The sequence below is a fragment of the Elaeis guineensis genome, chromosome 5 (genome assembly GCF_000442705.2).
Source record: "Elaeis guineensis isolate ETL-2024a chromosome 5, EG11, whole genome shotgun sequence".
Taxonomy (NCBI): Eukaryota; Viridiplantae; Streptophyta; class Magnoliopsida; order Arecales; family Arecaceae; genus Elaeis; species Elaeis guineensis.
Genome location: NC_025997.2, coordinates 114,670,940 through 114,732,810, shown reverse-complemented (window position 1 = coordinate 114,732,810; position 61,871 = coordinate 114,670,940). Strand labels below are relative to the sequence as shown.

General features: G+C 38.0%; 1 protein-coding gene across 6 annotated transcripts; it reads left to right on the top strand.

The window, feature by feature from the left end:
• The first annotated feature begins 9,004 nt into the window (after positions 1 to 9,004).
• Positions 9,005 to 42,478, top strand: LOC105045550 (pentatricopeptide repeat-containing protein At2g34400). Of its 6 annotated transcripts, none has more exons than XM_073258129.1 (6): positions 9,005 to 11,060; positions 11,262 to 11,583; positions 14,139 to 14,383; positions 15,031 to 15,115; positions 35,218 to 35,355; positions 35,484 to 42,478. In XM_073258129.1, exon 1 carries the CDS (start codon positions 9,082 to 9,084, stop codon positions 10,798 to 10,800), a length of 1,719 nt encoding a protein of 572 aa, XP_073114230.1. In that variant the 5' UTR covers positions 9,005 to 9,081; the 3' UTR covers positions 10,801 to 11,060; positions 11,262 to 11,583; positions 14,139 to 14,383; positions 15,031 to 15,115; positions 35,218 to 35,355; positions 35,484 to 42,478. The 6 variants fall into 6 exon arrangements, with proteins under 6 accessions (XP_073114230.1, XP_073114229.1, XP_073114233.1 ...); XM_073258128.1 differs by having other exon boundaries at positions 30,870 to 35,355; XM_073258132.1 differs by lacking the exon at positions 35,218 to 35,355 and having other exon boundaries at positions 11,262 to 11,429.
• The last annotated feature ends 19,393 nt before the right edge of the window (positions 42,479 to 61,871 follow it).

Below are 61,871 nucleotides of genomic sequence, written 5' to 3'. Positions count from 1 at the left end.
TCCAAATCTGTATAACCTTCAATTCATAATTCAGGTGCTCTTCCAAAGATCAAAAATAAATTCTCAATCCTTTATAAGTACTTAAAGATGTTCTTTACAGCTATCTAATGCTCCTCATCTGAATTTGATGGATACTTGCTCGTGACACTCATAGCAAGGACAATATCAGATTGAGTATATAGCATGGCATACATGAGGCTCCCTATCGTCGAAGCATAAGGGATCCTACTCATGCGCTCGATCTCCTCAGAAGTGGTTGAATACATCATCTTGGAAAATCAAATACCATACCTAAAGGATAGCAAATTTTTTTTGGAGTTTTTCATGCTGAACCACTTCAGCACTTTCTTTATGTACAACTTTTGTGATAAACCAAGCATCCTTCTAGATCTATCTTTATAGATCTTTATCTCAAGAATATAGGATGCTTCTCCTAAATCTTTCATGAAGAATTCTTTAGACAACCAAACTTTGACTGAGGTCAATATGAGAATATCATTCCCAATGAGGAGGATATCATTTACGTATAATACGAGAAAGACAAGCACGCTCTCACTGACCCTTTTATAAATACAAGATTCTTCTTCATTTTTGATAAAATCAAACGATTTGTTTGCATCATCGAAATGAAGATTTCAGCTTCGAAAGGCCTGCTTTAGTCCATAGATGGATCTTTACAGCTTGTAGACTCGGTGATCACTATCACTTGATGTGAAACTCAAAGGCTGCTCCATATAGATATCTTCCTCAAGATATCCATTTAGGAAAATAATTTTTACATCCATCTATCAGATTTTATAATCATAATAAGCTACAATAGCAAGCAATGTGCAGATAAATTTCAGCATGGCTACACATAAAAAGGTGTCAAGATAGTTAATACCTTCGCACTGACTATAACCCTTCACTATCGGTCTTGCCCTACAGATTTTTACCTTACCATTAGCATCTAATTTTCTTTTATAGATTTATTTACACCTAATGAGAATAATTTTCTTAGGTGGATCCACTAAGATCCATATCTGGTTCGAGTGCATTGAGTCAATTTCTGACTTTATTGCATCTAACCATTTCTCAAAATTGATATCAGACATCATCTCGATAAAAGTATTAGGATCATCATCATGACCTCCATCTGCTACAAGGAATGATTTCTCTACATCCTTTTTCAGCATACCCATGTATCTTTCAGAAAGATGGGAGATTCTTCCTGATCTACAAGATGGAGGTGGAACATTAATTATTGACTCATTATGAACGAGTTCTTGAGGATCTAAAGCTCGTTGCTCTTTAGAGATATTCTCATCGAGCTCAACTAATCTCCCACTACCACCGTCTTAGATAACTATTTTTTCAGAAACGTGACATTGCGACTCACAATCACATTGTGATCATGTGAAAAGTAAAAGTAGTACCTCATGATTTTTTTAGGATATTTTATAAATCGAGCTACAATAGATCTATCCTCTAGCTTGTCAGCTTTCTGTCTCTTGACATAGGCTGGACATCTCCAAATCTTAAGATAACTAAGACTCGACTTTTTACTGTACCATATTTTATATGGTATAGTAGGAATAGATTTAGAAGGAATCTTATTTAAAATATGCATCATAGTAAGTAAGACGTGTTTCTAAAAAAATATGGATAAATTAGTGAAGTTCATCATGGATCGGACCATATGTAATAAAATCTTATTTCTCCTTTTGGATACCCCATTAAGTTGAGATGTATCGAGAGGAGCCCATTGAGAGATTATACCATTCTTCTTAAGATATTTCAGAAATTCAGTACTTAGGTATTTTTCTTCTCGATTAGATTGAAGGACTTTGATAGGTTTATCTATTTACTTCTCTATCTCATGTCTGAATTTTCTGAACCTTTCAAAGGCTTCAGACTTATATTTCATGAAAAACATATATTCGTACCGTGACAGATCATCGATAAAAATAATGAAGTAGCTATAACCATCCCTGATCTGCACATGAAATAGGTCATATATGTCGGTGTGTACTAGGATTAATGACTCAGTAGCCCTATTCTCTTATCTCACAAAGGATAATCTAGCCATTTTTTTTCGAAGGCATGATTCACAGGCTGAAATTGACTCAGATTTAATTAAGTCTAGGATCTCATCCTTTTTCAATCTGTTTATCCTGTCCTCTCCAATATGGTTAAGCCTATAGTGCCATAAGTACTTATGGTTAAACTTATCTCTAGATCTCTTTTGACCTACGGCACTCACTACTTGCTCATTTAAGTTCACATTAGCATCATCATATAAGTGATAAAGACTGTCAATTAAAAGATCAGATGCAACTAATTTATTTCATAAATAAATAGATCAATAATCTTTATTAAATTAAAAAATAAATCTATCCTATGCTAGTATAGAAATTAAAATCAAATTTTGGCTAGCTACAAGAATAAAATAATAGTCTTTTAAATCTAATCTAAAGTCTGATAGTAATCGAAGAGGATAGATTCCAACAACTTTTACAGTAATTTTTATTCTATTGTCGATCCGAAAGATTATGTCACCTTGCCTCAATCTTCTATTTTCTATTAGATCCTATATTGAAGTACATATATGAGTACTAGAACCAGAATTCAATACCCAACTAGAAGTAGAAGAAACCGTTAGGTTAGATTCTATTATGAGTATACCTTCAGAAGGTTGTTCATCTTTTTTCATCTTCAGGCTCTCCAGATAAGACGGATAGTTTCTCCTCCAATGGCCGTCGAAATTACAATGGAAATATTTTTCCTTCTCCACAGCTTTCTTCGGAGTATCCTTCGTGGGTTTGCTTTCCTTCTTCTATTTTTTTGCAGGCTTATTCTTTTTCTTTCCTTGAGACTTTCTCTTGGAAAGTGCCCACTCAACAGCAAAAATAGAACCTCTTAAACTTTTCAAAGTACTCTCAGTAGTGACCAGCATATTAACCAACTCGGATAAGTTGCAGTTCAATTTGTTCATATAGTAGTTTATAATAAACTGTCTCAACAAACTAGTTAGGGATTAGAGAATCAAATCTACCTTTAACTCCCTCTGCATAGTAAGTTTGAGCTTCTTAAGCTCCTTAAGGTCCTTAATCATTGTCATACAATGATCGTGGACTGACTGTCTGTCACGTATCTTTATATTGAACAACCACTTGGATAACTTGAAGTACACAGTCTGACTCTGTTCACCATACAACTCTTGCAGGTGAGTGATCATGGCACGAACAGTGGGCATGTGCTTATACTAGCTCTGCAACTCATTTGATATGGAAGCCAGCATATAGCACTTCACTCTAAGATCATCATCCGTTCACTTATCCAGAGTAGCTCTTTGCTCTATCGTAGGATAGACCGATAAAGCTGAGGCATCTTGATTGAGTACATACCCAATCTTCTCAGATGTCAGGACCATCCTGAGATTTCTAAGCCAGTCCTTAAAATTTATGCCAATCAGATGGTTGATTTCAAGGATGCGAGCTAGTTGATTAAGACCGATATTATTTATTTGTGAGAGTAGAGATTCTAATTAGACATTCATACTTAAATTTATATTTGTTCTAAAAATTTTTAGATGCAAATAGACTTCCACTATTTTTTCAGATTCTGAAACTCTTCGGATGAAAAGCGAAAATCTAACATAACAAATGCAAGATTTTTGTAGGTGCTGCGGTCCCACCGATGTCATGCACCTCATCTAATAGTTATTAGTGACATGCACATCGATGCATAGGTAACTTTTTGCCCAGATACTTCTCTAAGCATATTACAGTGACTTGGTCTTTAAGTTATGAGAGCTCAGATAACACATATTATCCTACTTCTTAGTTAAGCCAAACCCATCATTCACGAGCAGATATGAAGCTGTCATTGAGTCTCTCAGATAACACATATTGAGCCTAACCCCATCTTCATCCTGGACCAACTATTTGCTATTAGAGTAATTGCGTATTTTCGATGTAACTGAATAACTGTAATTTATCGAAAATAGTCAACACCAGTACCACGCCCGTACTTCTACAACGGTGGAAGACTATAAGGCTTAATATTGATTAGGGAGGTTTAGATTAGGTCTCATCTAATCAGTCATCACATAATCGATCCAACTGGCATGGGCTAAACCAAAATGCCTTAGCAACTAATGAATCTAATCATCCAATTGGTCAGATAAGTAAGATCGATGGGAGGATACGTCATTAACTTACCGTAGGCTTAATTGTCTAAATAAGTAGGCTCCCAATTAAAAACTACCAATCGAAACTTACTTTAGACGCCAAATGATTTATTGATTTCAATTCGTCAGCTTAAGTGGATCGGATTTGAGCCATGAAGCTGAATTAGATCCTTAGGTTGACTCGATTCTATATATGAGGTTCAATCGACTCAATCTATAATACTTGTAGAATCATAAGCTCAATTAATCTAATCCAAATCAACACTTGACTTAGTTTAATCAATAGCTACATCGATTTCGACCCAATATGATTTAATCATAACCTAAAATGCAATCCAATTACATGACCTAATGCAAAACTATCCATACCCAACAATTCATACACACACTAATTTTATATCATAAAAATAATTCTTAGATCTAAATACATTACATAAAAAGTAAATTTTTAATTTTTGAAATATTTTTAGAACATGCATATAATCATATATCATATATATAAAAAATTTTAAATTTTTTAAAAATTAATTTCAGATTCAAACATACCATCATATATCGTATACATAAAAAAATTCAGATCACAAAAATTTAATTCTAACCTATTCATATTTTCATATATCGCATGTATGATTAAAAATTAGAACTAAGACACTTTTCAGATCTAAACATAAATACATACATCTCATGTATGATCTAAAATTAAAATTTTAAAAATAATTTTTAAGATTTTTATGCTACTTATATATATATGAACATGTGGCTCTGATATCACTATTGGATTTTATACAGGTACTAGTGCACGTAGATTTTAAAATTTTTTTAAATCTCAAATGCAGTAAAAAAATTAGATTAAAATATTTTTAATCTAAGCATATATTCATCATATGAAAGCATCTATGGATCTAATTCATATGCTGAAATTAACATAAACTGATTTTAGGATAAATGAAGAAAGCTTGTAATCAATTTACATACGTGAATCGCTTTCTCTTTTGCCTTAAACCTACAACTGAGACTGAATCCAATTTAATCTCTAGATTTAGAGTTGATCAGGCTCTGAATCAATAGTACAAATATCCTACCTCTACGAATATCTATAGGACCAACCTCAATTATTTTCTCTTGGATCCTGCTTGCTTGAAACGAAAGGCTGAAAAGGCTTGAACCAAGTTTGGATAAGAATCAATTTGTGAACCCTTTTGATCTTTCTTGATTCTTGAAGAAATCAAAATTTTTTTTTGATCTCTCAACTAATCAAGAAGAACAACAAATAAAAAGTAGTTGTAACTAACTCTCAACAACTTGAGAAGAAGAGGAAGAAAACTACCAACAATCTGGTGCCAACACTTGACACCAAGCTAAAAGGATGCCGCCCACCTCTCTTCTAGCTCCAAGAGGGACACCTAAAGAGAGAGAACGTGGGCTAGAGAGAGAGGAGAGGTGGTGTGGGCATAGTAATAGGTGGCGGCAAGGATGGAAGATCATGAGATAATGTAAAAAGTAGGGCTAGGATCTTTTAAATAGACATCTAATAGATATCCTAATCAAATTAGAATCCCTCCTTCTAATCATATTAGAAGTCCTAGCTATAATATACTTGGATCAAATAAATGGGGTGCCACCCATTATTCACCCATGCCCACAATTAGTGCTAGGCATCCCATCATATAGGACCCAATTCAACGCTCACAAATCAGCCCATATAGTTTCATAAATTTACTTCAAAGATTTTTAATCAAATCAAGATGAATAAAATTAAAATTTTTTTTTGATTTAATCCAAGCCATAAATTAAGCATCCAATCATTGGAGGCCATTGAATCATATTTAATTAGGTTCAAATCAAGTGTAGAAATTAAGCAATGCTTATCATATAAGCAAACAAACTACAAGAGAAATTAGGTTCACCCAGGTGCTAGTAAGATTAACATGAATCCAATAAGATTTTTCTAAATCCATATTAATTGGTGCTTCATAAATCCAATTATAACTGATCAAGGCCTTCTCCCTTTATGTATGACCCCATAGATTCAATTCTGTCTGATAGTGAGACATACTATAATTTCTATCATAGGTATCATTGAAACTTCTTTCAATGGATCAGAATAATTTTACTCTAACTTGACAAGGATCATTGATTTAAAATAATCCTATTGAGCTCTCACAATCTACTAGTGATATCTAGCATTATGTAGTAGCAACCTAGTAGAATCGAAATAAAATCTCTAAGTGTAGTTAATATATGATACAGTTCTTCTATCTTGAGTTTCGACTAGATGGCAGATCATGGATAAATTATCAAATCTCATTATTAGTCATATGATAGATCCGATCAGCTCAAGTCCAATAGTGATTATAAATAATTTTTTTTCATTAATCATACTGCTATGGTCATAGACTTGTAGATTCTACTTCTCAAATCTTATAGGACTACTCCTCTCTATCAAGGTCAATAAATCCCATCTAGATGCATACGTTGCTCGCACAGCTTAACCAACTGAAGTCAACATCCACTACAAAAATTTATAATTGAGTCAATACTTATATATAGTCAAACTACAGCAGTTTTACTGTGAGCAATTATGATACTATAGATCAAAAGATCAGTCACACAACTACAGCATTGAGCTAATCATTAACGATTGGATAGAAATCCATATGATCTCTCATATAGTCATACTCAGTACTAGTTGTTCTCTAATAACTATCCGTACTTGCTGCTCAGTGTCTCTACACTGTAAACTAGAGACTCATCTATTTTGAAAGAAGCGAACCATATGTCGGTCTATCTGGATCGATCATCGTCTCTATGACTATCTTATGATCGAGAGCAATTTACGAATCGATCATATATAGCTCTAATTCTCAACACTTGAGAATATGTATCGTAACATAAATTTTAAGGATGATTCAAAGATACATAACACTTGAATGAAAAAAAAAAATATCTTTTATTGATTAAATCAATAGTTTAAAGTATAAATTTGTATCATAAAATGAACAATGTGTCAGCCAACAATTGACTTTTAGGATATACATCCAATAGTATATTCAAAGTTGGGCTATGTACTTTATTTGAATTAAGAATCTAAAATATTGATTTGACCCTGTTTGAATTCAGCTTAGATCAAATTTGACTTGATTATGGACCATAATAAAGGAACAAAAAATAGAAACCAAATCGACTAACCCGCTTAAACTGAAAAATTGTTCAAATACTTGGAAAGGTTACATGAACAAATCGATACAAAACTGAATCGATACAAAATTGAATTGAAGAAATCAATTGTGTTTAGTCAAATATTTGATTTTAGGAACTTCTTAAACTAAATTATCGGTTCGGTTTGAAAATATCACTTAAAATCGAACCAACCATACCATTTTCTACCCTAATTATAATTTTGCCTTGTAATGGGAACTACACATACATTTTTCTTGCAAACCACTGATTGGAACCCTTCTCTAATTTGCATGGGGGTATTTTTTTCTGATATGCCCTAGAGTGTGCTGAAAAGCGCAAGAGCTCCAAGGGCTGATACATTGATCTCTCACACATGTAGCAAAACTTGATGAGCTCACACATATGAATGACTCTGATTATGCTTTCACACTCATAAGCCTAGGAAGATAAGATTGAATATGCAAAATCATTTCTTGGCATATTGATTTTCATGACAAGTTTGGAATCTTGCAGTTCTAATTTCTAATCTATATGAGAGGACTAATTTCTATCAACTCATCTTTTAGTCTTATCTAGAGCTCTTTCTTTTAGGATAGAAGCTTAAACATGTTTCAAGTAATCTATTTTTTTAAAAATTAATCAGTCACTTCTTCTTATTTCATTATAATCTACCTTAGAATTCTCTATACATGAATTACATCTATATTGAGAGTCCTTTAAGTTTTGATAAGTGTTGGTCTTTGTTTAGTTGGCCTAATAAAATTTTGTGCTAAATTGGATCTCAAGAAACTTAAATTTTATTATGCAGATTTATCATAGATAGATGCGATATGAGTCGAACTCATTGGTTTGATATTTTTATTGTTAATTTGAACTCATTTGATTCATGGAAAGAATTTTATCTCACTGAAAGATTTTTCTAGGAAATTAATACCAGGATGTATGATATTTGAAAAAATAATTTTTACATATTTCGTTGATCATGAAAAAATAACATAAGCAACATACTTTCCAAGATAATTTATCTTTAATTGAGTATCTACTTTTCTAAAAAAATTATATAACATGCATGTTATACTCTCAATAAAGGGCTAGAAAGAAAAAAAATCGCATGAATAAGAGCATTTTGAGAAAAAATATGATAATTTGCAATCCATAGAAAAGTGGCATTCCCATGTTCCAAATGGATTTTTCTTTTTAATATTTATTTGGATATTTCCACAGAATTAGGTTGAAAATTTTATAAGAATTAGGTCTCTTGGCTTGTATATCTATCCAAATTCAGTCCAAATTTTAGGCTTGGAACTTTAGGAAGAAAAAAACTTATGAACACTTGTTTTCTTTTATATAAGATTTAAGCTAGATAATATCCCATTGATATAGGATCTTGCTTAAATGGATAGTTAAATTCATAAATTTTATAAAATTTTTAGCTCAATTTTATAGAAACTTCTAAATAGGCCCGTATAAGGAAACTATTATCTCTTTTCTAAATACCCAATCAAATATAAGATTTTTTTTAAATTTTTCTGTTTTTTCTGTTGACCATGCTCCCCTCTCCCGAGTCCCACCCACCAAACAGTCCTTTGTTGTAATGCCGGTGAACCGGGACCTACAAATAATTAAATTTTTAAGAGGAGACGTCTAAAAATATTTGCAGCACCCCAGTCCGTCCGTTATCAAGTCCCGTTCTTCAGTCTTCTCGTCGCCTTCGCCTTCCCCACCGTCATATGCGTCGAACGCTCTCCACTTCCTTCTCGAAATCCAGTCTTCAAAACCGTGCCGACGCCCTTCTCTCTGGCCACGCCCGCTCGAGCCGCGCCGACGATGCCCTCGCTCTCGTCGACGCCACGCCCCACGCCGACGCTCGCTCCTGGAATGCCGCCCTCTCTGGCCTCGCCAAATCCCGCCACCCCCGCGAAGTCCTCACCTTTTTCCTTCGCATGACCCGAAGTCCCACAAAACCCGATGACTTCACCTACGCTACCATCATTCCTTGCTGCCATTTGGCCGTCGGTCGTCAAGTCCATGCGCGGATCGTCAAGGTTTGCTCGAACTCGGACCCTTTTATCGGCACCAATCTGGTAAGGATGTATGCGGACAAGGGTGAGATGGGGGACGCGAGGAAGATGTTTGATGGAATGCCTGAAAGAGATTCTGTGTCTTGGAACGTTTTGGTGCATTGTTATTCAAAGTTTGGGGCGGGCGATTTGTGCCTGCAGCTGTTTCGGGAGATGGTTCGTGAAGGGATTTGGTTGGATGAGTTCACCCTTGCAATCGTTCTGAATGAACTCACTGGTCGCTTGCGAGTTCTTGCAGGGATGCAGGTGCACTCGTTGATGGTAAGGCGTGGGTTTTGTTATGATCGCTTCGCTTGCAATGCTTTGTTGAATTTGTATTCCAAATGTGGGTTTGTTGCTTGGGCGGTGAGATTGTTCAATGAGATGCCTGAACAAGATGTGGTTTCTTGGACTGCGATGATGGCAGGGCTCCTGGCGAACGACCGTGAGAGGGATGCTTTTGAGGCTTTTCGTTCAATGCGGATAGCTGGTGTTGAGCCTAATTCTTTCACCTTCGGCTGCTTCATTGGGTTCTGTGCGAGTATTACTGCCTTTGAAAGGGGGATGCAATGTCATGCCCTTCTGTTGAAGTATGGTTTGGAACTTGATGTTGTTGTGGGGAGTGCACTGGTGGATATGTACTCCAAGTGTGGTGAGATGAACTATGCGCTGAGCCTCTTCCAGTGCTTGCCTGAGAAGGACCTTGTTTCATGGAATGGAATGATATGTGGGTTTGCTCAAAATGGAGAGGCTTCCAAAGCTTTGCAACTCTTTGATGAGATGGTGAGATTACATCAACCATCGGTCACCCCAAACCATATCACTTTTGTGGGTGTCTTAAGTGCATGCAGTCATGCGGGCTTTGTTCATGAGGGTTGTTGCTTCTTTAATGACATGGTTCATGTGTACTCAATCGAGCCCCTGCCTGAGCACTATGCTTGTGTGGTTGATCTTTTGGGCCGAGCAGGACTCTTAGAAGAGGCTGAGGCAGTTATTCTAGCATTGCCTTATGAGCCTGATGCAGTGATATGGGGTGCATTGCTAGGAGCTTGTAGAAGGTGTGGGAATCTGGTCATGGCAAAATGCATTGCTGGGAGACTATCCATAGTTGAGCCAAAGGATTCTTTCAATTATGTCCTCCTGGCAAATATGCATACTGCTAGTAAGGAGTGGGATGAGGCATTGGAGGTTAGGGAGGTTATGTCTGCAAATGGGACTCAGAAATTGATGGGGAGCAGTTGGATTGAGATTAGGGGTCGTGTACATTCTTTTGTGTCAGGTGGTTATGTTCATCATCCACAACTTGAAATAATCTTTGAGTGGTTGCAGAAGTTGCAGCTGATGATGTTAGAGGAAGGGTATCAGATGGACTCAACTCATGCGCAATAAAATTACAGAGTAATGCAACCTGCATTCAAACAACTTATTTCAGTTCCCCAAGATAAGTAGAGGAGATGATGTCTTAATCATAAGGGGGGCCCATCTTTTGGTGTCAAACATGCCTTAAATTTTCAATAATCTGGTGTTTATCTTCTCTCAGTCTTTGCACTTTTCTAACTGGAATTTTTGAGTTTATCATCAAGATATCTGATCAGAGAATGACAGAGCAATATGTTTCTGTAAGCAGCGACAAAGAAAACATTCAAAGGGTACTATACATAACTGAGCCATCTTCTTGCCAATTTTCTTGACTTGAACTGATATTATCATTTTCTCTACAATATTGACCAAAAATTCCAATGTGGATTGTTATCAAACATAGAATATCCTTTGATGTTGCATGCTTATGTCATGCTTAAAAAATAGTTATAAGGAAATCTAATGCCCAGAATCTGCTTATGTTTGCCCAGGACGAAGATGATGCAATAGCCAACTCCAGTTCACAGTGGGTCTATATTTTTAAGGATTCCTGTATGCCTAGATCCAGTGTTCTTTCTTCCTTGCTTGCCTTTGCACCAGCAATAATCATGAAATTGGAGCCTACTTGATGCTATGTGAGCATTTGGGAATATTCTTCAGTAAGGCCCTATGTGCCTAGATTGAATGCTTAATTGGCAGTATTCTGTTTTGCTGGGAGCCTTGCTGATTTGTGTCTGACAGACCTGTAAGAACAATGAGAAACACTTTGTCTGCCATATAAGATTGTGGACTGACAGGTGCATCTGGTAACTGGTACAATGTCAGCCAACTATTTATATCACTGATTACTGGTGTTACCCATCTTAAGCATTTTGCTGAAACAATATTTTGTACCTTTGTTACCTTTAGATGCAAATTATTTGCACCTTGTTTGTTTTGTTGTGATTTGTTGCATTATTTTCATCTTTTCTGCACTACAATATTTGCAGAAAATATTGGAATAGAATATATAATGCTGGAGATGAATTATAATTGTTCAACCTTAGGTATCATCTGTGCCAGTTTCTCCATTGCTAATGTCATTCAGGCTTGAGGAGATAATTAGCATACCTTCATAAGAATTTGCTATAAAATTCAACAATAATTCCATTCAGCTTCACTTGTTATTGTTACCTACAGTTTAATATAATAATAGGGGACTTCTGCCTGCAATACATGTAACCATGTTATGTCATTCTATCTTTGTTAAGGGACTGACAAATTTCAAAATTTGCCACTTTGCAATACTAGCATTTTTATGTGGTGGACATAGCTTTTTGACTTTAGATGGTAATCAACATTTTCTGCTGCTTGCCGGAGAGGGTTTGCTTATGCACCTCAAGGAGTTTTATCACATTGGCACTGGATATACATTCTGTAGATATTATATGTAATTATGTAAAATTGTTATGCTTATACAACACCTAAGCAAATGACAATATGCACAGATGTTCAATTATGTGTGCCAGCATATAGCTAAGCAATAAATATTTAAAGTTTGTGTTTTAAAATGGACATATAGGATTTTGGAAAGAGAAATATGGATGTTGACCCCATGATTGATTTTGATGATTGCCAAACTTTAAGTAATTATGGTTCTAATCATGTGTTTTAAGATTAGATGTAAGATTTTTTAAGCATTCAAAATGAAGAATTTATCTTAAAGATAAATCCTCTCAAGATACCACGTCAAAGCACTTAAAAGAACAAATTCACACAAGTTTGGATGGCTCAGTATGAAGAAAGTAAGATTGGAAGAAGAGAAAATGAAATTGAAGGAAGCAAATATATTTAGATGAGATTGGAGTCAAAAAATTCAAGTTTGGAAGGTCAAAAATTGAAGAAAAATAATATTGGAAGGTTTTGAGTCGACTTCGGAAGGTGTTGAGTCGACTCCGGTATATTGGCATACTTGGCATGCCAGTTGAGTTGACTCAGTGGAAGTCTGAGTCGATCCGGTCTCAGAAGACAGGCAGTGACAGAAACGTGAAATTTTGGATCAAATCTGCTAAGCCGACCAAGTGATCAACTGAGCAGACCCAATGAGGAACTGAGTTGACTCAGAGAAGGTTGAGTCGACCCAGTGACTGTAACAATTAGGTTTTTAGAACTGCAACTTTTTGTCTCCAATCACTTCCAACGGCTAGTTTCTCTCTTCTAATGGTTAGAGCATTAAATGCAGCCATCACCTTAAAGTGGCAGGAAACCTCAGGGTTACATAAGGAATCATTTTAGAGCATTGAAAATACCTTGGAAGACATCCATTGAAGAGCATTCAAGTTATATTCAGTGCATTCTAGTTTGTGAGCAAAAATAGTAAAAGGAATGAGTGATTTTCAGAGATTCTTTTATCCTTCCACCATCCTTAAAAAGAGAGAGTTAGGCCACAAGCATTGAAGATCTCCACATAGCTCTCTCAAGCATTCAAGGAGAAGAAATCAAGTAACCAGCAAGCAATTCAAGATTTCTTCTTTTGAGGCTTCATTGAGTTTTTCTGTTTTTTCTTAAACATACTTTCATTTGTAGTCTGTCAAGTTTCTTGGGATGCAAAACTTGGGTTGGTCCAAGCCTTGAATTGGATGCTTGTAGTGGTTTGATTGGTGAGCCAAGGTTAAAACTAATCGGAGTTGATTGTTAGTCCGATAAAACAATCATTGTACGGTTATGGTTGGTGAGCCAAGATTAAAATCAACTGGATTGGATTGTGAACTCAAGAAAAATAATCAAACTGTAATCAAACTTAGTGATTATAGTTAAATTCTCAAAGTGGTTTACTTAGGAAGTGGATGTAGGTGCTGAGTTTGGTACCGAACCACTATAAAATTATAGTATTTGTGATTGTATGCTTATTCCTTTACTATTCTCATTTATTGCATATCTTTTAATATGTCTCATTAAGCACTTAATAGTCTATTCTGCATAAATATCTTTTAAATTTTTTAAATATCCAATTCACCCCCCTCTTGGGTAGCCATCCTTGGGCAACAAGTGATATCAGAGCAGGTACTTTGTTATTAGTTGTTGATCTAGCGGTCAAAAGTAAAAGATCATGGCAATCCAAATAGAATCATTGCTTAATGAAGATTATTGTATTGATTAACCCCCAATGCTTAATGAATCAAATTATAGTTATTGGAAAGCATGCATGTGTATCTTCATACAAGCACACGGTTATAACTTATGAAAAATTATAATTGATGGCTCACACATCTTAAATGTATTGATTGAGCATGATAAAAAAATGGTCCAACTAAATGCTAAGGCCATGAATATATTTTATTGCTCTTTAGATATTAACGAATTTAATATAATTTCTTCATATATTTCAGCAAAACAAATATAGGAAAAATTGGAAACAACTTTTGAGGGAGCAAATCAAAGAGAAGAACCAAACTCCCAAGAAGACAAAAAAGCTCACCCCAACTTATACCTCATGGCTCATGAGGATGGAAAGAAAAAGAAGAAACAAAAAGAAAAAGAAGGCTTTGATAAAGGGGGAGCAAAGCAAAGAAGAGAGAAATGAGAAGAGAGAGAAAAAATTCCAACTTGTTGCCTCATGGCCAATGATGATGAGGTAAACTTTGACAATTCTTCCGATTTTACTTTTGATGAGTTGTTTCAAGCCTTCAATGATTTAATGGATGAATTTAAAAAGTTAAGGCTAAAAAAAATAAAGAACTTAAAAAGTCAAATTTATTTTTGGCTGAAGAGAAAAATAAAATATTGATTGAAAAGGAAGATATTTTGAAGAAAATGAAAATATTAGCTAAGGAAAAGGAGAATATTGCAAATTCTGAAAAATCTTGAGTTGAAGAAAAGCAAAAATTTTTGAAATTTGAAAAATCTCTTATGGACGATAATGCTAAACTAAGAAAAGAGATTGATAACTTAAAACTTATGCTTGAAAAATTTATCCTTGGATTACAAAAGCTTCAACTAATATTAAATAATCAAAAGACTGTTTTTAATAAAGCTGGAATTGGATTTAATCCCTGAAGAAAACAAAAGTTTGTTAAGAATTTGTTTGGTAAAACCTCTCTTGAAAATTATTCTATTACATGCTTCAAATGTAATAAAATAGGTCACAGTTTTTGAATGTAATTTTAAAAAAATAGGCCATACTATGGTAAAACAAGTTTGGGTTCCAAAAGGAACCATATGCTCTAACTCAAATGGACCCAAGATGGCTTAGTTACCAAAAGTTAATAAATGATTTTGCAGGTGTACCAAGCATCTTATGGCATGAAAGGATCAAATTCTCGAAAATGGATGCTTAGGACTTAAAATGGATAGATGGTGATATTTGGTAAAAGCTAAATCTTTCTCACATCATACCATCATTATTTGCTAAATTTATTTTGCATTATTGATTGATTTTAATGATTCTTCGGTGCTTGCAATAATCTCACTCTGACTTGAATGCTTAAATGTATTGTTAAATATGATCTCTTCATTATTTGAATCATTCTACTTATAGCGAACATAAATTTTATTTAAATTCAACATGCTCTTATAATCCCTCATATTATGTTATAACTTGTGAAACTTAAAGTAAAATAAGCTTGATTGGATAATGTATTACTTGTGTGCATGCTATACTTTTTGGATCTTTAGATATTTGTTATCATTGTAAACATCTTATATAAACATCATTGGAAATTAATGAAAAGCAAAATTTTTGAAAATTTGGTGTCTACTTGAGTGAGTGCTATGTGTTTTTGATATTTGAATTAATTAAATGCTTAGTTTGATACTTAGTCCGCTCCATTGATACTTACATTATTAAATCTTGCTTAATTTTAAATGGCTTTATTTGCAAAAGTAAGGGGGAGAAAAATGTAAGGCTTCTTCTCTTAAAATTAAATGAATATACATAATTTGAAAGAAAAAGGTGGAGAATTGAGAAAAATAAATTTTCTAGCATTAACTCTTAAAAATAGGAGGAAAAATGATTCTTGAACTTAATCTTGTTTTGATTGAAAATTCTAGCTAGTTGATTTGTTTTGAGAGAAATGATTTTTGAACTTAAATCATTAAACAATTATATCATATTTTTTCTAATTTGAGCATTAATGTGTTTGTGATTATTTGATTCATTCATTTATACTTTGCATGACATGATCCTATAATCATTTTTGATAATTGATTGGAGTTAAAATGATTTTGAAACATATTTATAAATTCGAATGTGATACTGAATTTTTAATGTGCATTAAAAATTTCTTATAAATTATTTGTATTGAAGCAATTTTCACTTAAGAAATGAATTTGAAAAAGTGACTCTCATTTGTTTTGACACTATCTTTGATTTTCTCGATACATTCATGATACATATCTTTACTGAACTTAATTTACTGAAATTCATTAAGAAAAGGAAAGAATGAATATTGATGTATCTAGTATGCTTGATTTCATTATTCAAATCCTTGAAAAGCTCTATTCCTCCTAAAGCTTAAATGTGTATTTGAAAATTTGATTAAAAAGTCATATTCATTCAAAAAGAGAGAGAGCCATTGGTATGTGAATTCAAGTTGATTTTTGAAAAAGAAAAGATATTTTAAGCATATTTTAAATCAAAAGACAAGTTTCTTTAAAGGGGAGATAATTCATCTGAATTGATCTGAATTTGATACATCTCTGATTTCGATACATTCTTATTGATTTTAATGAATCATTTTAAATTCTTTCTTATAAGCTTTTTGATGCTGTCAAAAAGGAGAGATAGGATGAGTATATGCTGAAAATGCCTGAAATGCTCTTAAATTGATTGATATGCTCATGTACTTGCTTGAAATCATATGAAACGAGCTTTTTGATATTAAATGTGTACTTTGAATGGAGCATTCATGAAGTGTGCATTCATATGTTTAATTTATTACTTCATGATATATATTAGCAAAATGTATTGAAACATATTATTTATTTTTAATTGTGCATATATTCAAAGTTTTGCCATCATAAAAAAAGAGGAGATTGTTGATCTTATGATTGATTTTGATGATTGCCAAACTTTGAGTAATTATGATTTTAATCATATGTTTCAAGATTGGATGTAAGATTTTTTAAATATTCAAAATGGAGAATTTATCTTAAGGACAAATCCTCTCGAGATACCATGTTAAAGCACTTAAAAGAACAAATTCACACAAGTTTGGATGGATCGGTATGAAGAAAGTAAGATTGTAAGAAGAGAAAATAAAATTGAAGAAAGCAAATATATTTAGATGAGATTGGGGTAAAGAAATTCAAATTTGAAAGGTTAAAAATTGGAAAAAAAATAATATTGGAAGGTTTTGAGTCGACTTCGGAAGATTTTGAATCGACTCTGATACGTTGGCATATTTGGCACGTCAGCTGAATCGACCTAGTGGAAGTCTAAGTTGATCCAGTCTCAGAAGATAGACAGTGACAGAAATGTGAAATTTTGGATCAAGTCTGTTGAGCCGACTAAGTGATCAACTGAGCCGATCCAGTGAGGAACTGAGCTGACTCAGAGAAGACTGAGTCGATTCAGTGATTATAACGGCTAGTTTTTTAGAATTAGAGCTTTTTGCCTCCAATTACTTTCAACGGCTAGTTTCTCTCTTCCAATGGTTAGAGCATTAAATGCAGCCATTTCAGGTGACTTAAAGTGGTGGAAAACCTCAGGGTTACATGAGGAATCATTTTGGAGCATTGAAAATACCTTAGAGGACATCCATTGAAGAGCATTCAAGTTATATTCAATGCATTATAGTTTGTGAGCAAAAATAATAAAAGGAGTGATTTCTAGAGATTCTTTTGTCCTTCCACCATCCTCAAAGAGAGAGAGAGTCAGGTCACAAGCATTGAAGATCTCCACCTAGCTCTCTCAAGCATTCAAGGAGAAGAAATCAAGCAACCAGCAAACAACTCAAGATTTTCTCTTTTGGGGCTTCATTGAGTTTTTCTTTCTTTTCTTAAATTTACTTTCATTTGTATTCTTTCAAGTTTCTTAGAGTGAGAAACTTGGGTTTGTCCAAGCCTTGAATTGGATACTTATAGTGGTTTGATTGGTGAGCCAAGGTTAAAATCAATCGGAGTTGATTGTTAGTCCGAGAAAACAATCATTGTACGGTTGTGGTTGGTGAGTCAAGGTTAAAATCAACTGGGTTGGATTGTGAACCTAAGGAAAATAATCAAACTGTAATCAACCTTAGTGATTATAGTTGAATTTTCAAGTGGTTTACTTAGGGAGTGGACGTAGGTACTGAGTTTGGTACCGAACCACTATAAATTATAGTGTTTGTGATTGTGTGCTTATTCCTTTACTATTCTCATTCATATCTTTTAATATATCTCATGAAGCACTTAGTAGTCTATTCTGCACAATTGTCTTTTAAATTTTTTAAATATCCAATTTATCCCTCCTCTTGGGTAGCCATCTTTGGACAACAGTGGACTTGAATGCTGGATTTCCACCTAGGAGACCCATTGATTTACTTAGAATTTATTATTTTGGTTACACTAATGATGGACTATGCGAATTCAAACATATGTAATGGTTTTTCAGGATGCCAATGGTTCTAACTTTTACTTTGCTCAACCTAAAACAGTAACATAAGGTGTTGTTACCAGACACATATCATGGTTCTAACTAATGGTGTTATAACCATTATAATGATCGCTATAACAGTTTCGGCCTCTTGCCATTATGTTATTGGGATAAAAAATGTGGAAAACAATGGCTGTGATTTTCGTTATTTCTCATTATTTTTGTTATAATAGGAAGTTGTAGCATATGTAATGGCTATTATTTTGATTTTTTGCGTCAAAATTTCCTCCAAAAATATTTGTATGGTTCAAAAAGGAATATAAACATCTTTAACTAATATTGATGGAAAAAATAACATCGTTATTTTTCCATCATCTTTTATTTCCTATTATAATGGCTGTTAACATGAAAAATTTCAAAAATAACTTTTTGAGGCAAATTATGGCCATTATAACCATTGTAATGGTCAATAACGGTTTTGGTGTGGAGCTACTATAATGGGATTGAAACAGAAATGGGAGAGATTTGATTTGTATTATTCCATGATTTTGTACTTCTATATATAGGAGTGTACAGAAATAAGATTTTTTCAAAAAGAAAAAGTCTTATAAGAAAAAATATAATAAAATAGGATTTTTCTAAAAAGGAATAGTCTTATATGAAAAAATACAATAAAATAAGATTTTTCCAAATAAGGAAAATCTTATAAGGAAAAATACAATAAGAAAAAGTCTAATGAAGAGAAAAAAGCAGAAATGGAAGAACTATAAACATAAAGAAATAATAGGAAATAATATATGTTAAATATGCTCTCTAACACTCCCTCAAGCTGGGGAGCATAGATATCCAACATTTCCAGCTTGCCATGCAACAGAGAGAACTTGCTACCTTCTAAAAGCTTAGTGAACACATCAGCCACCTGATCTTCAGAATGAGTGTACGAAGTACATACTTGTTTGCTTGTGACTTGATCTTTGATGAAGTGACAGTTAACCTCTATGTATTTTGTTCTTTCATGAAATATTGGATTGTTAGTAATGAAAATGGCTGCTTGATTATCACAATACATAGAAATGGGTTTATCATGCTAAAATCCAAACTCCGTTATCAAGGAACACATCTAGATTAACTCGCAAGCAGTATGAGCCATTGCTCGATATTTTGCTTCTGCACTAGATCTAACCACCACATCTTGCTTCTTACTCCAAGTCACAAGATTTTCTCCAACAAATGTACAATAATCAGAAGTTGATTGTCTGTCTATGTTTGAACCAGCATAATCAGCGTCAGAATAACTAACTATATTAGTATGATTATTTGTTTTGTAAAACAGTCCAAGTTTGAGAGTCTTCTTAATGTACCTAAGAATGCTACATGCAGCTTTCCAATGGCACTTCTTGGGTTTGTCCATAAACTGACTAACAACACCAATTGCAAATAAAATATCAGGTCGGATAACTGTTAAGTAAATGAGCTAACCAACCAGTCTTCTGTATGCAGTCTTGTCTGATAGCTCTTCAGAATCTTCTTTTCAGAGCGCTCCCGTTTGGTCAAGAGGAATATTTGCTGGTCGAGCACTAAGCATGCCCGTCTCTTGTAGTAGATCAAGAGCATACTTTCTTTGAGAAAGTACAAGTCTTTGACGATTTCGAGCCACTTTTATTTCAAGAAAATACCTCAACCGATCCAAATCTTCAATAGCAAAATGTTGTTTCAAGTGCCTTTTAGTTGCCTCTATGTCAGCTTGGTCATTGCTTGAGATAATAATATCATCCACATAGACAACTAGAATGACCACTCCAATGGAGGTGCGCATAATGAATACCGAATAATCCACATGAGTTTTGATAAAGCCAAATTGACAAATAATTTGATTAAACTTCTGAAACCAAGTCCTTGGACTCTGCTTCAACCCATATATTGCTTTCCTTAGGCGACATACTTTAGAGCTCTCCCGTTGAGCAATAAACCCCAGAGGTTGCTCCATATACACCGTCTCTTCAAGATCACCGTAGAGGAAGGTATTTTTTACATCAAGTTAATATAGCGGCCAATCCATGTTGACAGCAATAGAAATCAAAATTCAGATAAGCTGAGACGTGCCACAGGAGAGAATGTATCAAAATAATCAATACCATATGTTTGAGAATATCTTTTTGCAACCAATCATGTCTTAAGCCTTTCAATGGTGCTATTGGGTAGATACTTGACAGAGAAAACCCAACGACATCCAACAACCTCACAATCAGCTAAAGGAGAGACCAACTCCCAAGTGCCTCTGCTTTCTAAGGCAGACATTTCCTCTTGCATTGTGTGTCGCCAACCAGGGTGAGATAGTGCCTCCTCTGCACTTTTGGGAATATAAATAGAAGAAAGGGCCAAGAAGGACTGTTGAAGAGCGGGACTAAGATGATCCAAAAAAACAAATGAAGTAATAGAATGTTGAGTAGAAGAACATTTACCCTTTCGTATGGCAATGGTAAGGTGCAGATCTGATGCAAGTGGTGGAGATATTGGATCGTTTTTCGAGGGCAAAGATGGTGGTGGCAAAAGTGCTGGGATCTGATTCTGTGGACGTCGAGTATATACCTTCAGAGGTGGAGAAATGGCAGTAGGCATAACTGCAGGCTCTTTTGAAGTAGAAGGAAACATCGGATTGGGGATAGGTGTTGGTGGAACCAGTAACTCACTAGACAAGGATTCTCTTACAGATGAAAAGTAAGGCTATTCCTCAAAGAATGTGACATCAGCACTGACAAATATCTTGTAACTCGGGATCAAAGCATCTGTACCCCTTCTGATTTTTGGTGTGTCAAGAAAAGCACATTTGATGGCCTTAGGAGATAGTTTGTCTAAGCTCGATTGAAGATCATGGACAAAAACTACACATCCAAATGTACGAGGAGGCAAAGAAAATAATAGGTGATGTGGATATAGAAATTGGATGAAAATTTTATTTTGGAGTACTGAAGAAGGCATACGGTTAATAAGAAAGCAAGCAATCAAAACAACATCTCCCCAATATGTTTTAGGTACATGCATATGAAAAAGAATGGTGTGAGCAATGTCAAGAAGGCGATTTTTGCGCTCAGCTACATTATTTTGTTGAGGGGTATATGCACAAGAAGTTGGGTGTTGAATCCCATTTGAGGCACAGAATGCATTTAACTCATATTGGACAAACTCAAGAGTATTGTCAGTGCGAATAGAATAAATATTAGTAGAAAATTGCGTGTTTATTTTCTTATGAAAATTTTTGAAGATAGACAAGATCTCAAACCGTTCCTTTAATAGAAATACCCAGGTGGTACGAGAAAAATCATCAATGAATGTCACAAAATATCTGACTAGTACGACTCTTGACTCTAGAAGGATCCCAAATATCAAAGTGAACCAGCTCAAATAACTTTGTACTAGTTTTATTGACTTTCCTTGGAAACATTGATCTATAGTGTTTTCTAAGCTGACAAGCCTTACAATTGGACAGGACCGATGACTTACTAAGAGGGACAATTTGACGTAGTTTTTGGAGAGATGGATGCCCAAGCCGATGATGCCATTGCTGAGGACTCACCATAGATGAAAGAGCTTTCGATCTTGGAACATCCAGGTAATACAGGCCATCAGCACCTTCATGGCTCTCACCAATTTTCTTTCTCATCAAGAGATCCTGAAAAACACAATAAGAAGGATAGAAGGTGACTGAACAATTTAAAGACTTTATAAGATAACTGACTGACAAAAGATTTAATGAAAATTTAAGTACATAAAGAATTGAGAAAAGTGACAAAGGAAGTGGGTGATACAAAACCATAATCAGATACTGGCGATTGTTTGCCATCAGCTAGAAAAATAGGAAGATGATTTTTTAAAATAGGAAATAAAGAGGAGAACAGTCTGGAGTCACCTAACATATGTGATGTAGTGCCTGAATCAATGATCCAAGAGGAAGGCGTAGATGCAGTGGTAGACAAGAGAGTAGTGCTACCTGAGGCAAAGGATGCTACAAGAGGAGCCGAGAAAGATGAAGCAGAAGACAATTGAGTCGCCTGGCGGACCAATTGCTCCAAGTCTGTTCAAGAAATAGTCAAAGTATCATAAGCGACTTTAGTGGGTGCAATAGTAGTCTTCAGCTCCCCCCGACTTTGGAGCAATAACTTGGTTAGCCCAATCGGGCTTGTTATGCTTCTCCCAATACTTCTCTTCCACATGATTAGTGGGGCCGCAATAAGTACATTTTTGTCCGTTGGAACTAGTCCCACGACCACGGTTTCCCCCTTGGCCACATCCACGACTGTGATTAGATGAGAAATTGCGATTATGACTACCAGTAACAAATGTCGAAGACTCAAAGGAAGTAGTTTCAGATTTTGAAAATGGAGCAGGAACTCACTGAAGATGAGAAAAAATAGAATATAGGGAAGACAAGGAGTCACCACCCATAATCTGATCATGGACAGAAGCATACTCAGGAGGAAGGATAGTCAAAAACTGAACCACTTGGAACTCCTCGCATTGCTGCTTTATTACACTTACATCTGTAGTTAATGGTTGATAGATATTGAGCTCATCCCAAAGCCCTTTGAACTTGGCATAGAAGTCAGCTAAGGATCCACCAGTATAGCGTAGGGAAAATAGTTACTGAGACAACTCAAATACTCTAGATAAATTTTTGGTATGAGAATATATCTCTTTAAGAGCATCCCAAATTTTTAGCAGTGTTTAGAAATACCACATTAGCACTAACATCTGATTTCATATTGTTTAGCAACCAAGCGTAAACACATGAGTCCTCTTTGAGCCAGTCTTTATTCTTCACATCATTAGAAGGAATTGGATCATCAATCAGAATGTGGAGTTTGCCATATGCACTAACAAATTTTTTGAATGCTTGAGCCCATACAAGATAGTTTTTACTATTAAGTTTAATGGTAGTAAGACCTTGCAGATGTGAGGGAGGCAGAGATCTAACAGTTGAAGACATCGTTGGAATAGTATCAGCCATTAAAATAGTATGAAGACAGGCAGTCAATGTGGTAGATTCAGTAGACCAAAATCACCACATATAGGTAGGCATAGAAGGCACTTAAACTGATGGCAAGCCGCAGAACATATTTATGCGGCGAGCCGCAGATCCAATCCCGATAGATTGGGAAATGAGAAAGAAGTGACGCCCCTCCTTTATTAGATGTACGTCCTAGAAGCCAATCAGACCGACATATTAATTCTTTTTAGAACATAATTTTATACTTGATCAAATTAATTAGGACGGTTAATTTCATTTATGTAGTGTATGTGTCCAGTTCAGAGAATTACTAAGATGATGACATATATTCTCAAGAGTTGAGGATTTGAGGCATATGTTATTGATGGTTAATTCTCCAATTACTCCTGATCGAAGGATCATCATGGGGACGGTGATTGATCCAGTAAGGTTGGTGCACGGATTGCTTTTCTTAGAGTAGATGAGTTTCGAGTCTACAGTATGGGAATACTGGAGCGAGAGTGTAAGTGGTTGTTAGAGAACAACGGTATCGAGCTTGACCAACACGAGAAGTCACTTGGATGTCTACTTACTCGTCAGTGATATTTTCGATGCTGTAGTGGTGTGACTAGTTCTTAGACCTACGATGCCTCAGTTGTTCACAATGAGGTTTCTATAGTTTGACTGCATCATAACTCGATCTTCTAATCATATGGAGTCTTGAGGTGTATGTTGGCTGCAGTACGTTCATTGTAGGAATAGAATGCATCTAGATGGGATCTATCGATCTTAGTAGTTAAGTAGTCTTATATCATTTATGAGATGAGTTCAAAAAATCTTGATCAGGATAGAGTAAATGATGGAAAGGAGTTTCCATCAGATTTTACAAATGAACTCAAGTTGAATAAATCTTACATATGACAGATAATGAGGTTTGACGAGTTTTTCATAATCTTCGTCTTGTCGGAACTTACGATAGAAGAACTGAATCACACGGTAACTACATCTAGAGGTTCATCCTTTTATTCTGTTGAATTGCCACTACATACTGCTAGACGTCATTGATGGATTGTGGGGCCAACGAGAATTATTTTGATGGTCAATAATTTTTGATTGGTGAGTTGGAATTGTTTCAATTCATTGAAAGAAATTTCAATAATATTTTGATGGAGATCAAAATGTTTCTTACTATTAGATATAATAGAACCTATGGGGTCGCACATAAAAAAGGACTTGACCGATCGGATTGATGAATCATGATTTCGAATCACAAAAGGACTGGGACTTATTAAGAGTTGGCAAGTTATAGAAGGATCGAAAAGAGTCCTACTGGACTGAGACTCTAGAGTTCCATTGGACTGGGACTCTGTCAAATTGCAATTGTTGCATATTATTTGATTTGATCAAATATTAGAATTAGATCCTAATCAAATTAAATCATATTTAATTTAATTAGTTTTTGTTTGAGCTTAACTTAGATTGGGTTTCATAAGTCTAATGGGATCGGACTTAATAAATGTTTGATTTATGTTGAAACCGAAACCTATTTGGACTCCAACCTTTGTTTGGATTTGAACCAACTTTGACCAAGTCCTAAAAGGAGTCCACGCCCATGAACTATCCACGCCCCATAATGTTTTCATGGAGAAAAGCTTCTTGGCGTGGTATATTATGGCATGGAGAAAAACAAGAGAGAGATATGGGGTGGCATTCATTTAAAAGGAGTCCTAATCTATCCCAACGCTATTTCTAACAAACCCTAACCACTTGGTTTAAATAGGGATAAGATGGGGCGCCTCCTTCATTGATGAGATCAATAGTTTTGGGATGCCCCAAGGTGGTTGGCGTGAGAGTTTTGTGGGCAGTGAAAAGGAGGATCAACATGAGAAAAATAAGTGAGGCATCTTCTCCCTTATCTCTTCTTTCTTACAACCAATAGTTGCTTGTTGAAGGTAACCTCTCTCTCCCTTGTCTAAGAGTTGGACATATCTCCCTCTTCCTCTATCTCAAAGATGTCCAAGAGTTGGACATAATTAAAATCAGATTTGGTCTGATTTCTTCTCTCCCTTTTGATTCATAAGATGGACACAAAAATTCTCCTCTCTTTTCTAGATCTAGTCCTAGGGTTGGACAAGAAAGGAAGAAGAAAGATTTGATCTCGTCTCTTTTGTAGATCTTTGTTTTTCTCTTGAGAAGAGAAAAGTGAAAAAAATCAGATGTGATTTGATTTCATCATCCTCCTATAGATCGTTTTGATTCTCTTGAGAAGAGGATCAAAAGATCAAACCGATTCGACAATTCAGAAAGCAATCTCTGTAAAGGAGTTAGTACTCCGGTGAGATTGAGATCTCCTGATCAGATCAGCCTCGATGGATACTTGTAGAGGTCGGACATTTGTGCGGCTACGACGGGACCTTGAAGACATCCATAGACCATTGAATCACGGTGAAGATCTACCCGTGCAAAGGTATAAATTCAGATCCTGCTTCATAGATCTTTAATCTTGTAATTAATAATGATGCCTGGTTTATTTTGAGATGTGATCTCTTTGTGCATGCTAGTTAGATTAGATCTAATTATTGATCTGAATTTTTAAATCATTTTGATATAAAGTTATTCTGACGTAACGGTTAAAAGTTATACTGAATGATTGTCCTAGAATAATGTTGAGAATTCAAATCTAAAATTTTTATTCTGCTGCAATCTTTGTATAGATTTAAATTTTTGAAATTTCTGCATGCATACCTGTCGCTATGTGATGTCGACGTCTAACATCCTTAAAGTCACTCAGTAGAGGAAGTCCTTCTATCTAGATCAGCACAAAAAGAAGAAGAACGAGAAAGGACTGAAAAGAGAGGAGAAGTTGATGTACGAGTAGAGAAGGTGATAGGAGAAGAGATGATGGTGGATCTTACCTAGAGAATCCTAAGCTCTGTTACCATGAAACAGAAAATGGGAGAGATTTGATCGGTATTATTCCATGATTTTGTACTCCTATATGGGAGTGTACAGAAATAAGATTTCACCAAAGAGAAAAAATCTTATAAGGAAAAATACAATAAAATAGGATTTCTCTAAAAAAGGAGAGTCTTATACGGAAAAATATAATAAAATAAGATTTTTTCAAATAGAGAAAGTCTTATAAGGAAAAATACAATAAAGAAAAGTCTAATGAGGAGAAAAAAACAGAAATGGAAGAACTATAAACATAAGAAAATAATAGGGAATAACATATGTCAAATGACATATGTTAAATATGCTCTCTAACAGGGATAAAGCATAATTCTCAAGCTTGGCATGTATGTAGTAGAATATTAGCATTTCATGTTCATGGAATTATGAAATCATGTTTTTTGCAATGGGCACCTTTTTAAAGGATTTTGCATGTCATCTTCAAGTGCATAAGGATGACTCCACTACATTTACACACTTATTACAATGGTATGCCATGTTTTAAGATAATACTGAGGATAATGGTGAGTATTATAATGATAATGGGGCTATTAGTGGGGGTGCTAGTGTTGCATAGACATAATCATTTTGAATCTAGGCAACGTTGATTTAGGAGGGTCATGCTTGAGTAGCAGACTCAAGATGCTAATTATGATTCTAGGGCCAGTGCTACCAATCGTGAACTTTCCTTCAATCGGGGATATTAAAGCTAGAGGTAAGGAGAAGGGGAAGATGCAGTCCTAAACAACAACTATAACGAGTATTGAGGATCTTGGAAAGGCATGTTAGCTCATAGGGAGACCTTCAATTGATTCAAATAGTGATGGAGATTGTCGAAGATGATTGTTCATGCCAAGATTCTCTGAACCAGCATCGAGGGTCATACCAGCCAGCTAACAGGTTGGTATAGTATCGAAGACAAAGTATTGGGAGAAGATAGGGGAGATAGGGAGAAAGCCCAACCCCAACGCTAGGTGGAGAATGAGAGGGAGAGAGAATATGAAGGGGAGAAATGGAGAGGGAGGAAGAGAGGTGTACCGGTTTGAATGCCCGGAGGGAGATGGCATTAGCAGCGGCATTGATCGAGGGCGATGGTCTTGGTGTCGGCATCAATCGAGGGCGATGCTCTTGGGGTCGGCATTGATCAAGTGTGACAATGTTGACATCAGCTACAGTTCAAAGAAGAGCGGGGGTGAGATCCAAACACGAGGGAGGGGGGTTGGGATTGGGGGTTTTGATTTATAATGAGCTGAATTATTTTGATTGGCCAAATTATCTCAATTCTTGGCCGGTTTGGTTCGCTATATGCCCTAAACTGCCTGGTTCTTGATGATTCGGCATACCCTTGTTCATGTTGTGAGGGGAGTTCCCCCTGCTGCTGCATGATGTAAGTGTCAATTAGCTTTCAAGAGGTTAAACACCGACATTGTTCATCATCCTAGTTAGTTGGTTATTTACCTTGGCATAATGCATATGTTTATATATCAAATAGCCAAATCATGCTAACACCCCATGACTAGCAAAAGTTAGTCTTATGTCTTAATAATACTTCAACTATGTGATATTACCAATCCTATCTTAGCATGATAGGTGTTGCTATTGTGGATGAGTATTGGTTGTGATCACCATTGCTTGTATTGTTTGTGCTAAGAATAAAACATAGAATCATGGTGAATATCATAATGAGTTGTCAAGATCATGACTACTATGATAAGCATGACCTCAAAGATTTCAAGATCAGAATATCATGGCTATTATGGTCAGAATATCATGGCTATTCTCAAAGATTTCAAGATCAGAATATCATGGCTATTATGGTCGTAAATATCATGGCTATATGGTAGTGATTACCATAGAGATTTTAGGATCAAATTTATCATACTTATTTGATTATTAAATACAATTATATAGTTTCCATGTGTTTGGATACAATTGTAAAGCTACCATAGCAGCTATTTCCTTTTAGTCTATTTAAAGAGTTATATTCATGAAGATGAAAATGAAAAATATAAAATTATCTTTTTCGTTAACAAAATAATACAAAATTATCTTTTTTATTAATATGGTATCAGAGCCAAAATTCTAACCAAAGCAAGCAGCCGCCACCCCCTTTCTCTGTCCAGCCGCCATCTTCTTTCTGCCTCCCATCATCTTCTAATACTTTCTGCCCCTGCCGACCACCAGATCTACCCCAGAATCAGATCTGCAGATCTGCCATACCGCCATCCAGATCAGTCCTTTTACAGCCTGCTACTTGTGTGTTTGTGTTTATTAGTTTGTGTTTTTCAGTGCAGATTTCTTACAATGATTGTGGAGTTTGTTTTGACGGGATGTAGGTTGTATGATAATAACCTATGGATTAGAAGTCTCTAATAGGGATGATTGGGCTGATCTCAGGTTATTTGTAGTAGTATGATGCGAGTTGTGGAGGTGTGAGGGTGTAGTTTGTTGTAGTATTGTTTAGTAAAGTATTTGAGTAATGGCATCAGGAGAGGGTCCTAAGAGTGTTGAAGTGGTGTCCTCACACCAGAAATTAATTGATATGATGCTAGCTGGTGATGGATCCAATTTTGTGGAATGGTATTTTCTTGTCAAGGTCAATGTTGGAGGACTTGGCAAGGAAGAACACCTTTCTGAGTTATGTCCTGAGGGAGAAAGGGAAGCCAAACTATGGTTGGCTGAAGATAAGAGATTATTTTCTCAGATTGTCAATTGCATTGATAGAAAGATGGCTCTCTCAATGCAGCATGTTACTACGGTGAAAGAGTTATGGGAGTTATTGCATCAGGGTTTTTCTGGGACTAGAAATATGAGAAGGTTATATAGTTTGGCTCAAGAGGTGAGTCGTCTAAGTCAGAATGGATGAAGTATCATGAAGTATTACTACGAGTATATCCTAATCAAGGCAAGCAGCCGCCACCCCCTTTCTCTGTCCAGCCGTCATCTTCTTTCTGCCTCTCATCATCTCCTAACCCTTTCAGCCCCTGCCGACCACCAGATCTACCCCAAAATCAAATCTGCAGATCTGTCATACCGCCATCCAGATCAGCCCTTTTACAGCCTACTACTTGTGTCTTTATATGTTTACTGGTTTGTGCCTTTCAGTGCAGATTTTTTGCAATGATTGTGGAGTTTGTTTTGATGGGATGTAAGTTGTGTGATAATAACCTATGGATTAGAAGTCTCTAATAGAGATGATTGGGCTGATCTCATGTTATTTGTGGTAGCATGATGCGAGTTGTGGAGGTGTAAGGGTGTAGTTTGTTATAGTATTGTTTAGTGAAGTGTTTGAGTAATGGCGTAAGGAGAGGGTCCTAAGAGTGTTGAAATGGTGTCCTCACATCAGAAATTAATTGATATGATGCTAGCAGGTGATGGATCCAATTTTGTGGAATGGCGTTTTCTTGTCAAGGTCAATATTGGAGGACTTGGCAAGGAAGAACACCTTACTGAGTTGTCTTGAGAGAGAAAGGGAAGTCAAACTATGGTTGGCAGAAGATAAGAGACTATTTTCTCGGATTGTCAATTGCCTTGATAGAAAGATGGCTCTCTCAATGCAGCATGTTACTACGGTGAAAGAGTTATGAGAGTTATTGCATCAGTATTTTTTTGAGACTAGAAATATGAGAAGGTTATATAGTTTGGCTGAAGAGGTTAGCCGTCCAAGTCAGAATGGGCGAAGTATCATGGAGTATTATTATGAGTATAAACGAGCCACAGAAGATTTTTGTACAGCAATGCCGATTTCCACTGATGTAGCTATGATGGAGCAGCGTGACAGACTTTGTTTTGGTTGGTTGTCTAGATTGGATACAGAGTACGAGGTGATTCGATCACAGTTGTTGGCCAACAAGGATGTAGATTTCTTATTCGATGTTGTCACTACTGTACCCAGTGCAGCCCAGGAGAGTACCTTAGGTACTAAGGATGTCTGGTGGATCTGTCCTTGTATCTTAGAATAATGGTGGTGGTGGATATAGAGGGAGAGATGGAGGATGTGGTGGTAGAGGAGGACGTGGAGGTAGAGGATATGGTGGTCGTAGGAGTCAGAAGGTGTGCTATAACTATGGAGAATCAGGATATTTTCGTCTTCAGTGTCCTAAACCTCCATAGGCATAGCAGATGCAGCCTCAGTATTAGACATTCAGATTTGCTCATACTATATCACATCTAATTGATTCAGCTACTCATCACCCAAAGGGTCGCACCGTAGTCATGTCTGATGAGGAGTTTGCAAGATACATCCAGTTTCAGCAGTCTCAGTAGTCGACATCCTCCTCTAAAGCTACTTTAGTCAAGACAGGTAACTCCGTTGCCTACCTTTCATCCTCATCTCAATATTGAGTCATTGACTCAAGTGCCACTGACCACATGACAGGTGATCAAGGTATCTTATCCCATTATAAACCGTCTGATGAGTGCTTTAATGTAACACTAGCAGATGGATCTACTATCAAAGTCTTAGGTGGAGATACATCCATTATCTTTTCGCTATCCTTGTCTTCTGTATTATATCTTTCTAAATTTTCTTTTAACTTGATGTCTATTAGTCAAATCACTAAAGTCTTAAATTGTTGTATTATATTTTTTTCTGACTATTGTTTGTTTCAGGATCTATCGACTCGAAAGATCCTTGATAAGGGAAGCGAGTCAAATCGGTTGTATCTACTGGATGAGGTTGCTACTACTATCCTATCTGGTATTGCATCTACCGTCAGATCTGACATCTCTCTATTCCAACCTCATTATCGTCTTGGTCATCTATCCCTAGAAGTCTTGAAGAAAATGTATCTTGAGTTAAGTTCAGTAATTAGTTTGCCTTGTGAGTCGTGTGAGTTTGCTAAACACCATTGGGTGTCATATCCTCCAAGAGTGAATAAACGAGCCTTGTCTCCTTTTGATCTTGTTCACTCTGATGTCTGGGGTCCATGTCCTGTTACTTTCAAGTCTGGTTTTTGATATTTTATAATTTTTGTTGATGATTATTTAAGAAGTACTTGGTTATATCTAATGAAATCTCGATCTGAGTTGTTTTATACTTTCTCTATTTTTTGTTTCGAGGTTCGTACTCAGTATAATTATAATGTTCGTATTCTTCGTAGTGATAATGTCAAAGAATATTTTTCTGATCAATTTAACACCTATATGATACAGAATAGCATTATCCATGAAACATCATGTGTTGTTACCCCTCAACAAAATGAAATAGCTGAGAGGAAGAACCGTTATCTTATGGAAGTTGCTAGAGCCTTAATGTTTCAAATAAGAGTACCTAAAATGTTTTGGGCAGATACGGTTCATATTGCTACATTTCTTATAAACCGCATGCTGTCCTCTGTTCTTAATGGTTGTGCACCTTATACAGTTTTGTTCTCCATTCGGTCATTGTTTTTCATTCCTCCAAAGATATTTGGCTGCATTTGTTTTGTACAGGATATGAGATCTCAGGTCAGTAAGTTGGATTCTCGATCACTAAAGTGTGTCTTTCTCGGATACTCTCGTACACAAAAAGGGTATCGATGTTATTCTCCTATGCTAGATCGATACCTTGTATCTCGAGATGTCACTTTCTTTGAATCGAGTCCTTTCTTTGCTAGTCTCTCTCCTTCTACTTCTGAAATGGATTCTATGGAGGACTTTCTGATCTACACAGTCAATTATCTCACTCCTACAGCTTCATTTGATCCACCTCGTCCTTTCATTACTTATGTCTACACCCGCCGTGATAAACCTTCCTAGTCAGTTGTTGCAGGTTCTCAACCAGCAGATCCACCAGTGGCTATCTCATTCCTACCGACTTCCATATCGTCTGATTTTAATCTGGATCTACCTATTGCTCTCAAAAAAGGTAAATGCAATTGTACCCATCCTATTTCATCTTTTGTTTCCTATAATCATTTATCACAGTCAACCCGCTCTTTTGTTACCTCTCTTGATTTTTATGACTATTCCTATGATATTAGATGAGGCGTTGTCACATAATGGCTGAAGGACAGCTATGGAGAAAGAAATATTGGCTCTTGAGGCTAATGGCACTTGGGACCTGGTTCTTTCCCATTAGATAAGCATACTATTGGGTGTAAGTGGGTATACGTGGTGAAGATGAAGGCTGATGGTTTTGTTGATAGATTGAAAGCTCGTTTGGTAGCTAAGAGATATGCCCAGACTTATGGTGTGGATTATACTGATACTTTCTCTCCCGTGGCTAAGATGACATCTATTCGCATATTTATTTCCTTAGCTGTTACTTATTGTTGGCTCTTATATTAGTTAAATGTCAAGAATGCATTTTTTCATGGTGATTTGCAGGAAGAAGTGTATATGGAGCAACCCCCTTGGTTTGTTGCTCAGGAGAAGTATGGTAAGGTGTGCAAATTAAAAAAATCATTATATGGGTTGAAGCAGTCTCTTAGAGCTTGGTTTGGCAGGTTCAGTGATATGATAATAGAGTTTGGCATGAAGAGGAGTTCATGTGATCATACTATATTTTTCAAACATATTGACAGTGGTTGTATTTTGTTGATTGTGTATGTTGATGATATTGTGATTACAGAGAGCGACGCACAGGGTATTTCTTCACTAAAGGAGTTTTTTCAGGCAAGTTTTCAAACAAAAGATTTAGGACAACTGAAATACTTCCTTGGGATTGAACTAGCTTACTCAAGGAAAGGTATATTTCTTTCTCAAAGAAAGTATGTTCCAGATCTTTTGACAGATACCGGTCTACTTGGAGCAAAGTCTTGCGAAACTCCTATGGATCCAAATGTCAAACTTGTAGTAGATGAGGGGGAGATATTTTCTGAACCAGAGAAATACAGAAGACTTGTTGGAAAACTCAACTATCTCACAATCACTCGATCAAACATCGCATTTTCTGTGAGTGTATTTAGTCAGTTCATGACAGCACCCACTACTGTACATTGGGATGCCTTAATCCGTATAGTGAGATACTTAAAAGGAACCCCAAGAAAGGATATTATTTATGGACATCATGGTGGTATACAGATTGAGGGGTTAGTTGATGTTGATTGGGCAGGTTCACCTAAGGATAGGAAGTCTACAACAGGATACTATGTATTTATGGGAGAAAATTTAATATTTTGAAAAAGAAGCAAAATATAGTCTCTCGATCAACTGCAGAATCAGAATACTGAGCCATGGCACAGACAACATGTGAATTGATGTGGATTCGACATATTCTAGAAGAGATTGGTTTTATAAATTCTTCTCCTATGAAGCTGTGGTGTGATAATCAGGCAGCCATGCATATTGCATCAAATCTAGTGTTTCATGAAAGGACAAAGCACATCGAAGTTGATTTTCACTTTGTAAAGGAGAAGATTCAGCAAAAGCTCATTTCCACTAGTTACATACACTTAGAGGATCAACTGGCCGATTTGTTTACAAAGAGTCTTACTCGGACTAGGATTGATTACATTTGTGACAAGCTGGGCATGATTAATATTTATGCTTCAGTTTGAGGGGGAGTGTTAAGAATAAAACATAGAATCATGGTGAATATCATAATGAGTTGTCAAGATCATGACTACTATAGTAAGCATGATTTCAAAGATTCCAAGATCAGAATATCATGGCTATTATGGTCAGAATATTATGACATTCTCAAGAATTCCAAGATCAGAATATCATGGCTATTATGGTCAGAATATCATAGCTATTATAGTCGTAAATATCATGGCTATTATGGTAGTGATTATTATAGAGATTCCAGGATAAAATTTACCATACTTATTTGATTATTAGACACAATTGTATAGCTTCCATATGTGTTTGGATACAAGTGTAAAGCTACCATAGTAGCTATTCCCTTTTAGTCTATTTAAAGAGTTGTATTCGTGAAGATGAAAATGAAAAATACCAAATTATCTTTTCCATTAATAATTTGGATTGCTAAGATGATGATACTCTCAGTGATGCTAGAAACCAACTTCACCCAATATCAACAGTATAATATTGGATGTTTTTGCACACATATCCCTGTAAACTGCCTATTTGTGTGTGTACGTAAATAATGCACGTGCACCCACACATATGTATTCTTGTCATATTTCTTTTCTTAATGGTTATACGCCCACAATTAGATCTGACCAGCCAATTTCTCTAGCTCCTGTAAAATGATAAAATGCTCATTTGCACCAATAACACTTTATTTTCCTAGCAATCTTCTGGCTGAAAGTAGAATGCTGGTTTTTTCCTTTTTTTGGGATAAAGGCAAGCACTACCACTCTGTTGTTCCAATGATCAGTTAGTTGACACTTTACAAGGGTTCTTCTAGAACATCCAAGTCTATATAAGCTCTGGCCTCTGGTTCCTGATGCTAACAATTTCTCAGGAGCATAAATCCTGAGCAACCCCCACCCTTTCGTTGGGCACACCACCCCCTCTCTACCCCTACGCATACGGAAATAAGTTAGAAAAGCTAGCTTGCACAACCCAAGAGCTTTCCTACAGTACATAGTAAAACTCATTATTCTGATGGCAACAAGTGATGCCACATTGAGGTTTCCAGGCAATCTGGAACCAAAAAATTTCTCGGCTAGATGATGTTCACAATAACACCATTAATTTGAAGTATCAGCTAGCTAGTGCCCAAGAAACAGACGAGAATCAGTTTAATGGTTAAAAAAAAATTACCTTCTTCCTTTATTTCTTCGTTGTGCACTTGTATCATAGTGTTGTATGTGATATGTAGAGCATTTAAATTTCAGAAGGAAAGAATGTTCTCTTCTGGCATTAGTACAGAAAATTATGAGCCTAACTAGAAGCCCGATGGGTTTGAGATTTACCAAGTGGCAAATAGCTCATCTTTTAATTTTGTATTTATTTATCTGATGTCCAAACTAAACATGTCTTGTGTTTATCCACTTTTTTGGTGGTCCCATTTATATCCGTAATTCTTTTCCTCTTTGGTCTACTGACTCGCCTGCATAATGTAAAGGGCATCAACTTAAACCTCGCTTCAACTTTGATGTACTTGCTCTTTTTGGGCAAAGTTCCAAATTCTGCTGCATCATATATGTAATTTCCCTTCTGATACTGAAAATGCTAGAATTGAATGCTGCAGTGTGCATGCAAGGTAACCACAGACTTGCTACCCACGATATTTTCATTGACATTGATTTAGAGCTACTTTAATTCCTTTATATGCCTATCCTTTGAAACTTGCCATTTTAAGTCAGATTTTTTATCTTTTTTGCTCTACAGTATTTGGAGGAAAATTTATTGGGTAGAGGACAGTGTTGGAAAGGGACCAAAATTGTTGATCCTCAGGTATTGTGTACACCTTTTTCCTCATTTCTGATGTCCATCAGTAGCTTCATAGATCTTTGGGAGCATTTTCTATCAATACCAATGTTGTCTATTCATATTATAGGTTTTTACAAGCATTAGGGGAATTGCCATCTGTTTTGATTAAATTCAACAGTGTTGTTAAATTAGATTCAATTACTATTGTCATTCGTGATTTACAGAATATTGAACTTAAAAACAAGCCAGTGATGTAAGTAAAATGTCGAATCATGATTTAGGGACTGACAAGCTTCAAAATTTGACACTTTGCATGACTGTCATTCATTATGTGAAGGACATAGGTCTCCAGATGCATACAAACACACATCCCGTTTCCAAAAGTATACATATTGGATTTGAATAGTGGGTTTCCAACTAGGAGACCAATTGATTTACTATGAAATAATAAAATTTATTATTTTGGCTGCATGAATGATGGACTATGGTGACTCCAAGACATGCTAATTATTTTCTGAAATGCCATTTTTTAAAACTATATCAACCTATTACACTAACACAAAATATAACTATATATAGCATATGTTACACAACATTAGCAAGTTGAAGGTACGGTATTCATAATTCTTGTTATGGACAGTGGATGTGCATCTTTTAGTTTTTTGGATTTTGTGGATAATTTGCTAGTGCTGGTGTTGAACAAATATAATCTGAAAGATACCAAGGGACATTCATTCAAGAGGTCATATTTGACCACCAATGCAACTAATCTTGAGACATCCTGCAATTGTGGTCATCAAAGGTGAGGCATGGATAAGGGAAATGGCTGCACTGAAAAAACAATCACAAGAAGCATTATAGGTCTAGAATTTGTAAAAAAAAAAAGCCTCCTTAGGGCTTGAAGGCCAGGAGGTTAGCCTTCAATTTACCTAGAAAGGGGGTGGAGTGTGAAAAATGAGTGTTTGCATATTAAGGGGATTCCTTGTCATTGTTTCATATAAGCATCAATTTGCTTTACATTGCGAGGGGATTTCTCTCTCTTGTTTCTTTTTTTCTCTTAATTTGGGTGGAGATTGAAGTGAGGTGGGGACATGATTAAGAAGAAATTTAGAGATGAGAATTTCATTTGGGGGATTGATTATATGTGGGTTGATAGAGAGAAAAAGTAGGTGTGGAAATCAAATAGACATATGAGAATGGAAGAATAACATAACCTAATGAGAAACATGGTGGGACAGCAAGATTTTTCTTCCTTTTTATCTTTTCATGGACAAAGGGGAGAACTTTTCTCTTTCTTCCTACTTTGTCTCACCCTTGTCTTCATATTGTAGCATAAACACACAAAAGACATTTTTACAAGGTTATATATGCAAAGGAACCTTAATATTTTTCATGCTTGGATACAAGGGATGGTTTTGGTGGTATGTAAGGGCTCTCCCTTAGTGTGATTAAAGAGGTGATAAAGGAGAGGCAGAACTGAGTCTCCTTTTCTTCAATTGAAGGGCCAACATTCAATCAAACTGAATCTCTTTTAGGTTTACCAATTTAAAACAAAGTTCATTCTACTTTTACTAGCGTGATTTGAAATCCTAGTTTGAGGGGGCGTGTTGGAATATTATTATATTTGGAAAGCATGACAATTCCTTCATAGGAAATATATCAATTTCTCCATCAACTCCACCATCTCTGATTTTGTATCATTTGAATTTTTTCTTTATTTGTTTCCTGCAGTCATTGGATTATATCTTTTCTTTGTTTGTTTCCCACAATCATGAGATTTTGTGTGGGTCTTGATGTATTATATATATTTGTAAACGATGCAATAGATAAGCTTCATCTTTTTCATTCAATAGATTCAAATCCAGGTTAGAAAACATATGTTGTCGTTTATCTGATACAAATTTAATCCTTATTCAGTTTTTGCTACCCCTAGGCCACAATTGGTTTTTGGATAGGAGAACGTGGAATACCTATCTCTATCCTTCCATATCCATGTAAGGTTTTGCTTTTCCTAGGTTAAATTTGAATGCCATTTTGGTGCAAATCTATTATCCCTGATTATGATTGATGGAATATTTAGAAATGTTATTTAGTTGGAGGTGTTGGAATAAAGGATTAAGGGGCTGCTTTTGCAAAATTGGATAAGAATAGGGTTTTTTCATCGGATTGGTATGGAATCCGAAGCTTAGAATTGTTGCCTCCACATTTAAAAGGCTGAATCTAACGACAAATAGAGCTTGACCTGAGTACAGAATATGTACTTCAAAATAAAAGATTTGACCATAGCATATGCTAGGCTGGGCCATTCAAAGGGCTAGACCCAAGCATAATGGATGGGCTAGATCTAAGTGTAGAAAAGACATCCACAAAAGCATTGCATTTATAAGGGGTAGCAATTATGATTAAATCCTCTTAGCATCCTGCGACAAACCTGAGATAAGCAAGCTCTGATTGGGCATAAATGCATTCGGGTCATACATGGGTTGTGCCAACTTAACTGGTTCAGTTTAGAGTCATGATGTATCTAACCTGTTCTGAGCCATTGAATAACTGAACTGGGACAGAACATTTACAACTTGGCTTGTTCAAAACTCATCAAAGCCATTTGAACTTTGAACCATTTAAAACTTGTTTAACATATTATTACTAACCTGACTTTATCTAGGCTATTTACTAAGAGGTTAGATGTGTCAAACCACAACATAGCCCATAATTCAAGCCTATTAAATATTAGCTAACATGGTGCATTTTCACATGGTATTTGGCATTCACTTGTTTATTATTAGTATACTGGCTGAGATACTTTTAACACTGTTTTCACCATCTTATTTTCATTCCTTAATCACTAAACATCAAAAATCAATGCCTAACACTAAATTTTATCTTAATTTTATTATATTGGCAAACATTTGGTTATGTTAATTTTCTTAAAAAGCTTTCAATGTACCATAATAAAGCTATATCTGGGTTCATCTTGGTACCACTCACCTACCAAGATAGTTAAGATATTAGAGAATGAAAAGCTCCACTTTTTTTCTGTCCATGGGAAAAATAGCTAATTACCTTGTTGGATGGGCTTTTCATGCCTTCATGGGTAGGAATCGACAGCTCCCATGGGCCAGAAGGCAGTAGAGAGTTGTGCCTTGTGCCCTCATTCATGACTTCATCGTCACCATCCGATTCAAAATCCTTATCACTATCTCTAGTCCAAGTATCATAAACAAATAGAAAACCTTTTTTTGTTCGGAGGAAATTTCAAAAGAAAAGACAGATTGAAAGAAAGGGAAAAGGAGGTTGAAAGGATGAAATGGAGATATGATATAATGATCAAAATAATGATAGCAAATTTCATTGTTGGGGGACAAAACCTCTCAATAAATCATTCAGATTGGCTGAAAAAACACCAAGTTCAGAACCCTAGAGTCATCCAAATGGCTTAAAGGCAAGAATACCATGTGGCAATAGTGCTAGATGAAAATGGCCTTTGTTGATGCATTCTTTATGGAATTTGGGATCAAGATTTCCATCAAATGAAGGGGAAAGAGAAGAAGGTAGTGGCGATATCACCTGTAAGAGTTTAGTGTTTTACCGTGAGAATGTTGCTAATACCTTGAGATTTTAGGTTCTATAGGAGAGCAGAGGAGGAGCTCCAGCCTCTGCTGCCGATGCCTAAAACCTCTTTGCGATCTCTACTTTTATTTCTTTTTTCAAATTGTGCAATAAGAGAAGAAACCAAAAAAGAAAATAGGGAGCACTGAGAATGAGAGAAATAAGAGGGTAGGAGGTCTCTTTGTCACCTTACCTTAGGACACTAGTTCTTGGAAATAGAAATTAGCTAGCCTAGTAATTGTACCATCCATCTATCCAACACCATATATCTAGTAGGACTTTTTAATTAAGCTCATTTGTTTCACAGAAAGAATTTTGTCTCACTGGAGTATTTTTCCTAAGAAGCTGATTTCTGAGAATGTGATGTCTAGGAAATTAGTTTTTGCATGTTTGGTTGACCATGGGAAAGTGGTACATTTCAGAGTAGCTTATGTTTGGTTGCGCATCTACTTTCCTAAAAATGTTGTGTAAAATAACTATTATACCTTTAATAAAAGGAAGAACCTTATCCCATTCTATTCATTCTTTGATGGCTTTAAGGGCACCTTTGGGAGAAAAAAAGACCCTAATTCGTAGGCCATGGGAAAGCAAAAAAACCATGTCTTACATGGGTTTTTCTTTCCCATTAAACATAGAAATGCCACTTTTCAATATCTCTTCTTTGAAAGCTCTAGCCAAACAAAAGGAGTTTCTTCATTTTCTTGTGGACTAGACTATCACCACTTCTCTTCCCGCGAACCAACCAAGTCCTTAATGGATTTAATTGAGAGCTCATGAAATTAAAAAATAAGATGTCTTGCTAGTCCAATCAATTATTTAATTTATTAGACCACTGATTAGGGCTAAAAACATATTAGATACTTATAAAATGTTCAATACCAGTATATACATAGATCTTTATTTGATAAAAATAAATATAGGAATATATATTAATTAGAGACAAAAATTCATATCTATATTTGTTTTAAATGGATATGAATACAAATTCGATATTGAAAATATGGATATAAACATGGATACCAGTTGGATGGTTAAATTTTTGAGTATTAAACAAATGATATCACTAAATGAAATGTTAGTTAAATTAATACCATGTTAATATAGTCAGTTATTTTCTTTTAAAAGGATTATGAGCAAAACTGGATACTCAGATATGAATCTGATTATTGAATATCCGTATCTGTACCCATGGCAGGGAGTCATGAGCAAGATAGTAGTTCAAGGTTGTTAAGGCATTTAGGCGGTCATAGTTTGTAGGGACAGTAGTTCAAGGTTGTTAAGGCATTTAGGCGGTCATAGTTTGTAGGGACCCTAAACTGTCTCAGCAATACTGAGGCACCTAGGCGGATTGCTTGGTGACTTAGGTAGTTCATTAAAAGAAAGGGCAGAAAAGTGCATTAAAAGTCAAAGAAAAAAGTAGCCTTGTTGCTTTGTAAAATATCTATACCAATATACTATGGAAAATTGGGAATTCTTAGGGCCTGTATGGATGAATGGTTTGAAAATCCCATTGGATTCGTGGATTGGGCTAGTACAACCAGCAGATCTTTTTTTTCCTTCCTATGGGATTCGGGCCAGCCTACTCCAAAACCCTACCTAGGTACATATGGATCTAGGCCTAGTCCAACCTATAATCTTATTATCTAACTACTTATACTAGCCTTATCTATGAATCCAATAGGATTTTCAGCCCATTCATCCAAAAAGGCCCTTAAGCGTCCATTGTTAGACATTTAGCAAACTTATTAGGTGACCTCATATCATTAGATAAGGGGAAAAAGGTAAAGTGGAATGATCCAAAATTGATAAAACTAAAGCAAGAAAGTCTATGACCATGTAGAAATCCAATGCTCTTTTCTCCATCATTCAATTTTCTTTTCCTTTTATTTTGTATCTCTTCAAATTCCAAATGCCTATTTCTTTCGCAATTATATCAAATGTGCACCCATGAATAGCTTAGAAGTGTTTATTAGGAGCTCTTGGGTTGGAGCTTTCAAAAGAACATGAGCTCACTCCTATCTCTGTAACTAATTTCGATAGATTCAATTCCAGTAGAAAGAGAAAAAACATCTTACTCCAATCTCTTAAATAATCTTTTGCCAAAAGAAATCTCTTTAATTGCTGATATGAATTTTTAATACAATAGAGTGATTACAACTATCTATTCTCTCCTGCATTCATGCATGCCTTTTTACCGTTTCATCACAACCACTAATGCTCTCTCCCAAATATTAGGAAAGAGTATTCAAAAAATAATTGAGTGGAGGAGAAGAGTAAGAGGAGGAAAGAAAGGAGAAGGGAAGAAGTGGAAGCAGAAAAGCAGACCACTTTCGTTATTCCCTTTTGACATCTTAAACTCTAGTCTAATCACCCTCTTTCTCTCTTTTTCCTAATCCCTACACCTCCTTGGTAACCACCCCTCTCTTTCCCACATCTCTTTCCCTCTTGGTCCCTTAATATGTATTTGACATACTCTCTTGTTAGCAACCATAACTAACATCCTTCATCTATCATTTCTAATTTGAGAATAAATGCTAACCTAATTATCTCCCAACTCAGTATGTTCCCTTCTATTTTAATGTATTCTCTCTCATGTGCTGTGTAAAGAAAAAAAATCTTGAGTGGTTCCAAGCACAGAAAATGCAAAGGTGAAGAATGAGGTGGTCCTGATGGATGTGTACAATGAGAAGGTTAAGCTGCTCAATCTGAAATGCATTCCTTTTTTATTTTTTTTGGTTTAATGATTGAGAGTGTGGAGGACACTTTGGTGTGTTAACAAAGGATGGTCACCCTGGTGTATGATTTTGTATTGTGGGGTCAAATTATATGTTTATTATGTTATGCAAGCTCCATGAGTACAGCTTGCTCATCATGGTGGTGCACATAATGACCATGGGCAGCAAGTGCAGTAATTAGTCAATGGTCATTTTTTATAAAGTATGAAGCAAAAGGAGTCATCTAAGAAGATGGATGTGAAATCTCTGTTGCCATTGGAATTTCCTAGGCCAAAGTCTTGGAAACCAGAAAAAACTCTTGGAAACACTTCTGCAGGTTGGAAGCCATAATCTCCTATCTTTACAAGGGTTTTTGGGGTCAGGGGTATCTCAGAAGGGCGGCCTCTCATGTAGCTCATTGCCTACGGATCCTTCTATGGAAAAAATTATATTTAGTTACATCATCACTTAGTATTTGTAGCACGTAGTCATGTACTTTCCATATTTATGTTTTGCCTGTATTGGAAAGAGAAAGGCATGGAACTCTCTTTTGGCATTGGTTGTCTTGATTTGTTATTCTTTAAAATCTTTTCCTTTCTAATAAGATGGTGAGAGTATCTTTAACCATTCCTTATGCTGTACAATTTTGTGGTGACAGGGAAGGGTTAGTGTTGATGTATGATTTTATGTTGTTAGTATGGTAAATTTATCTTTGATATGATCATCTAAGTTGCCATGCGATAGGTTGTTCATCATGATTCTGCATGTGTGGACCATTCACAGTAAGCTTGTGGAGGCAGGGATGAAATTCATCATTCTTTTGTTATTTTTGGAGCATATGAGAAGTATAACAGCCTCTTGGGGTGAATGTGTATATTTAATTATGTGAGTACTTATTTCTGCTTTGTATCTAATGGTAAAAGGAAAGATATGGATCTGTCTCGAAAAAAAAGAAAGAGAAAAAAGACACTGGTTGTGTTATTTAGACTTCCTACTTTTTAATTCAGGGGGTGACCCCAATCAATTTTTATTACTTGTTTCAGTGTACTGTTCATTCATGGTTCAACATCAGGACAAGGAAAATGTAGGAAGAAAAGTTCTTTAACTTCTACCCCTTCATTAACAAAATAACTTTGTATTTGGTATTCTTCTTCCACTTTAATTCTTTCATTGTTTTTTAGTTACTTTTGTTTCATGCAATTTTTGAATATTCTTCCTCTTTTTGCAAGCCATTGTGGAGGATAAATTGTTGCTTAAGAACATTACTATTACTATTTGATATAAAAGGAACGTTACTGTGACAGGGCTGCTTTGCTTTAATAGTTGGCAATTGTTGTTGATGCTGCTAAAGATGGTAAGGTATGTGCTTGCTTATAGCTCGGGCTGTGGTAGTTGAAGATCAATGATTTGAAGGGAATTTAACACTAAATTATCTCGAGTTCTTTATGAATATGCTTTTTCTACAAGGGAGATTGGATCTGATCTGCCAATAATTTGGATTTATGCTATCCCAGAAGGATTAGGATAAAATTTGACAATACTAAAACTTCTCAACCAACCCTTTCCACCACACCCCCCCCAAAAAAAAAAGAATTCTTAGCATGAAGTAGTTTTGATTCACAAATCTCTACTATATTAATATGGTATGAGAGCTGGTAATATAGATCCCTTTTTTTTTTCCCGATACGTATTTCTGGGTGTAAAAATCCTGTTATCACTAGCCCACTAAATTATGCTTTTTCCTGATAAACTTTCTAAAATTTAGTGTCTTCAGTAATCCTTTCTTTTCTTTTTTTTTTTTTTCTTCTCTTTAAAGTGTTTACTAGATGCATATAATGCAAGGGTCATTCAAGAGGAAATAAGATTATTACACATGCAATACCTGAGACTTTTAAAGTCAAAGGGATATTTGGTGAGTGACTATAATCTTAATAATTGATGCAATTTCGGGATTCTAATTTTCTGCTTTCAACCTTCTTGTGAAGGCTATCTGAAACATGCTGAGATTGACCAAGTTATGAGGAATTCAATCAACTATGGTACTTGTTCCCTTTCGAACAATAAGAATAAATTTGAATTGTGTATGATTTTGTAGAATCATAACCCATAATATATGCTTAAAATGATATTGTGATCTGAACTCTTAGAATCACAAACTTTTCTTCAGATCATATACATAGTATGAGTGGGCTGGGGTTTCGGCAACGTCTGGCCTAACACAAACTCAAGTCGAAGTTGTATTGGGTTTGCCAGTTTTCTCAAAGTGGCAACATGTCAGGTTGGGACTAAGTTTAATAGGCTAGTTTCCAATGGTGAGGTTTCATCACTCTCTCTGAGTTTGTGTTGTTGGGCGGTCGGAGGGCCTGGTGGTGTGGTTTGAAGAAGGAAAAAAAAATTAGTTCGGCAGGCTGGTTCTATTTTTTTTTTTTATACTAGCGTACGAATTTGGTAATATATATATTTTTTTCTGTTGTTGAAATAGGATATGGGTATGCTTCAAATCTTGCTGTGACCTATCAAATTATAGGTCTACACTTGGAGCGGATCAAACCAATATCATTTCAAGCTGATCTTTTTTCTCTTAGATATCTTCAACACTAATCAAAATGTTACTTCAACATGTGAAAACTTCTTGGTTTTCTTCTTGTTATGCATTTTAATCCAAGTATTCTCAATGGTGCGCTGGGTAAGAGCCTAGTGATTGCATCCCAATCAATCAGAGGAAGCCAACGTGGATAAAACTACCAGGTGGATTTTGCATGCTTTAAAAAAAAAAAAGAAAGAAAAATAAATCTTCCTGGTCCTTTTCTCTTTGAAGCTAGAGATGCTTCTAGATATTTCAATATGGATGATTCAACTAGTTGTATTGCTTTTGGAAGGCGGGGAAAAAAAGAGAGGAGGAAAAATATTCTAGTTCTTTTCTCAATCGATGTCAAGTAGGTGTTTAACTTTTCTTTCTAATACCATGACACTGGCCGCTGGTACCACCACTACTAGTAGTGAAAGTCCATAGATGAAAGTTGGTAGACAAGTAAGACATTTGATATAGTTTACATCTGCTGATTTTATTTATATATAATTTTGTATAACTAGTTTTATGTTTTTAACAAAAAGATAATTGAGAACAACTAAGAAATATTTTCGAGATTTGTTTTCTTTTCAAATGTATTTTTCAGGTGCCCTCCTACTTGAATCAAACTCTGCGACAGCTCGCCAGACTCCATTCTGAGCTCTCTGCATGACGCAATAAAGAGCTCAAACTACAGGCCCGATAAGAATCAATAACAAGCCCAAAAGTGGGTCAGACTCGGAAGTCTAACATGTCAGACGATGTATGAGTTGGGCCTGAGCTTGGGGTTTAACTGCTGATTGCTTTCCTAGACCTTGCAGACCTCAGCCTAGACCTGTCCCAACCCATAGTCTCTCTTTTGCATGGCTCGCTACTCTCTGTCTCTCAAAGCCGAAGCCTAAGTAATTTATTAATAACTCTCAACAAAACTGCACTCTACTCTCTGTCTCTCAAAGCCGAAGCCTAAGTAATTTATTAATAACTCTCAACAAAACTGCACTGACATCAGTAGTTACAGTTTCCTCAAGCACCTCATCTGGCGCAAGATGTCATTAATGCTGGTACTTTGACGCGAGTGAACTATTGGTCCCCAGAGGTGGTTCGGAGGTGCAAATGTTATCCTTCATGAATGACATCGCATCATCTTCCTAGATTAAGCCAAGTAAAACACGTAAAGCATTAATAGGTGCTAACATCACATTTCTCTCTCTTTGACAAACGTGTGGGCATGCGGGGTCGTGGTTCATTGCTTGCTTTCTTTTAGCTCATGCCATTGCTGTCGCCTGCTCATTTACAGATCGGGGTAGTAACGACGTGAGGAGAATGCAAACAAAATTATAGTGCTTGCTTGTGCTTCTTCCCTAAAAAAGACGTGTAGAGTCCATGAAAAAGTACATACTGGGACCAAATATTGCTGCCAATAAGTCAAGAAAATTTGGTATCAGAGCTGTCACTTTGTTCGTTTTCTGAAACCATCGAATCTTTCATGGATGTGGATGTTTTCAGCTTTTCAATCACTGCATAGGACTTATCTTCTTGCGGTTCCTATCAATAATCGTACTATGCTTCCTTCCTCCCGCAGTTCAGCTTCCAAAAAAAAAGAGACGCTCACAATTAATGAATCTCATCCTTGCGTGCTTCTGACCGAAGGGGAACCTCAAAAATTTAGAACTTCTTTTCCTTCCTATAGTTTTGCAAGAAAATTTCTCCAATCAACATCGCACGGCAATCTGCTGCAACTATATCTGTAAATCAAGTAAAAGATGCATGCTAATAAATATTTTGAATTAATACATGTTTTTACATATGCATATTCTTGTGATGGTATGGTATAAATCATCGAGATATTATGCATATTTTTATATCACATGTGCGGCCATAGTGAACCTAGTTTGTCAGACACAAATGAATTTCAAAGTGTAAAAACTAATTTGGACTGACATTGAAAGCAAGAAACCATGCTTCAAGCTGTTCATTCACATTGGAAACTGCAAATCACTTCCTTCTCCAAGAAATAATCCATCCGAATACCCTGGAACTGTTGATCTAAAGTGAATTAGTTTTAACCTGTTCTGGACAATCAAATCATCCTAATCTGTGCCTTGAGAGAATTAGGTTAAGGTATTGTGCTTTTTAGACAATTTGACTGTTTATCACAACATGGCTACATGTTACACTCCTAAATCCAATGAATCTCCCATACTGCAGCTTCTTAAAGGCTGTGTTTAGTTCAGGAGTAAGAAAAGATGGAAGAGAAACAGTTATACATGATAGAATATTTATGCAATAAGTTATACCTTTTCTTATTTGGCTATAATCTTTGTAACAAATTTCAGTCATTGGTGCTTAATTTTGTTCATTTAGAGATAGAGAGAGGCGGCGTGCATAAATGATGACTTTATGGTGTGAATATCTTACACCACTTTTTCTTGAGATATTTATTTCTGGCGTGAGCAAGTTTAGTTGGCAATAACTATTCCTTGCTTCCGTTTGCCTTTCCAAAGCTGTTTGGCTAGCTTTCTTGCCAAAGCAAATGCTTGCTAAGGCAGTGTTTTATTGAAGAATAAGAAAGAGCGCAATTAGAACAGTTATGTCTCTATTACAATAGTTTCAGATTTACTTTTATTCTTATTTGGCACTGTTGTTTTGAACAACTTACAAGTGAGAGTCCTTAATTTCGTCCATGTAAGAAAGGGAAAGAAGCATTTGATAGATTTATTATACCAGAAATAGTATATAGCATCTTGCCCTTGGAATAATAATTATGTCTAGTATAATTTATTTTGTCCTATCAATTTCTTTCTTGCTTATTTCTATTTTTACTAAAGCTGTTTGGCAGGAGCAATGCTTACTCCAAGCCTTATGCCTAGTTTATTGCTGGATCGAGCATTGTCTAAAAATTTTGTTAACTAATGCAAGCCATGTATGATATGTTCTTTAGACATGTATACATCTAGCTGCTACATTTGATGATGAGGTCATACGAATAAAAGTTGGAGCGAACCCAAACAGGCTATTCAATTATTTGCTCCAGAAAGATTTGAGAATAGTGAGAGGGCCATTTCAAGCATACTAATTAAATAGCAATATAATAAAAAACGGTAGCTTTAGACTTACGATAAGGAAAAATCTGACACCATATATATCCTGCTGCACCACGTCATGGCCACCATGCATGGCTATCAAAGCTGCATGTCTTTCAAGCTAAACATTAGATGGGACTCCCACTTTGGTAGGTTTAGTCTGGTACACAGTACGAACTTACATAATATCTTAATTAGGCACCCATGACACGCATCCTTGTTGTGGCCTTTGCTCTCACATGCATGCAAGCCTATATTTAATTAAAATAAATAAATAAAGAGATTCAGAGGAAGGAACGTGCAGTCGGCCAAGTCTCAGTTCTCATCCGTCTCAAGATCTCAAGAACCTTCAAAGCCAATTTAACTATACAAGGACACAGTAAGATATGCTGGGATTCTCGAATTGACGCCTGTGGTACCACGGTACCTCAATTTCACTAGTTCGAAAGGTCCCCATCTCTGCTCTGCGATTCCAAGGCTATCTCCTCCTCGAACACCCTCCCACCTCCCACCACCACCCCCACAAAACCATCATAATGACTTAATCATCTCATCTTCTGTTCGTGCTCCCTCTCCAAATCACAGTCCCCCATCTCATCATTTCTCTCTCTCTCTCTCTCTCTCTCTCTCTCCTCTTCCTCCTGTTGTGGTGCCCCCCCCCGGCCCAAATCATATGCCCCGGCACTGCAGCAAAGCCAACTGGTTCTTTTCAGCCCTACGGTTAAAACACGCCCCTCAGAAAACGACCTGACGTGAACTGCCTCGCTCCGCGACGCGCTCCCCCTTAAAATTAGTACGACTTTTGGTGCTGGCCAGTCCGCTTTGAGAGCAACCATCTCCTACCCTTTCTCGGGTTGCTGTCTGTTTTTACTTGTAGCCTTCCTCTCCCCTCTTTATAATGGAGTTAAAAGCCGAGTTATCTTTTTTCACAGAAAGGGCCATGACTGCGACCACGCTTCCATGGTAGGGTCGGTCGAGCTAGGGTGGTCCCTGGGGGCCTCGGCCATCTTCTCCAGCTTCCGTTCAAAGTTAAAATTCCGGCAACTGTTTCCTTTTAGATTCTTCGCAACCCACCGAGGAGCAAAACTTTTTCTTTCCATGTCCACCACGCCTCAAATGGGCCGACGTGGTCGCCTTGAATCGAGATCTTGTTTGCTCTCGGCTAAGGTGCAAGGCTGAACAGAACCTGAAAAGAAGTGTCCGTCAGTCAATGTAGTAGAAAAGAGAGTGTGTGATTCTGAGAATGCTTTTTTGAGTGCCCACCTAGTCGCGCGCACATACATGCATTCAAAACCAAAAAAAAAAAAAAAAAAAAAAGAGAGAGAGAGAAGAAAAAGGAGAGGGAGAGAGGAGAGGAGGGGGGACAAGAACAGGAGAGGGTTCCCCATGCCATGCACCATAATTGAATTGTTGGGGCTTGGGGAACTTGGTGCAGTACATGGGATAGAGTTGGTTGAATAACGAGCTATCATGCCAGTATTAGGTGCAACCTAGCAAATTTCTTTTGTGATTTGCATTTTTTTTTTCCGACGATTTTGTGCCTTGATATATATATATATATATATTCATTCAAAAATTCATTATATGGTTTATAAAGAAAGAAGGTATCCCGAAGGGCTGCTTGGTCGAAGTGTCCAAAAAATATAGGACACTTGTCGAGCCCTCAACCAAAATCAAAAAAGTATGCCCGAGATACGATTCTTGTGTGAAATCCATGAGGAATGGACAACAAACGTACACGCGCACCAAAAGAAAAAAAAAAAAAAAAAGTTTCCTCTCGCCGTACTCTAAATTTGAATGGATGTGACTCACGAAAAACGGTGCATTGTACTCAAAGAGTTAGTTGAATCAGGAGCCATCATGCCAGCACTGGGTGCAGAAGAGCAACTTTCTGTATGATTGAGCGACGTCTCAGAGCTTTACTATTATTATTATTTTTTTTATTGTGTTGTGCATGGGTGTTTATTTCCCTAAAAATTCATTATCAAATGGATAAAAAAAGAAAAAGAAGAACCTTTTGGGTAGGAATCTTAAGATCTATTTGTTCAAAATAACACGACTGTTCCGGTTGAGATCCCAACCAAAACTAACAAAAAACGTGGTCGAAGTAAGATTCCGATATGCAGTCCCTGTAGAATGAACAACTCTTTTTCAGACTTTTTGATGTTGACATGTTATGCAGGACGATGTTGCACCATTCTCCAAGCGAAGGACGTGCCACATTCCAATTATTGGTTGGCCCTGCATCAAATATTTGACTTCTTAAACTAAACCAGACCTATCCAAATTAAGATAGACTTAGTTACGCCTTTTTATAATCAGATTAGGTTTTACATCATGTGAGAGCCGGTCCGAGACTTCTTAAACTAAACCAGACTTATCCAAATTAAGATAGGCTTAGTTACGCCTTTTTATAATCAGATTAGGTTTTAGATCATGTACGAGCTGGTTTGACTAGGCCAGCTCTATATGGATCCTAAACCAAAGTCGATAAATGATTTGTCAATTTCATAAAACTAAAAAGTCATATGATGGTTTTGCCAACATTATCCTCAAGAAAAATTAACAAATGATTCACCAATTTCATTTTGAAAGTAAAAAAAAAAAAGAATGTTTCTATTTGCAACGAAATAGGGGCACCCTTCTATTTCAAATGAGACAGTAGTGAGCCTTCCTACCGTCTCGTTTTACAATGCCTATCCGACTTTGTAGCATCTAATGGAAGATTGAGGTGTCCCCCACAAATTGCAGCGCTCCTCCTTGGGACTTGTCGTCAATTGCCAAGGAGGCTACCACCCTCTCCAACCAACCTTTTTCCTGTTAGTTACAGAGAGATGCATCTCTCAGAACCACCTTATAGGAAGCCCACCTCCTTCCCTCACTGCCCTCTTTCTATATTTGAACCCATCGACCCTACTCCACCATGCATCACTCATCCACCTTCCCTATTTTATCGACGGATCCACTATTTCTAGTTTTGCAGTCGAGACCACCGCTTTACTCAACACCAAAGTCCACTACTTTTCTCTTTACCACCTCAGCCTGTCAGAGCCCTCATCGACAAGTCCTTCCTCTTCTTGCACGATCATAGCACTACAAGAAAACTGACTATTAGTGACGATTAAATGCTGTTGCTAATAATTAAAAATACTATCGCTAATGATATTAGCAACACAAGCTATCGTTAAAAAGCCATCAGCAAAAAGCGTGATGTTGAAGGTGTAGTAGTAGCGATGGTCGCTAGCGACAGCTTTCCGTCGCTTATAATATTTTTTCAAACTTAAATTTAAAAAATTTAAAAAATTATTAGCGATGGCTTTTCTATCTCTAATAAGCCATCATTAATACTCTTTTAGCAATGGAGTTGCCAGCGCAACAGCCGTCACTACTAATAGTTTTTTTAAAAAAATAATTTTCAGTAATTATATATATTAAAATTTATTATAATTTAATTAACAAAAAATTATATTTACTAAAATCTGTTATACTTAAATTAATAAACAACATATATTTACGGATATTATAACAACTAACAATTAACTATCACTATCATAAATAAAAAATTAATAATATATATTATATCAAAATTAAATTATAGAAATAAGACTGCTCAAATATCAAATACATTACATTAAAACTAAAAAAAATCAACGGAGATCCTCCTCCTCCTCCTGTACATCCTCTGCAACAGCAAGTGGATGAGAGCCATATATTTCAATATCCTATAACGAAATAAAATATTATTAATAATTTTAAAATTAAATTAATTAAAATTATAAAACTAAAGTAATTAATGCGCCTTAAGTCTAAATATTTACGGAGGGATATATTTATATATACGATACGATTCTCAAATAAATTATTTCTACATATTTTATTCGATAATATGGAACTATAAACACCCCCAGCCAGTACTCCATCAGATGATTAAGTTGAATTTTGACCTCCTGGATACTCCTTCTCTCCTGCTGAAGCCTAAATCGGTATGGAAGGATATATTTCGATATACTCCTCCAATTCTCGAATGGATTGTTCCTATATATTTCATTCAATGATACAAAACTATAGATATCTCTAGCTCATCCATCGGATGGTTAGATTAAATTTTGACCTTCTAGATACTCCTCCATTCCGCCTCAAGCTTAAACTGATATAGAGGGTTATATTTCGATATACTCCTTCGATTCTCGAATGAATTATTTTTACATGTTTCATTCGATGATACGGATGTATCTACACCTTCATCCTATCCATCAGATAAGTAGATTGACTTTTGATCCCTAAATTTCTTTTCTTTGACTTAAGCCTAACTATGTGAAGCTTATAAATATAAAAATTTAAAATAAATAAAAAAATTTATTAATATTGTTTGACTTACTTACTATGATGGCTGTGACAATAAGCTCAGTTAATCATAAAAATATGGATCCCAAAGAATCTCAACAACTATGTCGCGGACGGTGTCCCAGAAGCTATGAGGTCGCTGATAAAAAAGTCTCTACATGACTTCCTCAACATGTGCATCACCCCATATCTGGATCATCGAGGCTTGAGAGAAGGATGTCGAAAACTAGCGAGCTATTGAAGGATCGAAGCTATGCTCGAACACTATGATCCAGCTCCTACTAATCCCTTCGATGGCCCTAAGCCATCCTTCGAGGTCAAGAAGGGCCTTAGAGGATGGATCCTCACAATACTGCGCTATGACGTACTCTATATAATTTGTCTATACAGTTTAAAAATTTATTAGTGCTATTATACATATCAGTATATATAAAAATTTAATAAATAATCTTTTAAGTTATCACGATCTATCTAGATCTAAAATCTAAGTAATCATCGATTCTCCTAGATTGGTGTGTAGCCTCCTACAACTGCAGCTGGTATGGTATATAATTCAGCTACCATATCTATAATAAATAATAAAATTAAGTTAATAAAAATAAATATTTGATCAACTAAATATGAGATTAATATAAGTATAAAATTTTTACCAATCTATTTGTTATGATATGTATGCCAACGGAGCCATCGGTGTGCTTGATCGGATCCTGTTGGGCGGCTCGATTCTATCGAGTCTTCTGTCATCTACCGAAGTACTCTTCACTGCTCTACTGGTCACAGAAGGCCTCCCATATGTCCTCCCGCATCCAGTGATTCGTGAAAGACTTCTAGTCTAATGGTAACTTGAAACTGGAGAACTCAATTGCAGACTATCTGAGGTGGTATAGTCCATTCCGAAGCCGACGTGTGGCGACCTCCTCGAAAGTCCGACGGTCGGCCTCCTCATCCTAAAGAGTCTCGAATCGATACTATGATAGCAAATAAAGGATGGTATGTATCAATAATAAATAGAATACAAATGTATTGTGAATTTAAAAATTAAACATCTTTGACTTATCAAGAGCATCTCCCATGCAGCATTACGAGCCCCAGACGGCCAACTAGAGAACTCATTCAATAGCCGTGGCATCAATCATCGGACGAACCCACCAACCATACGAGACACTAGTCCAAGCTCCCTAAATATCCTACAAAATTGATTGTGAATAATAAATGTTGATTCTAAAATGGTTAAAATTTTTTAAACATACTTCTCGAAGATTTAGTACTTATATACGGCTCTGAATGTGCACTAGCTTTCTATCCTCTAGTTGAGTCGGAGGTGCTGCGAGCCCGACGTATTGTCTACCATGGTGCTGAGGCTCAAAGCTAGCCGCTGCTCCATATGACTATGGAGTCAATGGTGATCCTACATCATCTGAATCTGAGAGTAGCAAAAGATAATAAAAAATATTATATTAGATAATAAAAATAAAATAACCTAATGGAGAATTTTTATAGTATTAGATTTTATCTCATAGTGTGAGTGCCATAGAACCATATGAGCTGGTCGCATGAGAGTTCTCTCCTCTGGAGCTCTGTCCCCTGGAGCTCTCTCCTCGACTAGCACGACTTCATCCTCTGGGAGTAGTCATCCTGTAATCTCTTAAAATAAAAATAAATTAATTTATGGATTAATTATACAAATATGACAAGCAACATAATAATTGAAATGATGCAAGATAAGTATAAAAAGTAAATAAAATAAGCACACCATAAAGACAAAAATGGCTCCATCTACCCTGGGTTCAACTCCAATTATTTAGGAGTCAACTCCATCTATCCTGAAATCGACTCTTGCTGCGTGCCAGTCTTCTCAAGCATGCCAGAGTTAACTCCTTTGTCCTTGGAGTTGACTCCTTTCTTCTTAAGGTTGACTACTCATCTTCTTCTTCAAATATTTGGTACATTTCGAATTCTTCTTCTGATTCCTCCTCTTCTTTCATTTCTTCCTCTTCTTCCTCTTTTTCATCTTCTTGGATATATAAGATTATCCTTTAAAATAAACTTAGTATAATCTATCTTCTCATGTTGGCCATCATGTAGAAAAATTTTTGGAGCATCCAACTCCGCATCTATTAAAAGTTGATGAACTCCTAATGTTTCATCCTTCTGAAGGTATTTTGATAAATAGGGCTCTTCTTCTTCGATCTCGTAATGAATGGCTTAAGAATTAATTTTACATACAGTCCATCAGTCTTTTCTTCTTCTCTCTTTAGATGAAAAAGGAGTATAATACATTTGAACAGCTTGTTGAGCTAGCTCAAAGAGGTCATTAACATATGCTTGTAATCTATGTTTGATTTTAATAAGCCCGTGTTATAGATCAACCTTCATACAATTATCATTATCAAACCATCAGTGCTTAAATAAAATGATACTATTGTTACATGTATGCCCTAGAAACCAATATGATAGACACATTGTAATAAATTTTGGGACATATATTTGTACTAAATTATTGATTTATCAATAAAGTAGATAATTTTATCCATTCTTATGTTATGTGTTCGAAAATCAATCAAAAAATTAATAATTTAAAGATACATACTCTAAAAAATTTAGATTTGAGACATATATAATTAATTATTAAAATTGATCCCAATCGATAGATCATCATAGGAACTATTGGGTAAAAAATCCCGCCCTCCAGTCGAAGTTCGTGTCAGGAGTGACCCCTCAGGGATTCTACCGGCGTCCGACCTTCGACGACATCTCTCCGACGGTCGAGCCTCCGCAGCATTCTCAAGTTCTGCCAACGGATAAACTCCCACCAGCATCGACCAGATTCTTCACGACGGACGGACTCCTACAGGAGCCGGACTTCGTCCCCGACTCCGACTGCAGAAAGACTTCGTCCGGACTCCTACGGGAGCCGGACTTCGTCCCCGACTCCGACTGCAGGAAGATTTCGTCTGGACTCTTACGGGAGCCGGACTTCATCCCCGACTCCGACTGCAGAAAAACTTCGTCCGGACTCCTACGGGAGCCGGACTTCATCCCCGACTCCGACTGCAGGAAGACTTCGTCCGGACTCCTACGGGAGTCGGACTTCGTCCCCGACTCCGACTGCAGGAAGACTTCGTCCGGACTCCTACGGGAGCCGGACTTCGTCCCCGACTCCGACTGCAGGAAGACTTCGTTCAGACTCCTACGAAAATCGAACTTCGTCTACAGAAAGCCTCTGACTAGGCTCCTACAACAAATGACCCTCGCCTATAGTACTAACGCTCAAGGCACCCAACGGTAGACGGTCCGCCAGCAACATCCGAGCTCCTTTCAGATGGATAGCCACCTCTCTCCGCCAGGCGCTTCAATCGAGCTTCGACCGACAGGCCTGGACTCCCTGACAGGCCACAGTAATGGCCACGACTTTGCTCCACCTCCTGCGATGGATTTTGCGTGGCTCCACCACTCCCCGTAACAGGCTCCATACGGCAGGCCGCAGTAATGGCCATGATTTTACTTCACTTCCTGCGACGGATTCTGCACGGCTCCACCACTCTCTGGCGAGTTGCGACAACGGACGCCGCTCCACTCTTCGCAACATACTCCACGTGGCGAGCCATGGTGACAGCCACGACTCCACCCCATTACTCTTCATAATAAACTCCTCCTGACCCTGAGTGGCCCACTACTAGGCGGTTACAAACGTCGCTATCAATCCGTTGCTCCCTCCGCCTATAAAAAGGGGGTCCCAGATACGTTATTCTCTAAGCTCTAATTTCTATCTCAAAACTCTGCTAAAATTTTCGTTCGAGCACTCCATTCTTGTTGAGGCAGAGAACTGACTTGAGCGTCGGAGGGTCTTGCCGGAGCACCCCCAACTCCGGTTTAGACTTTCTTTGCAGGTCCCGACGGCGACCGCGACTCCCTCGACTCCAGCTTCTCCGACGCAAGCGAATTTTTGCACCAACAGGATTGGCGCTAGAAGGAGGGCTGTATCTTCGCAGTACCCTTATTCTTAAAGGAGCGCTCAACGGGACCGCCTCTGGTCATCTTTTCCGACGTCCTCTCCTCCTTCCCCCACTAGGTCTTCACCCGATGCCTCCCCGCAAAGCATCCACGCGGCGATCCACGGCCTCCGCGGCCAGATCTCAGGCTCCGACCTCACCTCCAATTTTCCAGCCTCCTCCCCCTCCTCCGGCAACGACGGTTGGCGCGGAGCAATTCGACCTACTGGTGCAGCAGGTCAGAGGCCTCACTGAAGCTGTGCAGGCTATACAACAGCAGCAGCAGCTGCAGGCATCAGTGCGACTGGAGAGAGCATCACCAGAACTCCAAAATCCGACGGTAGGATGGGCCACTTGGGCCAGCCGCTCCGTCTTTCTCAGAAAGATGAATTCGAGAGTGGAGAGCCCTCAATCAGATCACGATTCCACCCCTGGAAGATCTCTACTTCCATTCTGCCAGAAGACCCTCGAGACCCATAGTCGAGAGGATTTGCTGGACCAGAGGCTCCAGGAGATGAACCGACGGATCGAAGAACTCCACCATGCTCTCCCCGCTTATGGTGAGGATATTTGTACTGACCCTCCCTTTTCTCAAATGATCATGCAGGAATCGATCCCGCCGAACTTCAAGCTTCCTCAGTTTGAAAGCTACGACGGGACTTCGGACCCAGTTGACCACCTGGAGGCCTTCCGGACAATGATGCTGCTTCATGGCGCGCCCGACGCCATCCTGTGCCAAGCTTTTCCATCCACCTTGAAGGGAGCAGCGAGAAATTGGTACTCGACACTGAAGCCGGGTACCATCTTTTCCTTTGATCAGATGAGCCACCAGTTTGTGGCTCATTTTGTTAGCAGCCGGCGTCTCCGGAGGGGTTCGGAGTCCCTCATCAACATCAAGCAGAGGGAGGGGAGTGCATTCGGGCTTACGTCAATCGTTTCGATATCACCGCGTTGGAGGTCCGGAACTTGGACCAATCGATCGCGATGACCGCTCTGAAAGGCGGCCTTCAGAAGAACGACCTTCTATTCTCCCTGGAAAAAAAGTACCCTAGGAATTTTGCTGATTTGTTGGCTCGGGCCAAGGGGTACGCCCGAGCAGAAGAAGCCTTCAAGATGAAGGACGAGGAGACCGCGAGAGAGCGGCTGGCGGGAGATTCGAGTAAGCCCGCAGTCGAGAAAGGGGCGAGAGAAGCTCGGCCGCGTTCTCGGACTCCCCCCGGGCACAAGCGCGCCCAGACTCCTCCCCGAGCATGCAGACAGAGAAGCCCAGAGCGCCAAGTCCGCCGGGGGTATCCCCTAGGGAGATTCCGCAGCTATGCCCCCCTCAACGCATCGAAAATTCAGGTGCTGATGGAAGTCAGAGAGCAGCTCCCAAGGCCAGAAAGGATGCGCACGCACCCCGAGAAGTACAATCCTAATAAGTTCTGCCTCTACCATCGTGACCACGACCACAACACGAAGGAATGCATTCAGCTCCGAGATGAGATCGAGGAGCTCATCAGATGAGGTCGGCTCGATAGGTTCATTCGACGCCGGCCTGAGGGTAGAGAGGATCGACCAAGGGCCCTACCGCAGTCTGAACCATCGAGGAGGGAAGAGTAGCCCGAAGATCGACCTCTAATTGGGATCATCAACTCCATCTCCGGAGGACCTTGACAGGAAGCAGACCTTCTGCAGCCCTGGGATTTGAAAAACTTGTAAATGTATTGAGAATGATCCTGCTTTAAATCAAGATTCCTTTCAGACTTGCACATCTTTCCCTTTTCGGCATAGACTTATAACGACAGGGGACGACCCCATCGGACAATGAAAACAAACCCTAATGTGGGCAAAGTTGAAAGTCCGGTTACTTTTAGACCAGATGGGGGGAGAGGCCATACAGCGCCCATATGCGCCCCCACAGTCATGTTAGGGACAGGAGGAGAACCTCGCCCTAACATGGGCAAGGTTGAAGGTCCGGTTATTTTTAGACCGGATGGGGGGAGAGGCCATACAGTGCCCGTATGCGCCCCCACAGTCATGTTAGGGACAGGAGGAGAACCTCGCCCTAACATGAGCAAGGTCGAAGGCCCGGTTACTTGTAGACCGGATGGGGGGAGAGGCAATACAGCGCCCATATGCACCCCCACAGGCATGTTAGGGACAGGAGGAGAATCTCATCCTAACATGAGCAAGGTCGAAGGCCCGGTTACTTGTAGACCGGATGGGGGGAGAGGCCATACAGCACCCATATGTGCCCCCACAACTATGTTAGGAACAGGAGGAGAACCTCGTCCTAACATGAGCAAAGTCGAAGGTCCGGTTACACTTAGACTAGATGGGGGGAGAGACCCTGCAATGCCCATATGTGTCCTCACAGTCATGTTAGGGACAGGAGGAGAACCTCGCCCTAACTTGAGCAAAGTCGAAGGCCTGATTACACTTAGACCGGATGGGGGGAGAGGCCCTGCAACGCCCATTTGTGCCCCCATAGCCCTGTTAGAGACAAGAGGAGGACCTCATCCTAACCAGAGCTGAAATCGATTACGTCAGAAATAGAAGAAGAACCTCGTCCTGACATCAATTAAGGTCTGGTCATTCTAGATCGGATGGAAAAAAGGAAACCTTCCCAGCAACCCCTCCGTGCTCCCGCGACCCCATTAAGAGCAGGGGGAACTAAGAGCAGGGGGAAAACCCTCACTCAAAAAAAAAAAAAAAGAAAGGGGGAGGGGTTAAAAAGGAAAGCGACGAACTACATCAGCGATAACTGAAAAATAATTTACATTAAAAATACAGGGAATCTCATCTCGACGAGGATGGGGGTTCTCATCAAAATCTTCGGTCTCTAAAAGAGCTCTCAACATGGGCCAAGGATAAGACGGCTTCCTCAGGACGACGAGAAGCTTAGACCTCCGAGTTCAAACTCTGAAAGGAGGCATCAAACTCGAGCGGTCCCGGACAAATCAGCGGCCACAAACAGAGAAACGGGTCAATGCGACGGCGATCGGGTACCTCCGAATGAAATCGATATCGAGCGAGGCAAAAGCCGAAGGAAGATCGGCAAACGACAATTCAACACGTGAGTAAAAGAGGTAGCGGAAAATTTTTTTCTCATGTTATTTACTAAATATGCATTACAGAGCCCTTAAGGTTGAAGAAAAAAAGAAAAAGAGGAGGGGAATACAACAATAACAATAGCGAATGAAAGAAGCTCGGCAGGCGATGATTTGACGTAAAGTGCGGACAAGATAACAAAATCTCCTTCTCATTCTCGATTAACAAGATGTACATTACAAGACCCTGAGGGTCGAGAAAAAAAAATCACTACAAGACTCGGAAGGAACACATTAGGGACCACTTCAAGCTTTCGAGTTCTCCTTCCGATTTCATCCTTCTCAGCAGTATTTTTCAGTGTGTGTGATAAATACCTCGGCTCTTGTCCCCCGTCTCATTCTGCTCCATCGTCGAAACCCCAACCCTAGGGGGAAAAAGGGGGGATAGAATTCATGGGGCAGCGACGGCGATGGCAGCAGCGATGACGATCTGCATCGGGAAGAACCGAAAGTATCCCGGAGGCCGCGATGGTGCCGGAGGCATGCACCACCACTGTGTGCTCCACGACAACCACCATCCTAGGTACTTCGGCAAGGTCGGCATGCGCTACTTCCACCATCCCCGCAATAAGTTCTACTGCCCCACCGTCAGTGCCGATCGCTTCTGGTCCCTCGGCCCCGACGACGTCAAGAAACCCGCCACAGCTTGTGACGACAACTCTGCCCCCTTGACCGGTGACATCCAATTCAACTACTCTGAAATTTTTGGACAGAACGCGCTCACCGATTGTTTCCGTTATTAAATCCCTGTTGTTGAAGAAATTCTCCCTCGAGCCCCCTTTGAGGCGGTGGGAACCCTTAGTGACAGTTCGACAGTCAGAGAATTCGCAGGCCGCTATTTTCCCCCTCCTACTCCTCTCGATCTGTGGCATCCTCTCGAGATTGGCCTCCGGAGCAGAAGCCCCGACGGGAGAACCCCTCGAAGGGGCTCGGAAGACTGAAGGCGGCGGGGAGCCGGCGGAGATGGCGAAGACTGGTGCAAAGAGTGCTTAAAGTCGAAAAGGGTGCCGATGGAGTGACTAAACTCTCAGACAGAAGAAAGGCGTCGACTCTCAGACGAAGTGAAGCCCCTGGAGGGAAGGAGGGGGCTTAAATAAGTGACGGGGCCTGACGCAGTTATGGTGGCGGATATCCTTAAGTCCACCAGCGCCCGCCACGTGTCCCACTCACCGTGACGTAGGGCTAGCTGCTGGCGGGACCATTATGGTGTGGCGCTTAGGACTACGCTCCGATGGGAATTTCGAAAGGACTCTTCGGATCGCCCTAATCGAAAAAAGACTCCAGCATGCGCGCATTGAATGCCAAGATTTTCGAGGGCGGTCGTGTGCAGAATTCAAGGAAACGACTTCAGCTGTAAAATTTTTTCTGTACTTCCTTCGTTCGAAACTCGAACTCGAAAGTAGGGGGACTGGTGTTGGGTATAAAATCTCCCCCAGCCGAAGTTCGTGTCAGGAGTGACCCCTCAGAGATTTTACCGACGTCCGACCTTCGACGATATCTCTCCGATGGTCGAGCCTCCGCAGCATTCCCAAGTTCTGCTGACGAATAAACCCCCACCAGCATCGACCAGATTCTTCACGACGGACAGACTCCTACGGGAGCCAGACTTCGTCCCCGACTCTGACTGCAGGAAGACTTCGTCCGGACTCCTACGGGAGCCAGACTTCGTCCCCGACTCCGACTGCAGGAAGACTTCGTCCGGACTCCTACGGGAGCCGGACTTCGTCCCCGACTCTGACTGCAGGAAGACCTCGTTCGGACTCCTACGGGAGCCAGACTTCGTCCCCAATTCTGGCTGCAGGAAGTCTTCATCCGGACTCCTACGAAAACCGAACTTCGTCTACAGAAAGCCTCTGACTGGGCTCCTACAGCAAATGGCCCTCGCCTATAGTACTAACGCTCAAGGCACCCAATGGTAGACGGCCCGCCAGCAACATCCGAGCTCCTTTCAGATGGATAGCCACCTCTCTCCGCTAGGCGCTTCAACCGAGCTTCGACCGATAGACCTGGACTCCCTGACAGGCCACAGTAATGGCCACGACTCTGCTCCACCTCCTGCGATGGATTCTGCGTGGCTCCACCACTCTCCGTAACAGGCTCCACGTGGCAGGCCGCAGAAATGGCCACGATTCTGCTCCACTTTCTGTGATGGATTCTGTGCGGCTCCACCACTCTCTGACGAGTCACGACAACGGACGCCGCTCCACTCTCCGCAACAGACTCCACGTGGCGAGCCATGGTGACAGCCACGACTCCACCCCATTACTCTTCAGAATAAACTCCTCCTGGCCCCGAGCGGCCCACTATTAGGCGGTTACAAACATCACTATCAATCTGTTGCTTCCTCCGCCTATAAAAAGGGGACCCCAGATACGTTATTCTCTAAGCTCTAATTTCTATCTCAAAACTCTGCTAAAATTTTCATTCGAGCACTCCATTCTTGTTGAGGCAGAGAACTGACTTGAGCGTCGGAGGGTCTTACCGGAGCACCCCCAACTCCGATTTAGACTTCCTTTGCATGTCCCGACGGCGACCGCGACTCCCTCGACTCCAGCTTCTCCGACGCAGATGAATTTTTGCACCAACAGGAATGATGATTGATCTGAACAGATCAGCACATAAATCACTTTCACGGGATAGATGAGTCTCAAGTCTACAATGTGGAGACACTGAGTGAGAGTGTGGATGGTTATTAGAGAACTGGTACTGAGTGTGACCATATGAGAAATCATATATATGTTTACTCACTCATCAGTGATCGTCTCGATGCTGTAGTGGCATGAGTAGTTTCTTGACTTGCAGTATCTTGATTGCTCACAGTGAGATTGCTCTAATTTAATTGCATATAAACATGGTCTCCTAGTCATTTGAATCTTTATCGTGTATGTTGGCTATACTAGGTTCATTGTAGCAGTAAGTACGTACTTAGAAGAGATCTATCGA

Bases quoted from the DNA above. Each gene is read 5' to 3' on its own strand.
- LOC105045550 (XM_073258132.1), top strand. From the start codon at position 9,082: ATGCGTCGAACGCTCTCCACTTCCTTCTCGAAATCCAGTCTTCAAAAC.